This window comes from Caloenas nicobarica, chromosome 12, assembly GCF_036013445.1.
Source record: "Caloenas nicobarica isolate bCalNic1 chromosome 12, bCalNic1.hap1, whole genome shotgun sequence".
Taxonomy (NCBI): domain Eukaryota; kingdom Metazoa; phylum Chordata; class Aves; order Columbiformes; family Columbidae; genus Caloenas; species Caloenas nicobarica.
Genome location: NC_088256.1, coordinates 7,213,087 through 7,285,175, shown reverse-complemented (window position 1 = coordinate 7,285,175; position 72,089 = coordinate 7,213,087). Strand labels below are relative to the sequence as shown.

The 72,089-nt window shown below is 41.2% G+C and overlaps 1 protein-coding gene across 1 annotated transcript; it reads right to left on the bottom strand.

Annotated features, from left to right (window-relative positions):
• Positions 1 to 53,989: 53,989 nt before the first annotated feature.
• LOC135993279 (transmembrane protein 182-like) lies at positions 53,990 to 71,782 on the bottom strand. Its single transcript, XM_065643005.1, has 5 exons — positions 71,497 to 71,782; positions 68,827 to 68,944; positions 67,458 to 67,556; positions 64,307 to 64,444; positions 53,990 to 56,709 (listed from the first exon to the last, which is right to left on the bottom strand). The coding sequence occupies exons 1-5, from the start codon at positions 71,647 to 71,649 to the stop codon at positions 56,480 to 56,482; spliced, it is 738 nt and encodes a 245-aa protein (XP_065499077.1). The 5' UTR covers positions 71,650 to 71,782; the 3' UTR covers positions 53,990 to 56,479.
• Between the last annotated feature and the right edge of the window lie 307 nt (positions 71,783 to 72,089).

The following is a 72,089-nucleotide window of genomic DNA, read 5'->3' as shown; positions in this document are numbered from 1 at the left end:
AAGTAAAATATAAGTGATTTAAATGCAAGTGTGTGTTCCTTATGCAAGGCAACATTCATCTGTTATGTTTTAGCGCCTTTTAGAAACAACTCCGGGGTGAAATTCCTCTTTGTGGAGGGAAGAAAAATGGTTTTATTGTAAGAAGGCATTTTTTTAAAGGTATGTTTCCAGGCTGTTGTTGCACTTCATATATTTATCTCGCTGTGAATTCTCTTTCTTCTGCCAAAAATAGCCATACTTATGTCATGGTGGGACGGATGGTTTGTCCAGAGCAGTCTACTGTCCTCGAACATACAGGCTGGGGACTCCTTCAGCTGACTACGCTCTCTCCTGGCTCCCCACATCATCAGTAATGTGCTACTGCTACTTCTCCCCCCTTATAGATCTGTATTTATTTGTATCATTGTGTTTATATAGGCTTTTTTTAACATATAAATGGAAATATCTGTTAGTTCCAGCCAGTTGACCTCCTTTCCAGGACAAAGGCATTAGTTGTTTTAAAGGTAGCCTTTAGTTATCCCCCATCGTGGAGCTTTTCCCAGATTTGCCATCCTGGGAGATGGTCCTGCAAAGCTGCAGTTATATTGTATCCAGCTAAAACTCAGCTTTCTAAAATATTACATCAGTTTTTTTAAAAGGTATTTGTAAAATTCTATTATCACAGTAACACGTGTGCTTAACTTTTAATTTACATCCGAATTCACCATTTCAGTTCACCAGCCACCTTTCTTGATATTCAACAAGAATCCTGGGATTTCTCAGAACATTTTTTGACACGGAGAAACCCCAAACCAAAGTCTGCATGCTCTCTAGGTCTTTCACTTTTCTCCATCCATGTTTCTGCCTTGAACAGAGATGACACCTCAGTCTGGGAGAACAGGAAACTAAAAAATTAGTTTCCTGGGAAGAAACAAATGATTCACAGTAAGCAGCCATTGGGGAGCACCAAAGTGGCGTTCTGTGCTCAGGTCTGCCGGCGAGCAACAAGTATTTTAAACGTAGCACATACTGTGAACTGCTGAACCCTGCAACATTTGGAGGCGTTCTGGATAGTAAACTCCAAGCCATGCAATATATCAAGCGTTACGGCATGGTCTGTATAGCATCCATGCTTGCAGCCTACGCACAGCGCTATGTCCTGGGGTTTGTCCTTCCCTTTCCCTTCTCTCTTCATCAGTATACTTAAAAAAACATCCAAAACATCAAGGGAGTGAACTTCATGGATTTAAAATGAAAGCTGAAGAATTTGTTTTCACTGTAATGTGAAAGGAACAATTAGCAAGGGCGCACCCCCTTTCCCATCAATAGGAGACTTTTCTATTACTTTGAAAGGCTTTGGATCAGGATCTAAAAGAGCAAAGACTTACTCCTAACAAAGATGCTTGAATAGGGATGGAAAGCTGTTAATCAGACACTCCTGGCACACTAGATGCTAAAAAAAAAATGATCAGCACACTTAGTGCCTTCACTTAAACTATGCCCTAGGCAAAGTGATGATTTTACGACTAAGGAATCCTGAAGGATAACTAGTCATTATTATAATTCTCACTACTTATTTCTAATGCAGTTCAAAAGGTCACAAATGCAACTTGTTTATTCAATCTCATGGCAAACACCTGGGAGAGTCTTTGTTTCAGCTGCAATCAGCTGTGGGAATGGGGAGAGGAAAGTGTCTGCTGCTGGGAGCGAGAGAAGAGGGACAAGGAGAGCTCCACTGGGCACAGCCTGGGTGAGTGGGGTCACTGGGATGTACTGGTCCTCAACTGGGGGTTGGCAAGGGCAGTACAGCTGTGGGTGCTCAGTGCCGTTGGACAGCATGGTACCCTGCAGGGATGCTCCTGCCATCCCTGTTCCTCATCTAGCAATTTCATTTTGCATGAATGGCATTAAAATAGTATTGATGGTATTGGGTTGCAACCGTGATTTGAATTCTGGTGAAGCTATGAGATAGCAGGAAGCAGATAAGGAGTTACTTTTTCAGGAGTGTTTTACAGATTTTCATGCTGCGTGCTCTAACAGTTGTCAGTAGTTGGCAACCTGGCTATTCAGAAACATTTTGGAGTTGTCTATTTCTGTTTTCTTTTCCTTCCAGTCAGCTGCAGTTTTATTTTTCTTAGCAAGACATTCTGTGTTGTTATAACTCTGTGGATTTTTTTAAAAAGCTTTGTAACTGACCTTTTTTTTTTGTATGTGTAATTTGGTTTTGAAGTTGTCAGGGAACATTTTTTTTGAGAAAAACAACAAATCCACCTATTGTGAACTAGTTTTATTTGAAGAAAATATAGTTCCAGATGCACCAAGATTAAGTTATTTGTCAATAAGAGGTTTTGGGTCCGTTCCCTCTGGAATGGCATAGTCCTGATGAAACTATTGCTAAAAGGAATTTATTTTAACATAACATGACCTGTGCTTAAAAGAAATTGGCCTCAGTCCAGTTAGTTGCTTTGTCCCAGATTAACTTATTGTTTTATTTAAAAGCTGTTTCACAATGGACCCATTAACTGGTCATATTCATTAATTGTGAGCTTGTATTTTCTTTGGCTTACAAAGGCTTTGGATTGAGGTCAAAAAGAAATGGAATGTAGGCGGCAATTTTAAATTACCAGTTTTTCTCATTTTAATATCGGGTTTGTTTGGCTTGTTTGCTCTCTGCAATTGAAGCTGTGGTACCAGAGTCTCAAACTCTGATGTTGTCCACACATCACTTGGGGTTGCTGAGACCCCATACCCAGCCCAAAAGTTTATCTTGAGGGCAGAGGGTGAGACCTTGAAGTTTGTTCTTTGTCACTTAATTCCTTTTCTGTTACTGTGGTTTTACTGTGACTGATCTCCTGTGTGTCGGTGATGCTGCTTTACTTTGTGTCATAGACAAACGTCATTGGTGTTTTCTTACTTTTCATGCCACGTTAATGCAAATACCACAAAGGAGGTTTTAGTGAGTCCCTAGCTGGGTATTTTTTTTAGTCTTTTTTGCCTTGGGCCTAAATGGAAGTTAAAAAACCAGATATTTTTCTAAAGGAATATGCTTGGAACCTGTGAGGAGCTTTATTGCTATTACTCTTTCAGGGCTATAGATTTCCTTGTGTGGAAAAAACACTAGAACAATTTACAGTGTCTTTCAGTTACAAACATTAGTCTTGAATCTTCAGAAGTGTTGTCTATTATAAATTAAGCTGTAATTTGAACTGTCCTTGGTTATGTACCTTTACACCTGTTTATAATACTGTAGTTGGGCATTACAAATGTTATTTTAATACACAATGAAGTGTGGTAGTTTACCAGGCAAGTTTCTATCAAAATACGCTGCACAATTTCGGCTTGGGTAAAGCAGTAGATGGCCTAATGTCTTGACAAGGAAACAACAGGTGATTGTGGCATAATTTGAGGCCAATTTTAAAGCAAGCTTTGGGATAGTTTCACTCTTTTTTTTTTTTCTGAAGCAAGACAAGCGAAAGCATAGGCAGCTGTGTAGAAGAAATTACTTTAGAAAAGTTTATAAAATATATTTTTAATAGCTAGGTAGTCTGATCTCAAGGTAGCTAAGACACTTTTGTCATATCACTTCTAAGTGAATAGTTATGTTGCATCTCTAATTTAGAAGTAGACTTGTGGCTTACCCTCGCTCTGGGTAGAATCACAGAACGGTTTGGGTTGGAGGGAACCTTAAAGGTCATCTAATTCCAACCCCCTGCCAAGAGCAGAGACATCTTCCACTAGAGGCCATTTGTATTGTAAACTTCTAAAATCTTCTGTACATACGAAGGGCATTTTATGGCCAAGGTATTTTCTTGGAATTTGTAATAAGTGTGTTGAGATGTTCTCACCAATATCGCTTTGTGGGACAGAAATATATTCTTCTAAAAGAAAGAGCATAGTAGTGAAAGCTTGAAGATGATAAACAAGATATTGGTACTCCATCACTAAATAGGGGACTAATATACTATCTCTGCTATCAGCAATTCACAGCTGTGTTGTGTCAGATCCAGTGGGTTTGTCATTTTGGGGACATCTGTAGCTGTGACATGAACAGGATGGTCCCTCAAGCCACAGCCCTCTCCCGGGGCTGATGAGAGCAATGCAATAGCATTTTCTCCGGTCAAATTCCTCACTTTATGAAAGATTAAACAGTTACTTTGTGGTTGCTAATCTGACAAAACAAATTTTATATGAGCTGCAGACTTCAGCCACCTTTTTTTTAAAAAAAAAAACTTTTTGAGAAGTGTAGTGAAAATATTTTCTTTCAGAAATCCAGATATTTTTGGACCAATCTTTGTGTAAAATATTTTCTAGCTTTACATCTTTTTTCTTTTCTTTTTTTTTTTTCTAAAAGTACCATTTATGTTAGTTGGAGAATACTGCTGCCTACCAGAATGTGAAAACAGGTTTCATTTGATCAATGAACTGGAAACAGGAAGACATTACATAGCAAATGAGGTTTACATATGATAATGTTGGATTTGTCATGTAAAAGATTGCTTCCTTTCAGCTCCCTGAAAGGACTAAATTTTGCTTTTGTGCAGATTGTACAATGCTAATAAAAAGAGAAGGCTCTATGGAAAGTATAACAATAAACTAAATCTATAATTCTAATGAATAGGAAAAAAAAGACAATGATATTTAATACACACATAGATCAGAGTCAGGTACTAGTGTCAAAAGCTAAAGGCTCAATTGCAGCTTTGCAACAGTCTCCATAGGTAGAGCAGCATCTCCCGTAGACATTGAATGATGTACATCCCTACGTGCATTGGCTGGGAGGGCTGTGGAGGAGGAGCTGAGGCTTCATCCACTCCTATTATTATAACTCTCTTTCTTCAGTAATAGAGTAGCTGTATCCCTTTTAACCAAGCCAATGAAACTAAGGTAACAAACAATGAATGTTCTCCAATTAATTCAGTGTCACCACTTGTTATGATCCAATCATAAGTCTTGTAATTTTTCTTTTTTCTTGAAGTCTATATCATAAAAATGATATCTTGGTACTTTTAAATATGGAAGCAAAAGAAATATTGAAAATTTGCATTTGATTTCTCCTTTTTTCTTCTCTGTAATGCTTTACACTTGGCTTTATTGAATTTCCTCTTAATTTCAGGCCATCACTCCAAACTGTTAATATCTTCCTGGATTTTGATGCAGACCTCCCAAGGGTTCCCACCATCCCAGCTCCCCAACACTGCAAATTTTATAAACTTAATCTCTTTTTCCCTTTAAATGAGTCATTATGAAAATATTGAACACAGCTGGAGCAAGGACAGATCCCCAAGGAATCTCACCTGAAATTTCCTCCTGGTTTGACAGTGAACCATTGATAACAACTCCTTGAGAGCAGTTTTTCAGCCAATTGTTCCCTCCACCTTATGGTAATTTTATCTAGTTCTACACCATATTTTCTTAGTTTTATTATAAGAATGTCATGTGAAACAGTATCAAAAAGCTCACTAATAACAAGATGTATCACATTGACTGCATCTCCTTTATCCACAAGGCCAGTTATGCTGTCAAAGAGGGAAATTAAATTGGAGAGCTCTGTGCGTGAGACATTTTTTTTAATCAAGCCATTTGAGTTATGACCGCTGCAATATTAGATAAATTTTTCAGAAATAATAAACATGCTAGTTTTTTCTGGGCTACCACTGTAAGAGGGTTTGCTTGTTTGTGTGGTTTTTGGGGTTTTCTTGGTGGTTTGGGGTTTTTTTGTTTGGTGTTGTTTTGGTTTTTTTTAAATAATCTGGTGGTGTGATATTAAGAATAATGGTTTGAAAGCCAAAAGCCGTTATCTGACTGTTACCAAAGACAAAAATTAGGGTGAAAGCAACAAGCCTTCCTCCATAATACTGTTTTCTCCATTTCAAACTGATCAGTAGGAAGTGGATTTAGAAGTGCCTTAAATTATTTCACATCATTTACTGGTAATCTAACCAACATGTACTGCATGTACCCTAAGTGCTGATTTTTTTTAAAAAAGCATAAGAGGAAGAGCAAAAGAACTTTTATTCTAAGTCATTCTGTAATTTACACATTTTTGTATCAACCCACTTACTAGTGCCATACATAAGTGTTTCCTCTGAACAGATTTAATTTTTAATTTTCCTGAATCAGTGTTAACCAGGAAAAAGGTAATTGTTGTCAAGAGTATTCAAACTGTCAGAATATCATTCAATCTAAAAGCTGTTAGAATCTGTGCAAAAGTAATTACTGAAACTCTATTCAACTGTAATAATAACCTGCCACTGATGACAGCAATTACTGGGGAAAGTGTAATAGAAATCAAAGGCGCATTTTTCTCTGACAAGTACATTTCTAACTAAGGTTTACATTGGTTGAATAGTGTTGACAATGATGATGTGCTGTATCACTCTTAATCACGGTTGGCATGATGTTACAGTTTGAACTGCTCACTGTTAGAGGGGGACTAATTGTGTGTTTCATTTGACACTGTCCATGCTTTCTATACATAGGAATATATATTATAGATGAGCAGAGTTTAAGTGTTGTGCCTCATTGCCTGACTCGCATCCTTTTTAAGTGTAGGTTATAAGTACTCCTGCATTTAACATGAAGGCTTCAATTACAATCGGGGTGAACCAGTTAGGTCAGCTTCTCGTATGTACAAATCAGAGAGATGGGAAGGAGCATGGTGACAAAAGTCAGCCCACCTTCTGCTTCCCGGCTAATGAAGGTCATGCAGAGCCCTGCTCCTGGATTTACCTCTCTAGGAGGTATAACAGTCTGATCAAATAGACTTGAGAAGATGGTTCTTCAGTACTTCAAGTTAATAAGAACTCACTGAAGCAAGGAGTCTGCCGTTATTGTTATTATTCAGATCTAAGTGTTGGTGCTTTCCTTCAACTTGAATAAAAACCAAGACCTATGTTGGCACACACAAGGTGCCAGTCAGAATAACTGTCCTGGCTTTGGTGAACTTGTGTTAGGGAAAGATTTACTTGTAGGCATTATTCAGAGAGGAAGAAAGGACATCCTTCTTAACACCATTTATTCTTGATAAATTTTGCCCACTTTTTCATCAATAGCTGAGAAGTTTTTGGAATTTTCCCCTTTTGTGAGAACTCCTTAGGAACAGCTCAGTTTCAGAATAATCCATCCACAAATATCTCTTTCAGCATCCCTCATGCGTGCTTCTCACAACAACCCCTCTTTCTGGGAACAAGCTTGAGAGAACTGTCCTTTGGGAGCAATAGTGAGGCAGGTGTCCAGAGTGCCACGTGTGTTGGACCTGCCCACTCATTCTCAAAATAATTCCCAAAACACAGTAAAGCATCACAAAGAAAGCTAATTCTACCAGTTGTTTGTGCTTTTTTTTTCTGCCTCTGGGTCCATCAGAGTAACTTTAAGGACTGAATATGTGCAGGAGATGATGTGTAGGTTGGGTGCAAAGATAATGAGAGGAGTTTCAGAACATGTCAATAGTCAGGTTTTCGTGTAAGAAATTAAGTCCATTGATTTTTATAGAGTGGAAGAAATGAAGATAACTGGGTGACATTGTGCAGTTAATCGCATTTCTCTTGTGAGGGCTGTTTTGTCCTTCATGTATTTCCACAGACCATAAGCCCACATTCTCTACAAAGGCTGAAACTCATTGTTATTTCATGGCAGAGCAAGCTATCTCCACCAACAAGACTCAGTAGGAAAATGCAGTGTGGAATTCAGGTGGATAGGAGGAAGACGCAGAAATAAACAGCCTTTCTGAGATGACCAAATACATCCATTAAAGTTAATCCCAACTGCATGTGGGACTCTTTTAAACTTCCAGGAGACTTTCTGAAATGGTTTTTGGGTGGTGCCACATCACTACTAAATCATTGACCATCCCTGCAATACTGTTTCCCCAAGACATTTCTGAACTTTTACAAACCACTTGCACACACTTTAATGTGTGAAGAGTCTGAGTAGACACCTAGGATGATCTTGTGGACTTAAACACATGCCTAATTGTTTATTAAATCGGGGCCTTGCTTGGCTCCAGATAGGAGGTTGCCAGGAGGAGATCATTGTATCATTCTACTTATTGCACTAATTGCCTGTTTGTGTTTTCTGACAGCCAACACTACCCAATAATTTTTACAAACAGAAGCTCTTTCACAAAATCTACTAAATAAAAAGTCACAGCTCTTGAAAACCAAAATTATTTTAAAGGAAACTTGATATTTCCCCTCTGATTTTCCTCTTGATGTTTAACAGTTGCATCAGATTGGGTCCCTGGTGTTCTGTTAACATGTGGCTCTCTTTTATTATAACATAACAATAATGCAATTCAACTGCAAACGTGTTAAAACACTCTTAGATTTTGTGCACACCTTATTAATTATACTAACTGCAAAATGATGGGGTCTTTGACAATCGTTTCTATAAACTCTTTGGGTTTCTAAAATGATGGACTACCTGAATGGAGGTAGTGCTTTTCTGGTTTATTGAGGGGTTGCAGGCAGGCGTTTGTGTAACTACATGATATGTATATTTATGTACACAGCGCCGATGAGCAGTCGCACTTCATTCCTTAGTTGAAATAAAAGACATGAGAGTGACTAAAAACCAAAACACGCCAGGATCTCCTCCCTGATCGTTTTTCTCTACCCAAGAATAATGTGAGCTACATCCGAACTACTTGAGGAAACAGCTTGCGTAAATTCTGTGCTCAGCATTGCTCTTTGCTAATCACAGATGCTGGACGTGGGGTTTTTTGGGTTTTTTTGGTTTTGTTTTTTTAAGAGGGCTGCAACCACAGCAAGGTGGCACAGGCACTCTGCCCTGTGCAGCGTTTCTGTACGGCTCTTTCCCTAGGATGAGAACGCTCGGGTCAGAGCTCTACATCCGTGACGGTTGCTTCACCAGTGGCAGTGCTGGTGTGACCATCAGTCATCCTTTCTACAAGGTAATAGGAGAAAATATGGAGCCTGAAAACATTATTCCTTACAGAGCTCACGCAAACTCTGAGTTTGTGTCCTTGTGCAGTTTGCACTTACATGTGCAGGCAGAGAGATGGTCTGTATGACTTGCAGGTGAAAATGTATAAACTATATATATAATGCATTATAGAAAAGGGTGGCAATATCTCCTGCTATACCCATGCAAATTTGTTTGGGAATTTAGAGACATTATTACTATTAATGGTTTTTGCCTTTCCAATGCTACGCTTGCTGACATGGTGTAAGAAATCCCCATCGTCAAGTGCTTAGGAATGATTAGTCGGATCTCCCCCAGATTAGGACTTTGGCTTAAAAAGAAAAAGCCAGTTACTTGCTTTCTTTTTTTCCATGTCCTTAAAGGTTCATATTTTAAAGCTTTTTTTTCTGAAAAGCTGAGGTCTGTATTTTTTTTTTTTAAGCAAGAGAGCTGAGGTCAGTGGAGATCATGTAGATATATTAATTCCATTGTCTCAAGAGAGCAGAGACTTTAAGAAAAACACGAACAGCCACAACTTTCTGATAAAATTATTAAGTCTGACAATCCAATGTGCTTGCTAGAAAACTGTGAAGTGTAAATTATAAGGTTTTTTTGAAAACAGCAGATGCAAGAGACATTTTAACCCCAAATCTCTCCCACTACTTCTTTCAGCCCTTTCCTCTCTCTTTCCCCCTTTATGTTTTGTTGAAGTTGCACAGCTGACTCTTGTTCCAAATGTGTCAAATGGATCCATATTTACTATTTGTTACTGAAAATTTTTATCTAGGCTGAAGCCCGAAGCTGTTATCCACTGGTATTTTTCCACTGAAATCTAATAATGTTATGCTAGTTTACGTGAGCTGAAAATCTGCTCAAAGTAAGGAAGCGGTGGTGGGGATTTGTTATTGGAAGTCATCTGCTGCAGAAGATTCTCTCACTAAAAGGAGAGGAATGAAAAACAAAGCGAAGAAATGGAGTGAAAGTGCATATATGATTAGTTTTCTGGAAACCTAGAGCAAACTATATCCAATGGAAATCAGATGAGATGCCCTTTGACTGTAGATTGGACTAATATCAACAGCCTATCTTCTCTGAGTTAGCCTTAGAGCTTTAGTTTCTCTTTCTGCAGGGATGCTCCATCAATGATGTTTTTGCTTTTGTACCAAGTTTACATTTGGTCAAATTGAACACCTAATAAGCAGGAGGACCTGACTTAAGGAGGCATCATCACCATCTTATCCCGGCATGACCACCTCAAATGGACAATCCTAGAGAAGATGGTATGCAGGTCGGCGATGAGACTTCACTGTGTGACAGTAGGACAACATCTGCCTTGCATATTTGTACTTGCCTACATAACCATGCATAGCTTTCTATTGTTCCAGGAGTTACTCAAGCATATAATAGAGTTTCAATGGGTTCAAACCTCCTGGTTTAGATGGTGGTTTAGTGAGCAGTTTTTCTGCCTCAGCATGGATTAGATTTTTTTTTTTACTAGCCCTGTCAGATCCAGGGAAGCACACGGAGAGAGAGTGAAGGAAATCATAGATTGCAAATGCTGACTGTGCAGCTGTATCACAAATCTTAAAATGCAGGAAACAAAAATATTACCTTAAATATACTTGTGACACCTGCTCAGTAACACTGTTTGTTACTGAGAAGTAACCCTCTGGCCCCAAACACCTCTCGTGCCGTGCACAGGTTCTGTGTCCACAGATGGACCTTCAACCTGGTGCAAATGAGCTTGCAAGGAAGAGCCAGGAATTCATCCAGGAGGTGGCAACCCCGGGCAGGATTTCTCCCCAAGGATTTTACCTGGAAATTTTATTTGCAGATTTGTAGTTATGCTTCAAGGAGTATATTCAATTTTGCTGGGGTCACATAAAGAGTCATAGGCAGTGATGCTGGATCTGAAGGTTTCAGTCTCCTGAGCCCTATGCCATGTCCCCTGGATCTTGTGCAATTTCTGTCATAATAATTTAATGAGGAAGTACTGTTGAAAATCATATATTAAGTGCTTCTGGGGCCATGTCGCAGTGAATACTTATAGTTTAAGTACACAGATGATTGACTCATGTGAAAGAGGAATGGAATAGGGTGTATATGCCAGCAGAGGCGATACCCGCTTGGGGCAGTTGATGCCATCGTTCCCGTCGGTGGTTGCCTCTGTGCCGGCTGATCCAGGACCACGTGCTCATGCTCCTCATTCTTCTCTGGTTTAAACTGTTTGAATTACCAGTTCCTGCTAACCCAGCTGATCTTTTTTTTTTTTTTTTCCCCTCCTTTTTTTGCCTGAAGAGAATTAAAGTGCTCATTCGAACTGCTTTGCCAACAGATCCATTCAAAACCTCCAGCAAGCAGGTTTTAATGAGCAGCTGGGGGAGTCAGCTCTTCCCAGCACAGGCTGCTCCTGAAGAGGCTATCTGTGCGTACCCTTCAGACATTTTAAGAGAACTGAACATTTTTATATCTTTAAATCATATTAAAAGTGACTTCAGGTGTTGCACTGCTTTAAGTCATTTGATTCCTTAAGACTGCGTGGTGCCCACATCTGCCATTAGCTCAGCCTTTTAATGATCAAGGCTGGACTGTTCAAACAAGCTTAAGCAAGTTAGTACTCAAATCCCTTTGGGAGCCAGCAGGACAGATTTGAGCACATCAGTCCTGCTTCTTAATTAGATCCCAAAATCTCAAAGTAAAAATCAACTGATGTTTTAAACAATTCTTGTATAATTGCTAGCTTTCTTATTTTTTTTCTAAGAATTTTCCACCTTGATTTAGAAAATCACATCAGTTGTGCACTTAACATTAAGCATGTAAATAACCTCATCTATCTACAGCAATAATTTAAGCAGCTGCTAAATCATATGAACACCTTTGGAAGTTAGGTGAATGCTTAACTGTTTTGCTCAATAGGTGTCTAACATTTAACAGGTATTTATGTGCTTTGCTCCACCAGGGCCTTAAAGATATAATTTAAGGAGATGGGTGTCTTCTCCTAATGACTATAATAAAAGATCAGTGAGAGAAGGTGGTGGGAAAGTGTGTCGGATCCAGTGGTGGTTCTGAAGGGTGCAGGAATGGGTTAGAAAATATTCTGTCTCTCTTACTTTCATTTTCCAAGCATATAAAAAAAGGAATCTCATTCTTTTCTTCAGGTGAGTGAATGGAAGGACTGCTTTCAAAACAGCTGCATGTAAATTTTCAATTTCTTCCTGTGCATTTGGTCAGTTGAATTAAAAAAAAAAAAAATCTATCTGGCAGGCAGATGTGCTCTGGGAGACTTCTCTGTGCTTTCTCAGAGGGAAAAATGTTTAAAAATGAAAATAAACTTGCTAAGGGCCACAAGATGCACAGTGCTTTATTAGCCATTGTTCTATTATGTGACCCATCATTCTGCCTCAATACGTGTGCAGTAGCAAATACCCGCATTTTGGCAATTGCAAACCTGTGCTGTTTGCCTTGTGTTTTCTCCAGTGGACAGCATGCCATTATTGTCACACTCTCTGGTTGTATTTAATGCAAGGAGGATACGAGTCCTTTAAAAAAAAAAAAAAAAGTCACTTCAATGGTACTCTATGCATTTTTATTCCTGAATATTAAGTTCCAATTTTTATAGCCTTAGCACAATCTGCGGCTTCATAAAACATCATAAATTGGAGCTTAGCTTTACAGGCAAGCAAGATGATTTGATAAGCATGGGATTGCCCCTACTACATCAAATAACATTCCCTTTCTTAGTATCCAGAAGCACTGAGTTATGGCATCAGTTCAGTAGCCAGCCAAGAGATATAAGAAGCTGTATGCAATTAACTTTTTGCAGCTTGTCTTTTTTTTTCCAAGGGGAAAAAAAGAGAAAAGTTCTTTCAACCAGGTATTTTCTTGCAATTTTACCTCATAGCGGAGCCAGCTAAGTGCAACCTCTTGTCAGTATAATCATTATCTATAATTTACATGCAAGAAGCAACAGAAACTTTTAGGATGAAATGAATGTAAAACCAGAAACCTCTGCCTGTTCCATCCTTCAGCCTTGCAAGTAGAGTAGCTATGTCAGCGACTGTATTAAGAGCTATTAAAATGGCTTTGATGTATTGCTGGGGTTTGGTATGATTTTCTAGGTTTTATTATTCCTCTGACTATCATTTGCTATTTTTAAATGGAATCTACTATTATGGGATATGAGCAGCCTGTCCTTCAGAGGAGACTCTGCACCAATAGCCCTTCTGCTCATCTTCAGCGGCGTGTACGGGGGGACACTACCGATCCCCTGGCAGTTCGGTGTCCTAGCCACCATTTATACTATTTATCATCAAAGAAGATTCTGATATTCAAGGTTGTGTGCTGGCACAGGAGCTGCATACATAATGGCTCTGCAGCCTGAGAGCTGCATGTTTTTAACTCGGCGTCGATCTCCATCGGTGCCTGCAAACCATCGCTGGTCCCTTTGGCTCAGCCCCTTTTAGTAAAAACAGGCAGCTGAGCTCATCTCCCCAAATCGGTTTTTTTGTTTTTGTTTTTTTTTTTTTTTGCTCTAGTCTTATTTTCTTTAGATAAACCGTCTTTCTTCATCCATGGCCAGGTAGCGCTTGCTCAGCCACAGCTGCTGCGTGGTGTTTTGGTGATGTTTTGCCACGGGGTTTTAAGGCGAATCCAATACCTGGGTGGCATGTTGTGGTGAGAAACACAAAACACAATGAGATTATTGAGGAAAGAATAGTATTTGAGGAACACTAAAATGTATTATTCCCTTTTTAACACAGCTACCTAAAAACTATTGGTTTTGCTGCCCACAGATTTCTAATAATAAAAAATTTAAAACTTTACTGTAATTCCCCCAAATCAGGTTTATTTCCAGCATGACTGAACTCATAAACTCACTGGTTAGAACTATGGGACTCGGATCCTCCAAATTAACAAATTCCTCTTCAGGTCTAAGAAAATGCTCTGCTCATCTGCAACCGCATCTTGAAAGTTGGCTTTGCTTAGTGAGAAAAACAAATCCAAATTGATTTGTCTTGTTGGGTGTTTGGCTGCTTTTCTTTTTCCCATCTTAACAAACCCCTTCCCATGCATACTGATTTTTCATAACTCTGTTTACAAATATTCTTATGTTACATCTCTTTGACCAAAATTAAGGATAAGTGGTTGTTTTGTCCTTGCCTGTCACTCTAATTAACCACCCATTAAACTTCTTGGGTCAAATCTGGAATGACAAGGCTCTAGTAGCAATATTAAGGTACTTCACCTGGCTCTCGAGCCGCTCCGTTGCAGCTAAATCAGCATTCGTTTTTATTATTCATTTGAATTTGTTCTTCTTCTTTTCACCACTGATAAGACACCACAAAAAGACTTTTGGCCAAGCTGCTGGTTTTCCTTGCAGAGCAGTTATCCAGTGTATTGCTGGTGGTGCCTTTAGGGGAAAATATATAAGTTGGAAATCAAGCTTCCAAAAAAACAAACAGCACTTCTGATTAGTATCTCATATTGTTATCCTTCCTGCTTCATTTGTTTTCCAGATGGGCGGAATAAAGGTCAACAACCCTAGGGCAATGATCTGATTTGAAAGAAATGTGATTTCTGAAAGGGAAATTTGCAAAAATAGCCATAACCAAGAAATGAGAAACATTTTTAAGAAAATGGCAGTTCAGACTAATCTTCCATGTATTTTATCTTCATGAATTCATGATATCAGTGTATTTGCATGGACAATAAAATAATCTAGTCCTGGTTTTTTGTGGGATTTTACAGGCATTTTTCTTTATTCAAATTTTGGTATTGCTATCATCATGAAAAAGGAGATAAAGGGGACCATCATGCAGTTAGTTAAAAGAAAGGCACATTGCAGGCTACTATAGCCATAGTTTCCCTGGAGGGAGAAGTTGGAGCTGCCACATCCTCAGGCTGGCTGGGGACTGCTCGTCCCACCATCCATCCCCTCCTGTTTCCATACGTTTCTCCCCAAGTGTTTGCTCTGGTACATCATGGGATGTGCTGCGCTGTGGGCTCCTCCTGCATCCTCTCTGGCTGCTTGCAGATCAGGCCAGCACTGCCCATGGCTTCTCCAGGAGGTTATTGGGTACCACACACACACTGCATCCCGAAGGCGATGAGGAGGGATCACAGCAGAGCGGTGACCCGGAGCATCCCTCCACCATGGCTCACCCGCTCGCAGCTGAGATGTCAGAGCCGATGCTGGGCTCCTCTGTGTGTCTCTTCCTAAAATCTGGGTCATATCTCCCTCTAGGGGCTTGCAGGGAGGATGAAACCCACATTCCCCGGGCAGAGGAGGCTTTAAACACTCTGCAAGTCGTCTTTGGTAGTGAGCCTGTGCCAGGGAAAAAAGGTGTTTAAGGCTGCAGAGGCTGGAATGTGATGCAGAGTGTGCATCCGTGGAAAAGACAGGTTAAAAGATTTATGTTAATAAAGTTTTCTGGCAGAAGTGAAATTTCTGCCTCGTATCTGGGCTATGAGGAGGCTGAACCATAGGGCAATGTGTTTTTGCTGTATGGATGAAGGTCCAGGTGGTCTTGTCCTTGCTCCGTGTTATGCCGCTGGCACGGGCAGTGGTGGCACTGCCCCTGTGTCCCCTGGGCAGGGCAGGGGTACGTGCTGGCTGTGTCCTGCACGCCAGACCCGTGGTGGGTGTCCCTCTCCTTCCTCTGCAGCATCCTTAGATATTTTGGATGTGGATGCTGCTGTCTGCCGGGGAGAGATGCTCTTCCAGAGGGTGCTGTGGGTGCTTTGCTGATCACTGGTGCAGTCGTAGGGTAAGGACAGGGGAGGGGATGGGGACAGAGATGTGTTTCCCTCAGAGCAGAGAGTGAAGAAGAAAACCATGTGGAACATTGGGCTTTTATTTCAATGCGTAGTTGAAATGGAAAACCAGAAGCACCTAATTGTCATGATACAGTATTTGAACAGAATTCATCAAGCTTAATTTTGAATTTGCAGTTTGATTTGATACTTTCATGGACTTTCTGGATAGCTCGTATTCTCTGTTTTTACAGTAACAAGAGCAGTGGGAATTTTCCTCTGTTTAGCGGCCAGGCAGCCGCGATAGCTGTTCTATGCCACCATTGACCTGGTATTGATCTGAACCTCTGGGAAGAAAAGAGGTCTAATAAATAAATATAAATCAATACATTCAATCAAAATACAAAGGACGGTCTTCCTAGAGGCAGGAGTGGGAATTGCAGAAATTGAAAGGCAGCCCATGCAATTTGAATGACTCGGCTGGCCTTGTGTGAGAAACCGAGTCCAGCTCTCAAACACCTTGCTTTAATTAAGGGACACAGAGATTCATTTCGTCAACTTTAATCATCTAAAATTTAGACCAAGGCTTCCTCAACAGTCAGCTGAGAGATGGAATGACTCATCTTCTGGAGGGGTGTGTTCATTACCTGTGGTACACAATCATCTGGGCAATAGGTGCCTAATTTTTAGACAGCCAAAGTCTGGTGCAGTTTCTCATCCCTCTTGACAGTTGCTTCATGGGCCTTTACAGCCTCCCTGGGGCATAGCAGAGAATCCTGTTTACCACAGCAATTATTTACATTGAGATGATTTCCTATTGCCTGAAATTCATCTTTTTTTAAATTATGGTTGTTCAGTCAGCAAAACTAAGGATATCTGTAAAGATGTAGTGGCAATCTTGCTGATAAATAACCTTTAAAAGTCTTGAAAAAGCCAAAAACAATTCGGGTACCATTATTTCTTCATCAACTGCAGTGTAAATCAGGAATAGCTCCTGAACAACCCCGTTTGCATACCAAAGACTGCACGCGGCTCATCTAATGTTTATGAGCCTTTGGGTCTTGCAGGATAACTCCGCTGATGCTATGAAACCAGGATACATCAGATAGATAAAACCCCTATGTAATAGTTACTACTTGCTTGTTTATATTAACTCTAATTGAAGACTATAGTTACTCTCAAAATGAAGCTGGAGGATTTCGCTGATTTAGGGGCCTGAGGATTTTATGTATGTATCTGTGCTGCAAAATGAAGGACTTTGTTGCAATATGAGCTCTCGCAACCTAATGGCAAAGACAGACACCAGACTGTAAAAGCCTTGTATTTGGGCTAGAATACGGAAAAATTACTCCACAATTACCAGGAAGTCAATCCTTATTTGGGGTTTTTTTCTGAATATACATTATGGCTATAAAAGCAATTTTCATTTGCTGTGAGCCCTGCAAGATGCTCTGGTTTTGCCCCGAAGCGCCATGTTTAGGCAATAGCTCCCGGGAGAGCAGAGACCTGCAGACGGTGGGGCAGGAGATGTGGCACAGGTGCTGGGGGAATCATCCTCATCCCACCCCAAATGCCACCTTCAGCAGATTCATGCTGGAGAAGCAAAGTGTAGATGCAGGAGATGTTTTCCCTGGCTGCTTGTGTCTCCTGCCTGTCCCAGGGAGAAGAGCTGAAGGTGAGCTTGACTCTCAATTTTTCCTTTCCTTCATTCTGAATGTCCTGCATGTGTTTGTTAAGGCTGAGGTCCCGTCTCTGGGGTGGTGGCACCAGCCATGGCTGTGAGGTCTCAAGTTGAGAGTCTCCCATGGCTCCTGACTGCACCCTGCCTATTGAAAAGGAAGTACTAGGATGAATTTCATTCTCCTTATATATCAGCTAAAGAACATATTCAAAGGAGATGAAAATATCTAATGGCACAGAATGGTGGGCAGGTGGTTTGTACAGAGTGAAAGCTCATCAGGCAGAGCACGGAGAAATAAATGTGTCTTGAACCCAGCCCTGGGAAGCAGGGAGCAGCAAGAGGGAATAATGCTGAGAAAAGCCTGTGTGTGTCCTCCAGCACCGAGCAGGAAGGAGCCAGAGGTTCACGGGGTCAGATTTGCGGATGTGTAAATAAGAGGTAATATATATAAGCCAGAGAGAATGATGCTGACATTGCGTTAGGGATCGAAACTGATTTTCTTTTTTTAACTTAATTTTTAGTTACAGAAATTCAAGGCCAGATCTAACAAAAGGCTTAGTATCTAAACTGGGCTGTCCTGCTCGGTGGTGACGTTTCCATTCAGACCAGGCAAGGACAACACCAGGGCTCAGCAGGGCGAGAGGACCCTCCTCGTCCCCCTGACCTGCTGGGGCCACAATAAACTTCTGATTTGCAATGGGAACAGAGTCCCTGCGACTTGAAGTAGGTGGCCTGAGTCCAAGTGTCTCTGGTGTTTTGTGGCTGCTGTGGGTGCTGTCTCAGATTTTTCTGCTGATTATGCTGGAGCAATATAGTAAGGAATTTATGCATAATGGACATAAATCTCACTATACGAGCCACCTGAGAGGCAAGAAAAATGGTCTCTGTCAAGGATCTACATACAGAAATACATTAAGCTATGGCTCTCTGTAGAGCAGGAGCTTTGGTTTCAAATGTAAGTTTGGGGGGATAATGAAGAATAAAATTAGTGCTTTGGCAATGCATTAATCCTTTTGGGGGGTTTTCACTGGCGGATTTTTATAGCTTTAAAGGATAAATGGTGACGATAATAAATTTTTCAAAATTTTAAGCCAATCTTCCAAAGCAAGATGTAGAAAGCTTTTCCTGAGCCATTGTAGAGCTGGGAGAGGTGTTCAGCTGGGACTTCAGGCCACCGGTACACCTTCCAATTAGCAAAACATACATTAAAAGTGGCTGCCTACCAGGACGGGAGGGCTTCTGATGGCTGTGATGAATGGCTGTGACCCAGCGCTATCGCTCACGGTTCCACACAGGGTCTTAACAGGCTGTTTGGGAATTGTCTACAGAAGCTTCATCAAGCCCTGGTTATCCATCAGCGGGGAGATGCCTTTTAACGTGGGATTGCATCTGGTAATGACACCGATCTTCTCTTTGAGCAGGACAGGTGCAATATATATTTTTGTGTGTGTGTGACTGAGAGCTGCTAAATGGTGTTGATAAAGGGAGTTTAAAAACAAAATCACAAAACGAAAGTGCACTCATTCCTTTCAATGTGTTAGTTATTATAAAGGGAAGTGTGATGTTATTAAACTGTGTACGAGCCTCTTCCCATCACATTTCTGTGGCTCTGGCATTGTTATACATATTCTCATAAATTGTTTTGTTGCTATAGCAATACTTTTCTGTGGACCTAATCCTTTCTCATTTACAGTGAAGCCCTTTACTTTGCTCTCAGTGCAATGGGGCCTTTACTTTGGAAAATTACCTTTCAAATTACATCCTTAGGTTGCTTTCTGCTGCTAATCTGGATTAGGGAATTCTTAATTCGGGTTAAAATGCATTTGGAAATTCTTAGTTAAAATAAGTGCCTGCAGATCAGATCTGTGAAACTAAAATATGTCTTGTGTGTATCCATAGATATGTGTGTATTTGTGTCTGTATCTTTGCAATCAGCACGGATCTCCTCATCTTACTAGGTCTCCTATATAGTGAGGAAAGTGGTGAGGAAAAGAGACATATACGATAAGAAGGAGGTCTGTATGCTCCACATTTACAGATTTCTAAATTGCATTCTCACTGTGACCCTTCTCAGCATTTAAGCAATATCTCTCTGTCAAAAACAATGTTCCCCAGTCATGTGGCAGGAGGAGCAAAAGGGAGGATGGTGGGATGGCACAGGGCAGAGGTGGTGAGCATCATTTTTCTGCTTTTTTTTCCCTCTGTTTTGCATCAGGTGTTTTTTCTTGTGTGTGTATGTTTTTTACAGTGCTCACAGACCAAGCGTCTGCTGTCCCTTGTGCTGGGTCTTTCTTAGCAATCGCTGTTTGGTTCATGGAGCAGCAACAGAGGTGAAAATATTTTAATGCCAAAATAGATACTTATGACCGTATACATGTATGAAAGGTTCAAGGCAAAAGGATTAACTCATTTGTTTTGTATTAAGTAATACTTATTTAATAATATTCTCCTATATTATTTTTTTAATGGACAAATTTAGGAATGAGACCATGCTCTGGATGATCTTTCCTTAATACCCTAAAAGAGTAATTATAACACCAGCTATGTTGCCACAAGGATGCAAAATTAGTAATTGTGAAAGGCTGATAAATATAACTCAAGCTGTTGAGCAGCAGAAAGCTGCTACTGAAGGGCAACAACGAGCTGGATTCTGATACTATTACCTCAAATAAAAGCATTTAGAAGTCCGGCACTGAATTCATTGCAAAGGTCTGAAATTCAGCCAAAGGGTCTCAGGTTAGTGGCAAGGGGTGTCCATCAACCACAACAGCCTCGTTAGGCTCACACAGGTTAGCACGCAGTTGAATTCAGCCAATTTATTCACGGTTGCTCCTATAGGCAAAACTATTCAGATGCATCAACACTTTCAACTATTCCCACTTGGGTAGAAGCTTCCAGCTCCTCCAGCCTTCCTTACTGACAGATGCAGGTGTCTTGGCTTCTGCTGTGCTGCTTTAACACCCTCCTGTACTTCTCCCTTTATGAATAAGGTCCCTCCTACAGTGAAATGAGATGCTGATATCTCCCTCTTTAATGCTCAAGGCAACAGTGGGGTAGGATGGAAGAGGTGGGCACAGTACAGATGAGTGACAGACACAGGCATAAGGAAGAATAATTAATTTCTCAGTTTACAAAACAGAAAATACAGGGCGGGTCCATAAGTTACAGGTTTTTTTCCCCTGAAGTCTGTTGTTTCTAACTTCCTCTGACTTTAAAGAAAAATACCAGAATTTACGGATAGAGGAACAGGCTCCCATAGTGGCTGCTGAGACCACCTCTGGAGCCATCAGGGCTTTCTCCGAAGATTTTAAATTTCCTTGGCTTCAAAACTCTGCTATTTTAGCTCATAGGATGTTCCCACTATGTATACAGATTACAGTTTTAACACAGTCTTAAGTAAGATTGGAGGGAGTTATCATTGATATCTATTGTAATAATTTCCCCTAAGAGCTGCATGACTGATGTACTGTACCAGTTTCTGGATATTTGCCTTTTTCCTTTTCCTCCCCACAAGTTATGTCTGCTTTTACTTCCTAAAATCCTAAAATGTGTATTTTCTTTTTTTTAATAATTTTTAAGTATTATTTTCATTTGAAAACAAAACAAAACAAAAGTCAGGACAGGTATGTTAATATTCCAGATAAATTATTTTATTTGCATCCATTTCTCTGGGTTACCTGGCTTTCTCTTCTCAATGTTATATATACTCGCTGAGTGAGGGAGCTGCAGAGACCAAATTGCTTCTGAGGGTTGGAGAACAGAAGTGAGGAGGAGTCTGTGCTATGTGTGCCAGATCCTGCACCTGCAATATCGTAATAACCCAAAGCCCTTTGTGAGGTGGTGCAAACAGGTTAAGCAAATAAAGAAGTGTCCTGAGTTCATACCTAAAGTGCTTTTGTTAAATTTCTGCTCAGTGTTTGCTCAGGCTCCCGTGATACCTGAAGTCATATCCACCTCTATCGAGTACCTTAAATAATACCTTAGTAAACTTTGTGTTATGAATTGTCTTTCCAGAATAAGATTTTTAAATGTACATTTTTGGTAGATTTTTTTAGCAGTCTTTTTTTTTCACACTGAGTGCTACATGTTTGGAATTCTTATTTTTGATGACAAATGGATTTTATCATGGCGATATAACCAAACTAAGATAAGAATTGTTTTTTGTTGTTTATTTTCCAATGCAACAAATCAATTTTACATCCTGAGTAGGGGAAAAACTAAGTGAAGCTAGAAGAAATACAGATAACTATATATATTTGTTAGGCAAAAAAAGAGAGATATTGTATCTCATAGCTTTTCAATCATGGATTCTCAAGGTCTGCATTTAATGTCTGGATTTAGCATAATTAATTTCATACCAGAGTTTATAATCAAATTAATTTATTTTTGTTAGAATGCAAGTGATAAATTGTTCTGGATAAATAATCATCCACCTGTGCTGTTGTTGAGAGAACAGCCCCAAGTTGGGCTTTGGGACATTGGGAATCTTTCTGCACCCAGACTTGTTAGATGGAGGCGTTGGTACCCAGCAGCCGTCCCCACTGCTGCCTTTCACATCTCCAGCTGCTCCAGGTGCAGGGAATTTCAGACGGTGCCAGACACCCAGACATCTTGCAAGAAACCAGGGGGAAACCACCCAACCTAGCTGAAGTCATAGCAGAATGCCTTATCTTGATCTGATCTTCTGTTACCTTTGAGCAACAAATACATATGTATGTTGTGTTATTTACTGCCTACCAACAAAATATGGGCCAGCTTTGAAATGCAAATAAGCTTCCTCATCTACCAGCCCAAGAATGAATCTACCAAAATGTGCCATTTTGTTGTTCAGACAGTTTTGTTATCAGTGAGATACGGTGCTTTTCTTTGGGACTTCTAATGAAAAACAACCTCTGCTTTTCATTTGTTCTCTGTCTTCTGAAGTTTCAGGTTTCTTCCAGGTACCCTTTACTGGTCTCTGTTTATCATGCAGTCAGTACATCTTTTTGCAGAGCAGTCCCAGTCATGTGCTGCATCTGCTCCCTGAAGTCTCAGATGACAAAATGCTCTCAAACGGTAACAATTTTCATGTGGTGCAGCAATGTGTTCTGCACATGGTCTAAATTGGGGCTTTTCACACAGCCATCACATTCGCTTAGGAAGAAAACTCCTTTCCAGAGCAGAAACACACCACCATGCTTTCTAGTGCCATCTGCTAAGAATAAACTCTGCAGCGGAGTCAATGTATTGTCCCTATACATCCAGGCAGAAGTTCCCACCTTATTGCACCTGAAAACATGTCTCCTGCAATGCCCATCAAATAGATTTCCAACATGTGCAGACAAGCCAGTAAGTGTTATTTTGATCCCACAGTAACTTGAGTAAGGAGATTTGACAAAGAGGGAAGACGATCTTGCTAACAACATGAGTATTGGAAAAGAGGGAAAATATACCCAGTAGAGCTGATGAAGATGGATTATGAAAACACTAGACTTGAATCTGCATGCAGAGCTTTCCAGCCTTGTGGCTCAGTGGTATAAGAGAAAATGGGCTCCTCCCACAAATCTCTTTTTACTCCCAAAATAAAATTATTTCTCAATGTTATCACATCAAAAATAGTTGTGTCATATTCCTATGCACAAATGTTTAACATTGCCATCCCAAATTTTTGGCTACACGCTTTTAAATATAGGCAGCCTTCTCAAAAAAAAATTAGTTTTTATAGCCCTGTTTCCTTACCATCCTTCATCCTGGGTGATATTCTTGGCTGAAATTTCTAAGGAATGTCAAAACTTAATTGTATTTACATTTGACAGTCCTAATCTTCAATCTGGAAGAATCAGGAGCCCCTGCAGGAGCCCATCCAGATGGGTCTGCAAGACAGGACACCTGCAAGATGCCAACAACAAACGGGTCCTTTCCTGGCTGAGGATGTGCACCCAAAGCGGGTTGTGTAGGAGCAAACGGGGTAACGTTGCACCACAGTTTAGACTAGAAATGAAAAATGCTTGGCAGTTAGAGCTAAAGGAGGAATTAAAGAATGCAGGTTTATTAATCCCAGTTGTTCAAATGGAATTCCAGCTCAGATAACATCTCTTTTCCCATGAGGTAAGATTTTTATGCTAAAACTCCTCTTTTGGAAGTATCTGGAATATTTTTCTATTACCTCGTTGTTCATGCTGAGCTATTGACTCTTTGTTTTTGGCTCTAATCAGCAGTTATTGCTTTCTTTTAATTTAGGTTTATAGCTGTTTAATGAATGCTGTTTCTAAATGAAAGAAAAAAAATCCAAAGGATTTAAGGATCTAGAAGAACCCTCGGAATATGATTTGTGGTGTATTTCAGGTAGGAGGGGGCAAGTACTGTTGGCTCTCTATCTTTGATAAGCCCACACAGCAGCACAGATGAGACCATTTAGTCAGTTAGAAATCATTCTCAAGCAAAAACAACTTCCAGATGTTTCTCTAATTTTGCAGGACACTGAACTGTGCATAGTCGTTACACTTTCTCCATTTTGCTTCCTGAGTTTTCAGAGAGAAAGAGATAAAAGAAGGAGGGTGGGTGGTGATCATATCACTGGTGAGTGATATTGTGTGAGGGAAAACTCTGGAGTAAATATGTTTATTGTGGGTATGGCCAAAGAGAAAAGAGACAAAGTGCAAGAGGAAAGTCTGTGAGTACAATCCTTGCAGTGAAGAGTGAGATTAATCATGTGTCTTGCAGAAGCTCGGTGTTGGTATAGTCAAGTGTTGGAAACTTCTCTGCGGAGAGAGATTTGTTTAATAGTTATCACTTGCCCTGTAGCTGGCTCTGATTGAGACTGGGAGATTGAGATCTGTTGGCGAAAAGGTTTTTGCTTTTAAAATTAATTTTTACTTGCTGAATAACAAGCTCCAGGTCTGCAATACTTTCTAACTCTGAGAATCTAGTACATTTTCTCCATTCTCCTGTTTCTAGGACTATGAATTAAATCCTCCATAAAATTTTTATAAAGAACTTGAAGCTTCAACTTTAGAAAGCATGTACTTACTAAAACTGCTCTTATTAGATGTTTAACACAATATTGACATGCAGTAATTAGTTTTTCCATGATAGCCGTCAGTTCTTTTCTGCCAATTAGTGCTGCAGTATTCACTTCTGCCTGTCATAGAAATAAACAGAGAAGATACTATTAGGTTTTATTTTTTAATTTTTTACATGGTTTTCATATTTCTTTTTCATCCATTTAATACTGGAAATTATATTGAGTTGTGTAAATTTGCCAGTCGCCCTGATATATACCCTGCAATACCCCCTTTCTTGGGGGAAGAACAAAAATTAGCTCTGATCTACCCAGACAGTGCTGCCCGTAAATTAGCACGTGCTCAGTTATCAGCTGTTACCACTACTTTGACTTCTCACATGACAGTTCAATGGAAAAACAAGTGGATTTTTAACATCTCTAATTTGTATTTACCAATTAAGAACCAATAAGATCTGTTACAACACTGTTTGGAAAAGACCAGATACAGCCTTCTTCTATATTTTCCCTGTAAATGGCGTCATTTTACATTAATATAGTCTCTGGGTTTTGTTGAAGCAGCTCCTGTGGTTTTTTGTTGGTTCTTTGGATTAGACTGGCTGTTATGAATTTGACAACAGTTATCAAATCTCCCCTGCAGCGGACTGACTGTCAAGGATATGATGGTCAAATGTTTCACATATTGCAATCAAACCATTTGTGTTTGGTTTGAAGAATTCCAAAAGAAAGCTGTCAGCTGAGAAATGAAGTCGAAGTAGCCTGAAGCTTTTGGAGCATGTTGATCCAATTATGATGATCCACTCATATCCTTCAGCTTTTTTTCAAAATCAATTTTCATTTTAGCTCAGGGGACAGGGTTTGGGGTGGTTTTTTTTTTTTGGTAATGCAGAGAAACATCTGTAAGGGTATTTCAGATGTGTTGTTTCAGGAAATTTCTTTTTTGTGCAAGAGCGCATTGAACTCTACATATATTTTACAAGTGTCTTTTGTCTCCAGTACACACACACGTTTACATTATATGTTGTCTGCCTGTACATATATGTATGTGCATGAAAGCAATATGTACTAATCTGAATATGAATTTTAAATTACATGTGTTCAACCGGGTTGCTTCAACCTGAAGGGAAAAAAAACTGCAAAACCCCAAGGAGTTACATGTCCAGCATGTAGACATGGATGTAAAGAAATGTAAACCATGAGTGTTGTTGACCAGATTCTCAGCTGGCATTTAACGGCAAAGGTCTTTGTCACCATCAGGGCGAAGTCCTGGAGAGACACTAGTGCATGTGACATGTTGACAGAACAAGTCAGTGGTCAGCTATCTCCTTTAGCTGAAAAATAACATTTGAAAACGTTTAATATTTGTTATTCTGCTGCCAAGATGATGTTGCTGGTGTGTTTTGATCTCTTTGTACCTGGTGCAGACAGAGAGTGATGCCATGATGTGACTGATGTGATGATGGGCACCGAAGTCATGCTCACCCACCTTACCTGCCTGCCACAAGATCCTGCCATGGGTATGCAGTATTTATGAGCTGATCCAAGATTGCTGTGCCATTCTCGTCCTGGAAAACATGTAGTCATGTCGTTTTCAGGTTATAAGGCAAGTCTTTAATAGATGTAATTAAATAAGGAGATAATCCAAGCCTTTGGCCACGGTAATAAGAACTAGGTCTGGGCACTGTCTTTGGGATGATGGGTATTGTCTTTGGGATGATAGATTCTCCAGTGTCCAACAGAGAAACACAAAATCCCAGATGCTGGGAGGGAGAGCAAGACGCAAAGCAGGAGTTCCATCCCTTTGGTCAGCTTTCCTGTTAGATCCAGTTCTGTTGGTGGTTCCCTACAGCCATATCTAACTCTCATCACCCACGACCTGGTTCTCTTCTTGGACAGGAGCTTTATAAATTCTTCAAACCAGCAATTATTTTACAAACAATCTATATACCCAACAAGCTGCAAGTCCGATGACCTCTCAGAGATCCATAAATGCTGTTCAGAAACCACCTGTATAAAATCTTGGTCATTTAACATAACAGTAAGAAATATATAAGTCCTCCAATTCTCCAGGAAGTGAAATTTAACCTTTTCTTCATGATTCATCTTTGAGTTTCATTTAACGATGATTCTGCTACGAGAATACACTACTGTGAGATAAGGAGAGGGAGCCTGTCTATAATAGCAAGAAATATTTCCAACTTAAACATTCATGTTCCTGGAGAGAAAGCCTATGGCAGTTTCAGTGAAGAATAGGTAGGACCAAAGGTTGTTTATCAGGAACAGGTACCCAGCCACCATGAATGTTTCTGGTCAGTAAAAGCCATTAAAAAATCTCTGATACAACTGCTTCAGAGGAAAATAGTAGATGTTGCAGTTTTTATCTCATGGTTGATTCCTTGAGCCATCTCACTGCAGTGGCAGAAAGTCTTTCATACCGTTTATCACCGATGCCATGGGGCATCCTTCTCGTTCACTCATGAATACTCATTGAGCTTGGGAACCATTATATTGGCTATTTTTGCTTGTGTTTTACTGAAGACCACAGAAAGCTATTCAATATTGCTAGGTTTATTAAGGATTTTAAGATCTTAAATTAGATGTTTATGAAGAAGTTAATCTTCTTGATTTTTATGCCAACATACCTAGAGCTGAAGGGCAAATATAACCACTCTTTCAGCAGTATATTTGGTTAAATAAAGGTATTAATATCAATTGGATTGCTTGTGTTTTCTGTGGTATAATGCAAGCCAAGGCATAGTTGATGGTACCTAAATATTTTTGCACCTCGCAATACTGTGTTAAGAATTATTTTGACAAATGCTGGCTTTCAGCGGAAACCAGATTTATTTTCATTTGGTTCCGAAGTCCTGGCATTTCTCAAGGAAATGAGAAGTTTATTTGATAAACTCCAAATACCCAGAAATGGACTCCAAATGCTGACTTTAACAGAACGATGCTGATTTGCACCAGTTGAAACTTTCAGCCCTTTCTCTCCTATTTCATACATAAAATTTGCAGCAAGGCGGCACCAAATTCCCATATGATTTTACTAGGAACTGGATCAGCCCCATGAAAGCAGCTTTCTGGAAAGGAACAGACCAACAGATACTGGATACCTTGCCAAGTATTTTTATTAACTGATGATGGAGAACTATGCTAAGATCAGAGCTCACCTTTCAAACCTTTTGGCCTACATGTACTTTATCTTGGACTGAGAGTAGATCCATCAAACCTTAAAGTTAAAAAAAATGAACCAGCTATTTTTTGGAGTCTTTTCACTGTACAGTAGCACTGCTGTTCAAAAGAATTATTCAAAAATCATTTAGGGTTTTATTTAACTGTAAATATTTATTTTTCATCAAAGGAAGGAAGTCCCAGAGGTGAACTAGGCATCCAGCTGGTGGGTTTTCAACAATGTATTAATTTTTGTACACCATTTTCCAAGCTGTGCAGTCAGCAAGAGTTGGTAGCTTTTGAAGACAGGGTCTCCTGCAAAGGCCAGGAATAAGGGCAAGTTTCTCATAGATAAATACAATGAGCTGTATTCTGCTCTGTAAAGGATTTATCCTGATTTTCTTTTCCCTCAAACCAAAGGTTTGATTTCATTCTAAGGCAAAGCAAATAATTCTGTAGGTTCCTGAATATTTCATTATAAAATCGTTCTCTAATTTAGATAAATTTTGAAAATGTTTTATTTTTACCATATGATAGAAATAGAAGCTAGAGTTTGCTCCTCCAGGAAACACTAAACCTCTGTGTTTGCAAACGTGGTAACAGCACTGCACAGATGTTTCAGACAAGCATGGACCTGCATAAACACAGGGAGAAAAAAAAAAACCAACAAACTGTCCAATCTCTCTAGATACTAAATTGTCCAACGGGTAAAGCACGCAAAATTAACACAACTCATGGTATTGAAATAAGGCAAATGCTAACCAATGTCTCCAACAGCTGATATGAAGTGTCTCAGAAATACAGGATTTGGACCAAAACCTATGTTAGCAGTTAACGGTTCACTTGCAAAATGGTGTGATTAGTTATTTTTCAGTATTGCAGCACATGGGTCCTCTAGCTATGGCCTGGGGCAGATCTGTGTTAGTGCTGCATGAAAACAAACTTCAATATGGGTAGAAATGCAGGGGTGCAATTAGCATAGTACAAGAAGATAATGAGGAAAATATTAATTGGTGCACATCATAAATCTTACCTGTGTCATTTTTTTCCTGTAGCCACTCCAAGAAAGGAAAATATTATGGAATATTTTAAAGAAGAACCCAGTCACTTTTCCCATCTCTGTAGGGTTCTTTGGATGAACGTGGAAAATTGCTTTTTTAAAAACTATTGACCTCCCGACATTGAACTGGGTGAGGTGGGAAAAATTAAGAGCCTGACTGGGCCAGTTCTGCAGCAACCTGCTGTGGGCAGAAGACTGGCCTGGCTGGCTTCTGGAGGTCCATAGGGTTCCTTCAAGACTCAAAATGCTAACGGTTTGCTGTATGGTTGAACAAAGAAGGCCACATATTAGCTGTATCATGCAGGAAAAAAAAAAAATCTGAGACTTAAGCATAGCCTGGAGGCTTACATACAGGAAGATTTGCAAGTGAATATAAAGTCAGTATTACATAAATACAAGCGGAAGGATCACAAGGCAGATAGATAGCAGGGCTGTGTTTTCCACAATGGTTAGGTACACATATGTCTGATCAGGCTTGGGACGAAAGATGAGTAATTCCGTTCAAAGAATATTCAACCAGAATAGGTGGCTCAAGATCTCCGCAAGGACTAGAAAGACAAGGAGAGAAGCAAGACGGGCAGAAGGATGGTGTGAGGCTCAGGCAAACCCACCCTGATCCGCGCTGGATGAAGCTCAGCCCCGAGGCACGTGCTTTGCGCCGTGGCACAGAGTATCTGAGCAAACATTTTGGGGCTATTTCATCCGTGTTATCTTCTTAAAGGGAGGAGGAAAATCCCTAGTGCTGTCAGTATCCTTGACCCTTCATGCTTTCTGCTCTGAGCACAAACCCCTTATCAAATTCATGCATAAATATTGTACGACTTTTAGAGTTGTGTTTTAGCTGCTTAAATTTCAAACCTGAGTAAAATGAATAATTTTATTTATTTATTTTTTCACTCTGCACTGCTGCTGCTCAGGGGCAAATACATAAAGATGATGCATTTCAAAATCGAAGCTTTTGACTCAAAGTTTAGCAGAGTCATTAGTCATGTCACACATGCCAAGTCTGGTGGAATTTGGCATAGCTGTTTAAAATTTAACAAGGGGTAAATTAAATGAACCTTTACCTAAGATATACTGCTGAGGACAGAATGCCTACGGTTACAATACAGATGCTAATTTATCAAGAATTGTTGAGTATTCGGCTTCATATTAAAATACCAGTGTCAGCCAGGATCAATCGCTACAGATCTGCCAAGAAAGATACAATTCGGATCAAACAATAACATTTTTACTCAGGCTGCACAGACGCAGTTTGGCTCTGATGTGTTTTCCTGGGTGAATTACAAAAGCAGGATTTAGAGATTCTTCCGTCTCGAGAATTAAAAGCTCAGAACTGTTGGCTGTCAACTTGAAAAATGTTAGATCTGCATCTCACCGCAATTGTCTTAAGTTTCTTGGAATTTAGCCTAGCTATTAGCAAGGGGTAAATAAGACAAAAATTGACAACAATGTGCATTATAGGGCAAAGCGTTGAAGGATGAGTTTTAGATGTGAATGGTTAATGGATTTCTTAAAACTGCAGTATTTGATTTGAAGCTTGCCATGTTTTTGAAGCAGGTTCACCTCAGTTGCTCTCTAAAAAATAATAAAAAAAAATTTTATTCCTTTTGAAGTACTGCAAAAATGTGGTCTAGCGTTTATTAAAAATATGTCTTAGATGTGCAGTATTGAAAGTTTGAGGTCAGCTGGATTTGGTTTGGCTATTGGTGTAGATCAGCATGGTAAAGTGAAAATTGCTCAGTGAAATAAATGTTAAATATCTACTATTTCCAAGTACACTCACGTTGTTTCCAAATTCCTCTTTTTGTTTTCATAATATACCGTGCCCCTATGGGTACTGTGTTGTACTGTCAGACTGGCATTTATTCTGCCTTTTCAGAAAAATGTTTCTTTTCTTTATTATTTCTGCTGACTTATGTGTTTAGACAGTAGGAATACTTCTCCACATGATGAGCTGGGCTTTCTATCCCACATGATCTTTTCTAAGGTAAAAAAGTCCCAAGAAATAAATTTAATTTTACCACAGAGACAATGAGTGGAGTAACACAGTTAAAATAAGGCAAACTTGTAAAACATCCCAATCCAATAGGTTCATGCGGTTCTATGTGATGAGCACAAGCACACCTTGGCACAAGCCCCAGGCAGCATGAACAAACCTAAACACATATTAAAGCTCAGCTCAGTGAGGTACTCCAGCCCGGGGTTATTTAAACACATGTATTGTCCTATTAAGGTCAATAGGTATATTTACACCCGTGCACATTTCTGTATATACTGAAGCACTTTGCCAAGCTGAGGGCTGGCAAGCCAAGCAAAGTCTTTATTCCCTCCACTTTATTCCACTGCTGAAGCAAATGAGTGATTTTTCTGCCTCTCTCTGGACTGCCTTTCTTAGGTAAATATTTTCAAATTTTTTTTTTAATTATTTTTTCTTTTTTTTTTAGGTTCTGCCTGAGCTTCTCTCCAAAGCCAATGGAGACTTCGAGTAGAGCCTGGCTGCATTTACACCAACTTCAATTCTTTCCCAGTGTCAACACCAAGTTTCACTTTGGAGCTTGAGATAGGTTTCTACCCACAACTCAGATAAATCTGCAGATTGTAAAAATGAATTTGGGCACAAAAATTCTAAAAAACAGTGTGCATATAATGCCTTTAAAAATTTATTATATTCGTTCACTCCCTGCCCTGTCCTGCCTTTAGTAAACTGCTATTATGTCCCTGTAATGACATTTTATACCTGGAAGTTTGCTGGGTTTTTTCCATATATACAAATAACTCTTGATTTCCTCAAGCAGGATAAATTTTTTTTTAACATTGTTTTTCCATTATTACAGGTATGAATTGCGGAATTTGAAAGGAAACAACTTCCATGTATATTTGGTAAATAGAAACCATTCAGGGGTCATGATGTGCAATAGAGAAACTTCCAATTTGTCAAGGCACGACTTTAGTAAGAAGCATAAGCCTGAGCCTGAACGTAAGCATCTGGGTTGTTCCATTTGGTGAGATCATCCAATCAACGAGAGATGGGCTGAATCAGAGAGACTTCTTGTCTTCTGTTTTTACCAAAATATCACCCGCTTGGGACTAAGGTCCTGTAGTAATATAAACTAATAGCTTAGATTCAGTAGTTGCACTATCATTAAGTCACTGGATTGGAGTAAATATTAAATGGAAAGTACTCAGAGTACATCAGCAAGTCCCAGCAAAGTACAGGAGTGGAGAGATTGGGTGCAGCTTCACCAGGGTTCCCATGAATGAGGAGTTTACAAGTTCCCATTGATCATTCCTCTTTGCAACACATGTATAAAAGAGCAATTTGAAGTTTCATATGTGTCATGTCTGGATGATGAGTCCATCAATTTTCTTTGGTTGCAGGTTTCCCTTCAGTGGCTGGAACGTAAATTATGAGAAGCTGAAGGAGAAAGCTGTAAATTATTGGGCTCTGTCAACTTCAATATCCTCAGCCTGATGGATCCTTTATTTGACAACAATCTGCTTGTCAGTCACTCTTGCAAAATATTAACACACTCGATTATCAGATGTATTAGCCAACTGTTAAATCTAATGGATAGAGCAGTCGAAAGTCCAGGGATGCAAAGACTTGGTCAGACTTGGCTTCTGTCCCTGCTGCAAAGCATCTGCTGAAGCTCAGGAGCTATTTGTTGTTGGCCTGTGACAGCAGAGTTTCTTTAGGGTTTATAGTATTTTCTAGGAAATTCTGCTCTTTCCATGAGAAAACTGGAAAGAAGAGCACAAACATTATTGCCTGGTTTCCCCAGTTGCAGTCTTGAGTTTCTGCTTGTGGTCAATGGGAACGGTGTATGCCCAGCACTCCCAAAAATCAGTCTCTTTGCAGTGCAGAAAATAGATTATGTGCCTAAATTAAGTCTCCAAGCTTGAGAGGAAAGGCCAGGTTACCTTAACTGGAGAGTATTTTATAATCAATAAATCAGGTGTTAAGTTGTCACCTAATGGCCAGTGCAAACAAGTCATCTTCATCTGAAAGACCCTTTGGGAAAACCATCCCACTTCACTTTTATCTGTCTTTCTGTATTTTTTTCCCACCTGGTCTGTGAGTAGCTGTGGCAGCAATGTCTCTTGCTGCCCATTTACACAGCGCCTGGTCCCATGATTTGGACCAACACCAGCCTGGGGGATGGCAGAGAGAGCACAGGGAGCTGAGCACCAGGTTTCCCCAAAGATTGTATGAGCAAACCAGAAAACTTTACTCTCTTTGGAAAAGTAGGAGCCAATAGTGCATCTGGGAGAGCTGTGGGAGTGCAGGTTAGCAGGAGCAGAAGGAGATGGGACAACAGGGAAGGGGCCACCAGTCACTATTTGCATCCCTCTGAGATAAGGAACAGACACCTGGGGTTGGAGAGAAATCCACAATGCAGTAGAGGTGGGTTGCCCATTCCCCTTTCCAGAAAAAAATACGAATTTTAAGAATATTTTACTGGCAATAACAGAGGGAATGCCCTCTAGCATTCACGCACAAAATGCAAAGGGTGTGTGGGAACAGCCTCCAGAACCTCTGCTCGTGGAGCTGCAGTAGCAAGCTGGCTTGGAAATACCTACTAACAAGAGTGCCCATCCTTAATAAGCACTGTTAGTTTAATTGCCCCCATCACAGATGTTAGCAGCAGTGGGAAGAAGAAAGGAATCGCCTGTCAAGCGGAACAGGAACGCCAGGACAGCCGGCAACACGGGCTGCTGCGCTCTGCTGCATGCGTAATGAACTGCCAACCAGCACAAGTAAGGAATTATGCATTTAATCTATAAGGTCTCTCTTCCAAAATTCTTTCAGCTTTTTTTTTTTTTTTTTTTTTTTAATATATGACTATATATAAGTCCTTCTAAAACAACGTACCTGCAGAGCTGGTTAGATAAGCACTGACCGTTGGTTTGGAAAGCTCTGAGACACCTCCCACCAGTTCACATTGGCAAGCTTTTTATAGATGAGGCATTGATCAATTATTACATTTAATGTCTTGTGTGGAATTTTAAAAGAAAGTCATATCTTTGAGCGTACTAGTCTGCCTCGGGAAATGATGATGAACTTTATTCTGTCTCCTCGTGCTGTAAATTATGATGGGCCACTGTAGATACGGATGTTGTGCTAAACATTAAAAACAGTCACCTGGAAAAAAATACAAGTATGACTAATAACCAAATGCAAACGTATCCCCCATTTATAACGTGCTAGTAAATGCTGATATTCAGAGAGAGGGAATGTGGTGCAGGAGGATGATGTTGGGTTTTGCAATTACAGTCCAAATCCATTCTCAAAAGATTAAAGTTTTACACAGTTGTTGTTCTCAGGAAAATTGCTGAATCCTAATATTTAAGATGAAAGCATAATAAAGGGTGATTTTTTTTTTTTTTTTTTTTTTTCCCCCTGAGAATTGTCTGACAGGCTTGATTTGCCAGTTCTCACTGGAGCAAAACTTTCCACTGCTTTCAATTATCAGTAAATTGTGTTGACCTCGATAAGGGTTTTTGCAGAACTGGACTCATTGCATGAAGACGCTGTTCCGCACAGAAAAGTGGATGCATGGAAATGGCATCTTCTTACTCATCGGTTCAGCTTTCCAGGGGCACATGGAGCTGCTGCATCTGACTTGAAAGACAAAAATGAGGTTTTGCTGCTCTTTCCTTCTGCAAGACCTACAGAGCTGGTGGAACCAAGCTGAGAGTTTGTGCAACAGCAAAGTTTGGATAAGACCCACCATGCAGAGTGGTCATGTCTCATGCTGGGGACACCCAAGAGAAGAGCATCCCTCATCCCCCCATGCCAAGGTAGACACCCCTGGTCCCATGTACACAGAGTTGTGAGCCCCAAGGTTGTCCCCAAACCCCACTCTTCGTGTAACAATGAATCAACCATCGTTTTCCCAGTGGGTTACTCCAGTCCAGGAGCTTCAAATGCTCTCTGTTTGATATCGTCCTGATTTATTGCATTTGCAAAGGTGACCTTAAATATTTTAATGGTAATAATTCTTTTAAGGGCTTGAATCAGTAAATGTGCTATGTTCATATTTTGGCATTATATACTGTAGGCAATTTAATCCATATAAGCACTTTCAGTGATATTAACACTGTAGGCAAACTGATACTAAAGTTTAAATGTCAGAGAGAGTTTTCATATTAGATCTAGTGCAAACAAAGCATTTTTTCCCCAAGTACTGAGGCATAAAATACCAGGAGATAGTAAAGACAGAGAGTGCCAATGAATCTGAAATAAACAGGAGGTGAAATTTATGGTATTTTCAAATATGTGCCCTATCCAAGGACTGCTGCAGCTGCACAGATCTATAAAATTAGAGATAAGAGAAAAACCTTGTAGTGCTCCACAATAAATGCACCTCCACCAGGGTATCTATCAGGATTTCTGTAACTCCTTGGAGATTTACTATTTCACCTTGGATTTATTACCCCACTGTGCATACCGTGGCTGGCATTTTATATTTCCTCCATTGCCCCACTCATTATTTCATGATAGGTCCCAGTTTTAATCACCGTGCAGGGATGTGCTGCCAAAACATCACCCACTCCTTACAGAAAGGTCTGAACAGAGAAACTCCAGGATGTTCCCACCAGTATCTACCCAGTGATGCTCTGAGAGCTGTGGGACCAGGCAGATTTCCATCTCGTGGCCCCAAAGCTCTGGGTGCCTTCTCACACTCAATGAACAGGCTAGACTCTGCCTAAGTGGGGAAAAAAGGCATGGACTGGATAAAAAGAGGCGTCTTTCATGGTTTCCAGTTTGTGGTAAGGTGTTGGGTGCCGCCCATGCTGGGGTAAGTAATGCCCATGGCTCTGCAGAGCCTCTGGCCCTGGTTGGGTGCGCCCTGTGGGGACACCTGGGCCAACCGGCTCATAAAATCTGTGACAAATGGTCAAAAAGTTTATTGCCTGTGTACCGCTGCTTATGACCCCATAAACCACTGACAATAATGTGAGTGGAAACATGGGCAGTTTGTTAGGAGATATTTCTGTTAAATAGCCTGACCTGCTTCGAAATCTCCTGCTGACATCCCTGGGCAAAAAACAGGTGACTGTGGGGAGCAGCCCCCTAAAAATAAAGCAAGCAGCCCATGTGCATGCTCCATAGGATATATAAATAATACACTTTAAGGTTTCCCCTTCTTTTTCCAGAAGAATTGTGCATATAAGCACAAGGTAAATGGTGATGGAGGAAGGGAGAAGACAGGAGAAGAAACCTGTCCCTACAAGAGTGCTGATGCCAGTACAGTCACTGTTTGCTTCACTCAAATGTAAAGGAGATGGGCTCCTCTGAACCAGATTTCCGTTCAAGGAGAACATGAACATGGCACCAACCTCTACGTCTCTATGAAGCTTAATCATATTTCAGTCAAACCGGTCTCTATTTCCCAAACTGTAGTAACAGGAGTCCTTGAACCTGGATGGGTGTGGGTGGCGAGATGGTGGCCGGGTAGTGAAGTTTGGGTGCTTGGTGTCAAATGTTGCTTCAAAATCAGCCTGCATTGTGCGGTATGTATTTTTCTCCTTTCTTCAAGACTTTCTCAATCACTGTTATGACACTCAACACAATTGTTCATCAGATTTTTCAGAAGTGGGATGAAGCTGGGAAGCTGTCTCCCTCAGCGTGCAAAATGGTGTGGAGTAAATGTCAGCTTTATGGGAGAACAATTTGAGGAACTTAGAAGTGACAATTTTGAACCATTTATCCGAGCTACACCAACAAATAACGTGTACAAAATCACGGGAGAAGGGAGCACAAGTTCTGTCATGCGGGAGGTGAGAGAAGGAGGGAAATAACCACTGAGAATCAAAATATATGTTGCACTTTTCTCTAAAGATTATGTCCTTTCTGTCGAACACAGAAGGTTTGGCACAGCTATGGTGACCATGGCTCCTGGAGATGTTCGTCACTGTCACTTAGATACGTGGGATCGTGGCACTGGACTTGGCAGTACTCCTTTACTCCAAGGTATTTTGAAGGTGCTTTGGGCAAATTTAGACATCTGTGCTTAAGGGGGCAGGTCCTATCCCAGCTGGGGCCATGAAAAAGTCTCTAACCTCCATCCTGCCCTGGCTCTTGAAGGTCCCGAGCCAAGCCCTGCTAGACCCTGCTGAGATGTCCCAGACCAGAAAGAAAAAGAGCTCAGGACCCCACAGGTGAGAAGGAAAAGCCTCTGCCAGGAGCAGCTTCTTTCACTTTCTTGAAAGCTCAAACATAAATTAGATCTTCCCAGCAGCGTAATTGCATCAAGGTGAACTTCTTTTTGTTCTAGGCTGAAGGACTCATCTGGAGTTCCTTCCAGCAGATGCGACCATCACTTTTTCTGGCCATGGCACTTGGTTGAGCAAGTGACCTGTGCACAGCTCCCAGACCGCCAGCCCTCCAAAACCGATGAGAAAATGAGTGTGCTCAAAAGCCAGTTACCAATTTCTGTCTCCTGCTGCAACAGAGCCAAGATCTTTAATCAATATTCAGATCTCTAATAAATATTTCAAGAAAATCAAAGTGTAAAGATTAACCTGTATATCTGTGTTTCTGTCTTCATCCTGATGGCACTTCATTTCATCAGGGTCACACTGAAGAGCACAGGCTTGTTTAATTTTAAGCTCCAATGACAGTCAGAGGAACTCAGTTTTAGCTGGCTGAGAGAGATTTTTTTAGTCAAAAGCAATTCTTTAGCTTTCTTTGGCTTCCTTAAATTGACAAACTGTAAATAAGGTATTATCATGGCTTGTTTCTCCATAGAAGATGTTATCATTGTATTTAAAAACATATACAGAATGACTTGTAATAACTGCTACTACATCAATAGATGATAAACCAATAAATTAAAGTAACAGTGCATAAAATGATGAATTCTGACAGACTTAAGGCAATATAAAATAATTGGAGATTTTATTGCTATTTCCATTTTTAATGGGGTACTGTGGCAGCACATTCTTGCAACTGGACTGGAAAGGTAAATTAATCTTTACGCATCATCATTAAGCAGTGTAAACATGGCCAAACTCAATTATGATATAATAGATTGTTAAGTGTCTGCCCCACAGAGGTGTGATTGCTCTCAGGCAAGTGATTGCAGCAGAGATGACTATTAGACAAGGTCTTCTTTAAAACACTGCTGGTGGTTTTTGCAGCCTCTGACAATAAGTCTGATGCAAAATCTGTGCCAGAGAAGCAGCTTTTTCATGGTCAGAATTGTATTCAAGAGACAAACACAATTTTACAGCGGAGCATTAATGAAACATGGGCTGAAATTGCAGTACTTTTCTAGTAAAAACTCTTGTTTTGGTGCAAAAATTGTTGGAATTTCCTCTAGCAGCCTGGGAGTAGGATGGAGGTGCTGGCCCCCCGACTTGTCTCCCCACACCGCGTCCCACTGGGCTGGGGTCCCACGGGGAGGGGAAACCATGGAGGAGGGGACTGGGGTGAAGTACTTCTATTTAAAAAAATAATAATCTTACTTGACCTATAGCTTTTTAGAAATTATAGCACATTAAAAAGGGAAATACAATACCATGTGTATTTTCCACTTCTGCCTGTGATCTCTTTTATGTTTCTACGGTTCTATATTTTTTTCTATCCTTAGCAGGTCTCTTCCTGACATAGACATGTGATTTTATGAACCGGTTGTGCCATTACCTGTCTTTCCATGGTAACAGTTTATTTATACTTATATATGTAAGTATATATTTATACCTACTAGACATACTCTGTAGTGAACTTGCTTCTCTGATGGACTAAGTTCTCTAAAAGAACACAAGGTAATAATTTATGTTTTAAATATAGCTGACAAACATAACTTAGAAATCTCACATTACATGTTTTTTGTGAGAAATTTTGGAGAACTAATTCCAAAAAAAGATGATGTTTTATTGAATAGTTTCAGTGAGTCTAGATTCAATGTCTGTACAGTGTGGGCAGCAGAAAATTCAGGCCAGAAAATATATTTTACTTTCCAGGAAATTTTACTTATGTGTGCTTCAAAACTCCTGCTGTAGTATATGTTTTATGTTTCAATGTCATGAGGCTGACAGTGGTATGAACTGGTCATATAAAGAGTGGCAGATCTTTTTCACCCTATCAAATACCAAAAAGTGTCTTAATAACTGGCAATTAATCAGAAACATGATCTTGAATTCCTTGATTACTCTAAGCCCCTTGTTGGAGATCAACACACTTGTGTTTATTTCCTGATAATTGTGCTGAGAGTTTTCTGCAGTGAAATTGCCTCAGGAATTCAGATATGCTTTTGAGAGCAGTGGAAGGACTCCCCTGACAGCACACCTCTCCAGAGCAGAAAACAGCTCTCTTTATGGAAATTATCACAGATAGTGTGTGAAAAGGGTGAAAAAATCATTTTAGAACTTTGGCAGTGGTCCGCTCCAGACCATCAAAAAGGCCGCTTGGACCCACTCTGATAATAAGAATAAAACAACAGAGAGGACACAAAATGTTAAGATCCCAATTTTATGTGGTCACTAGTATCCCTTACAGAGGGGTTTCCTGTGCTTTAATTTCTGTTGTAATTCTTTAATTCTTTCTTTAATTCCCTCTGCTCACTGTTTGTGCCACCTAAAACTAAACTGGTTTAATCCCTGTACATCACAAGGTCAGACAGCATCCCTGCATCATGCTTTTACATTTCCACTCTTCAATAATAGCTTTTACTAGCAGCCCAGTTTAAATTCTTAATTTTATCTAATTCCTCTAAACACACAATGGTTCTTCAACTGGAAAGGAAAGAGAGTAGTTCTGAATGATCCATATGTTGAAGTACTGTATTTTCATCATTTAAATGATAAACTTCCCACCAAATATCCATGAAAGTACATTCATGACTCCCATCCAATGATCTATTGGCCAGAGGCACATACATTGTTTTAATTTATTTTGGAGTAAAGGTGCTTTCCTGCCGAGTTTGAATAAGCTTGCTATGTACCAAACAGATGTTCAATAAAAGAGAGACTTTACTGAATATGACATATAAACACAGGGAAGGAGTATGGAGGAAGGAAAATTAAAGGATGTATGGATCCCTGGTTCATCAAACAACAGGCCACAGTTGGGGCCCTTTTATGGATGGAGCAGTAATGAAACAGAAGGACTGGGGATGTCTCAGGAGAAGGTAACATCTCTGTGTTGCTCATGGTGGAATTAAGTTCGGCGAACCCCCTGTGACAGCACATTCTCTGCAGCAGCACAATGGCTTCTGTGGTTGTTAAACTGTTCCTTCCATCATGGGGAAAAAAATATCTAAAAATTTCAATTGCATGATCTGAGAGAATTAAAGGGTCTGGAGGTGGGCGCATGAGGGTTCTTTCCCACAATGTAAAATACCCAGTTTTGCTCTTGCCAGGGAAATGTGTTTTAAAACAGCCAAGTCTTGCATCTAGCCAGGTTTTTCCTCTGTGGAGTGAGGTGCTGTTTGAGGTGGTGTTGAGGAGAGCAAAGCCGGCCTGATTCATTGAGAGATCAAAGAGGGAATGCTGCCTTTGAGATAAAGATGTCTTTGCTTTGAAATGTTCCTCCTTTGTAGAGCGGGATGTCCACCCACCCGGGAATGCCTTTCTGGATGGGACACCTCCTCTTAAGAGAGACACAAGAGGAGAAAAGTACCTACCCTGCCTGCTCCTGGTGAGCTTAACCTGGGGGACAAAGTTGAATTTTTGGATGTTTCCACCAAAGTGAGACTGTGCCTCACCTCCTCCAGACCCATCCCAGCTTTGCAGTCAGATGCAAACAACTGTGTCTACAATGTGTCTGCACCTTCTTGACATATAATTAGACTCAAATCTCCTTCATTTAAAACTAGAAAATTTTAAAATCCTGCTGAAAATTTGCTTACTTGCAAGCACTCGCAGATGTGAATCCCAATGCTGATTTGCTAAAGAAGATTTATTGTCATTTTAAGCATAGCAATTAACCATGCTTGTCCAGGGGCTGCTCACAAACAGTTTTGCCCCCCTCTGCCTTCCAGTATTGATGTGTCAAAGAGGTGAAAACTTGAAGTATTTAAATACTTTGGGGGTCATTTTGGTAAAATCAGATGACACAGAAGGCAGACTGGTGCCTGCAGAGGTGACCATCAGTGGTCTCCATCCGCATTACTTGGTACTTTGAAAATCAACCCTAAAGTGTTGAGACAACGTATAATACATGAGCAGCGTTAAGCTGCTGAGGCTTTATCTCAGTATACTGGAGTGGAGAGAAAAGATAAGAAGGGGTTACAGAAAAACAGTTCTTTATCATCAAATTGTATATTCAAAATGGCACCAGGGTTCTCCATCACCAATGTTTTGGTCACTATGGTAATATCTAACTCCTTCAAGCTCAGGTGATCTTTTCCGAAACTCTTGGAGTTAACCAAGAATTTTACGGCATCCTGTAATCCTGTGGTTATGGCATCTCTAAGGCAAAAGGAAGACACTGATGAAGTTGTGTGGTTTTGGTTGGTGTTGCTTTGTGATACTCTTGTTAGCATATTTGAGTTAAAGAATATATTTGCTGGTATTATATTTTAAGAGCACAAATGAATGTAAGCACACACTGAGTGGGAGCAGCATGTAAACAGGAGGGACTATTTTGGTGGGATCTGTAAGTGGCAAAGGGAATCACATTTGAGAGCAGAAAATTTGAACACAAAATTGTAATGATGAAGCCAATCAAGCTCATTGAAGCCGTTACTTTAATTCCTCTTACATGACTGAGCACATTTAAAACAGCCGAGGCAGAGGTACCCCTAGTCTATATGTGAATGAAGACTTTTCTGAAAAGCCTTTTAATTCTGAAAGGGGAAAACTAACTCAGCACTTTCTTCTTCTTCCGCCACCACCGTCGTCATCGTAGTAGTAGTAGTCCAGGGTCCTATCCTTATTCAGAATTAAAACATTATGATCGATAGTTAATGTAGGTGAATCTGTGTGTGTTAAACATGCAGGCAGTGGCAATGAAAAACTCTCCTTTGGCAAATTCTCAGCTTTGCTTAACTCTCTTACATTGACTTTTTTAGAAGGAACTTCCTTCCTACAACCTACAAAATGGGTCTTTTCATTTTGTCATTATGCAAAAGAAAGAGCAAATAGTGAGTGCTACAAATAAAACGAAGTGCCGCAAAAATGAATAGAAACTGAAAATGAGAGGGTGACCTTTTTTCATTCTTTTTTGAGCATGTTGGGTAGCACTGGTAGAAAACCCAAAACTTTAGAAGTTTTTAAGGGACAATGAGAGGTCAAGAGACAAGGGTTAGAGTTTTTGTGAGGACCAGAGGTTCAAGGAAGGCACTAATCTGTCAAAATCTCATTAAAGAAACACCATCTCTTAAAAAAAGTCATGCTATTATGAGCAGTATGTAAGAATATTCAAATGCTAACAAGATAATAAACATGTACCTGAGAAAAGTGAGTAGGATATGTGGGAAAGAACATGGCAAAAATTAACTGCAAAAGAGGAGCTGAAGAAAAGAAAAAGTCTAAGCAATAATTGGCATCAGACCTAACTGTACCTTTTATTAAAGAAGCTGCTGAGATGCTAACCTGGAGATTTATAAAGCTCTTCCTTGGCACAACATGCTAGTTAGCTTCCAGTTGAGATGAGAAAGTAACTCAGCTGTGAAGCTGAGATGAGTTTCTCCAAAATACACAGCAAGATTTGGCAATTTACAACGGGGAAGCATTATTGTCGTTTTAATAATAGATTATTTTATATCTCAGTCCTCAGCATGAGCCACCAGCCATTCAAAGCCAGGCAATGAATAAATAGGAGTCTGTAAATTTGAGATCATGTAAATAAAAGCCCATGTAGACTTATTGTATCGTTACTACATGCAAGTACCTACAACCAGGAGCACCACGGCTCCCACACCAGCTGATGAATCCAGTTTCAAAACACTGAAGCCTGGGAAATATTTAAAACAAGGTGGATTGGCAGTTTTAATAATTCCCAGATCCCAAACACATATGAAACGAGCCCTTGATGAGAAAGGTCTGATTACAAATAACCTGCAGAGAGATGAAAGTTTGCTTTTAATATCTGGTTTTTTAAGTCTGCTTTAGACTTTCAAGAGGCTTCAAAAGAAGGCAAAGACTAGAAAACAGTTTGATTTAATACTGTTAGATGTGTGAAGTAAAATGCTGGACAATAAGAGATGTAAAACAAGCAACAAGTGCAAATGACTTAAATCAAATTAAAGAACTAATTGAAAATAATGGAATTAAAACCTTTTTTGATTGTTTTTATTCATCTGTTTTTCATCACTGTTTGCAACAGCAGTTTTTTAATCTTTTTTTCCTTTGAAGAACAAACTTTCTCTGCCATAAAAGACAATGATTTCAATCAGTATGTGAAATGTCATTCTGTGGGGATGTAGATGCTAAATGCCAGTCAGAAAGAGAAGCACCACCGACACAAACCAGCAGGACAGACAGGGAGCTATAGGGCCTTAGTCTATAGAGCTTTTGATACAACATCATGACACCGAGTTACTTTATCTCCCATTATACAGACCCTCACTAACACATCTTTGCTCTCGTTCTCTGTACTCTCTAAAGGAAATAACAGCTTTTTCTCCATTGTAGCATACTCACTCTGATACCTTCAGCTGTGCAAACCTCTGTCTCTGGTGAGTAACCACAAGGTAAGGGCAAAACTAAACCCGAATTCCATTTGGTTTGAGAACAATTTTTGCACAGATCATCCAATATGGAGTTACAGCAATTCGCAGTCTCCTGCGCAACCTCTCAGCAAATGTGCATTTGCCCAAAGGGTCCACGAAGGCCAAAAATCTCCAGTGTTTAGAAAAATAGTTTGAGTAGTGCATGATTGCAGAGTGCATGGGGATGTTCCCTGCAGCCTGCGAAGGAGGGAACACTTTGCAGAGCAAAACTCAGCCCGAGCCCATCAACCTGTTCAATGCATTCGGTACAGAGAACCCCACCATGCATCCCTGTCATCAGTGATCAGAAAGTTTCCTCCTATTTATTTTTAAATGAAAGCTCACAGAAATAACAGTCCCATGTTCATCAGAGCTGGGCAGCACGGCAAGTTCGGCTGCCCCGTGGTTTTAGGGATTATTTGTGCTTTACTCCATCAGGCACATGAGCAAACTGTGCTGCCTTTCTCTTCATTTTAAATCTGCAAGAAGAACGAGGGAAAAGCCAACTAAGAAAACGCAAGGACAATATCCCTGCTTGTGGGAAAGGTATTTTTAAAATGAAATTATTTCCCCTGTGTACTGCTATGCTGCCTCTTCATTAGAGGGAGAGGAGAAGCATCTGTGCTTGCCCAACGCCGAGTGCTCACGGTATGCGGGGATTGCATAAAGAAATCATCTCTGGGACTAAAAACCAAACCATCACTGCTCCTTAAGTTTGGTGAAATATCCAATCAGCCTCAGTGGGGTTTTGCAGGAAAAGGATTAACAAAAAAAAAAGGAAAAGAGAAAAGCCACCAACCCCAGTGTGTTCCCATAATGAAGGGTCTGAAAATGCCCCACTCATTGATGCAAAATTACAGTTATTGTTTATCCTCCTTCTACTTCACACAGCTTTATACAATACGCACAACGAAAAATACAAGCAAACAACCGACACATTAGTTAAGAGACCTTCCATTTTACTTTGGCAGTTCACGATAATGGAATTTAATTGTGGAAAAAGCTGAATAATTTTAGCTGAATGTCATTTGGTTCATTCAAACTGGGAATCAGGGACATTTTTAACAAAGGTTTTCAAACTTCTTTTGAAATCAGGAAGCTGCTGTGCACAGATAAGGGGAGAGGTTTGAGGATTCTCTATCAGAAATTTCAAGGTTTTTTCCATCTGCTTTTTCACATTAACTGGTAATTATCCAGAAAGGCACATAATAGTGCAGAAATGACAGAAGCTGACAAAGGTTTTCCTAAGATATGTAAATTGTCAGTGATAGGCAAGGTGCAACAGAAAGGCTTTCTACAGCACAATTATTTATGCCAGTTCCATTTGCTTTTAGGTAGCACTGATGGCAAACGGCACCGCCGCGCTTATCGCAGGCACCGCACGTTCCCTCCACCACCGGCACGCAGGAACGACGGCTAAAACGGAGCTGGAAGCTTGGTGGGCTCCTCCGACTCCGCTATTTTTTATTAAATACCTGCGTGCCTGTCGGCACGTGCGTGCCTGTGTGTATAGATATTTCTGAGGACTCTCTTGTTTATTATAATGTTTCCCTTTCATTTCTCATGCCGCACAAATACGTAAATAAATCCTCAAACCCTTCCCATGGAAACAGCTTCCATATATTGGTTATGGTTGATCTACGAGTCCACGTTCCTCGCAGCAGTGTTATTTGAGGGAGGATGCGCTAAAAGAGGCACTGAGCTGTTCGCATCTGACGTTCGTTAGCCGTTTTCACTGATTATATATTTTCAACAAATAGGTGAGCCTGTTAAAGATGGTCAGATAAAGTCTCTCCCCCGGTTGAAGAGCACAGCGATCACTGCACGATGCTCCTCTTATGGGGTTGAACAGGCAGGTGGTGGGACAGACACTTAAATTAAAAAAAAAAAAAATTCAGTGCCAGAATGGACAGGTCTGGATACTCCTGGCTTGTGCTCCTTAAGGGAGAAAAGACTCAATTTCCCTAAACTGTCTGGTCAGTCTCAGGAATTATTATACACAGAAATGGAAAGATGCCGTCAGTCCATGACACATCCCTGCGGGTCACCAGAGTGGGTGCCAGGTCTTGAACAGGGTTTTAAATGGGGAACAGAGGGTGAAGGTGTGATAAATATCTCCTTTCGGAAAGAGAGGCTGGGCTTCTGAGTCCTTCTGGGAGGTTAATTTTTGTTTAAGTGAAGTGTCATGTGCTGCAAACAGGAGAAATTCCTGCCTGACCCTTGGCGCATTCGGCTCATACCGGAATTACGGGCTTTAATTAACCTTTTCTGGGAATAGAGCTGCATGAGTAACTACATATGTAACGAGAGGTTATAAGATCTTTAATGGATGAAAGGACTTTACCTATCGGTCCCTGGTGTAGTGATACCAGAGGTATTATGGTGGTATAATTACTCTACGTTACCACGTGAGTGATGTTAAGTTACTCTGATGGGAGGTGTTTCCATGCATGGGGGCGGGGGATGGAATTAATTTTCTTTATGGTAATATTAACTTAAATTCATGTGGGCTGTGAGAAAGTAAACAAGGATGCAATACAGTAGATTTATATTGGAAAATAAATGCATTTGAAAGTCAATGGCTTTAGCTATTAGCTATAAGGTCCTTGTCTCTTATCTCAAGCTTTGTTGTTTTCCCTTTTTTTTTTTTTTTTTTTTATGTAGGAGGTGATATATTATTAATTGCAAGAGGAGAGAATTCCCAGAGAAGATCTCAGGACAAGATGAGGTGGGGGACCAGAGCCCAAGCCCAGCTGGAAATGGATTTTCGGGAATATGCAGGTTAGTTAAATCAAGTGTCTGGCCCAGCAATGTACTTCTGGTATTTTTAGAGTATTTGGGATATTTTGAAATTGTGTAACTGAGAGTTAGTCATTTTGTTAAACATTCTAGACTTTCTTTGGGTTTACTTTTTTAATTTACATTTCCCTGATCTGCTGCCAGCCTGGTGGCCCCATCAGCCAATGTCACACGTACACTTAGAGACTGGAGCAGGGAAAAAAGTATCAGCACAACTTACGTGAGCAGTTGTACTTATTCAGCAGAGCTTAGATTTTGACCATTAAATAATTACAGCAAAATACCATCCATCTACAGCCAGAGAACTATTTACTAAAGCTATTCAGCAAATAACTGGGAATAATGAATCCATCAAAGGAAATTGAATACTGAAAAAAAAGGTGAAATTCACTGGATTAATGAATCACTTCAACTTATTCACTCTGCCTTGCTACTGAAGAGTTGAAATACAGGCTTCAAGGAGACTGCACAGGCATAGGGGACTTTATGCAACAGAAGGACAGAAGGGTAAGAAAAAAACCTGAGGCTGAAAAAAGCACTTTGCTGGCACCTACCCATTGCTGTGGCTCTCACCGTCCCCTCACGACTCATGTTATGGGATTTTGCTCTTGCAGACCTTCAGTTTTATATATCTGATGAGCTTCATGTCAAAAAAGGATTAATTTAAAATACACTAAAGGTTTTGATTAAGTAACATGCAAGAAAAACAGCTCCTCTTTTTTTAAAAACATGTCCCTGTGCCCAAGCAATGTCTCCTATAAAATATCCTGCTCAGTTTTCCTTGTTCTGTTTTAATCGGACACTCTGAATTTCAGAAGTGCTTCTGATTTACCCAGCGTGGCAGTGAAGGTTCAGGATTTCTGGAGGTGATGTGTTCTGCCTAAATAAGTCTCTCACTGCGAAATTTTGGACATGTTTTGAGCAAGCAGCGCCCCTCCTGAGAAGTATCTCCCAGGGATGCTGAAAATCATAAAGTAAATGGCCACTGGGAATGGCAGGAGCTCTGCATCTTTCTAGGTCATAAAAGGGAAAAACAAAACAAAACAAAAAGAGCCATGTAGGGAAAAAAAATATTTTCAAATATTGTGCTTTCATTGAGCAAAACATTCCAGCTTCTGCAATGACAGAGCTCCCAAATAGCATTTTGGAAGAAAGGTGTGAGAAACAGAACAGGCAAATGTGGGGGTTCAAGTGCACAGAAATGGCCTGAATGCATTTTCCAGATTATCTGGATTTTCTTTTTTTTTGCAGCCTCTTGTTAGACTGTGAAAGAAAAAAAAAATTAAACATATTTCAGAGTCATTGAACTGTGCTCACATTAACTCACACTAAAATTATTTTTAATTAAATGAACTTGCCCTGTTTGTAGCTGGAAGGTACTTTGTGAGATAAAAACTCCATTCTAATAACGCTGAGACTCAGCACCACTTAATTAGCACCACAACTCTAGGCAGAGTGAGCAGGAATGTGAGCAGGGAGGTGGGCTGGTGCTGCTGGGTGGGATTTTGGGGGAGAGACGCTCCCTCCTCCAGCAGCCCCCATCCCAGAGCCCACCCAGCATCGCAAGGCGCGCCGGGAGTGGAAATCACTCCTAGTATTTGACACAGTTTGTGGCAAAAGCAATTATAATTAACATTATATTAAATATTAAGTCAAGATCATAAAATGTTGATTGGTACTGATTAGCTGTATAATCCATAATTAGAAATCACTGCACCCTTCACCAGGTACTGCAGAGCTTCACTTTATGATTTCACTGCTAAATTAGGCAAGTGATTCAGCTTTTGCCTTGAGTTTTACTTTTGCATTTAATTTAGGTCAGAACCACGTTCAGGCAGAGAAAGGCACCAGCCCTGCTCTTGCTGAGGCTGTTCCCAAACTCTCCATCCCACCGGCAGCTCACATCCCTTCCACTCCCGCGGGAAAGCGATGGCCAAATTCCCCTTCACCAGCCCCAGAAGTGCTCTGGTTGTGGGTGCAAGACAAGACACAGGAAGGTGAAAGCTCCTTGTGTATTTACTCACCCTCAGAAAATGGTTAATGCTAAAAGTAGAGCTGAGGCCGCATGTGCCCTCCTGGCTGGTCTCAAGCCAGGGCAGATAAAACAGCGTTCAGCAGGGGGCCGTGATAATGTTTTATCGCTCATAGAAACTCAGAGTACACTGATACCTCAGCAAGGACACTGAGGGAGCGAGCAAAGACTCTTAGTCTGATTTGATTTTTAGAAGACCGAACCCATCTGTGCATTGCTCACCGATGGGATGGGAACATCAGCCCTCTGGTAAAACAGTTTGGCAAGGACGGTGGCTCCAGGCTGACGAGTTATTTGAAGTGTTTAGGAAGGTTTGCTGCCCAAACAAGGCCTTCCCCTGACTTTATGGGTTCATTTATCCTGGATATCCATTTATAATGGTTAATGTCATTACTGCACTCTAGGAAGCGCTCAAGTTTTGTTAAAGTAAAAAAACCAAAATCCAGTAACCAGAAGTTTTTACGTCTTTTCTACAAATTTCAGTTACTGCATTGGCTAGAGACCCGTCTGCAATTTTCCAGAGTATTTTTAGATAAAAATAATTAAAAGTTGGTGGATAAAACCCCAGTCCTGTGGCAGCCTGGCTGTACCTGCTTGAACTCCATTCAGCTCCTCGCAGCGCCGCCGGCGAGAGGGTCTGCAGGGACCTTCCCAGGCTGAGCTGGCAAAGCCAGGGCTGGAAAAATACACTATCACGATTTTTCTTTTCCAAAGGCACTCTTTGGAGTCCTAGGGAAGAAATCTTTTTATTCCTCCTGCAACTAGAGCACGCGCTCTTATCTTTTGCACTGATTAATATTGCCTGGGAGTGGAGATGAGACGCTGGGCAGAGCCCGATGCTCTCGATCAATTAAATCAATGCAGTCGTGATGCTCCACTGATTTTCCCTAACCAAGGCTCTGGCCTAAAAGGCCGTGTACACAGCATTACGGTGGACAGATAGAATGACAGATAACGTGGTTGCCGATCACAAAAGCTGAGCTCCAGGTCCTCATTTCCCTGTGATGGGCACCGCAGGGTGCAGCCCTGGACCAGGTCAGGGAGGCACTGCACTCCATGATGCTCCATGATGCTCGCACGCTCATTCTCACACTCTTTTAATTATACTTATTGTTATATTAATGGTTATATTTTTATTTAAATGATGGGTTTAGGCTTGCATCAATTGTCTCCTTTTAAGAGCTGCTTTGGGTCAGTGCAGGGAAACTCCACTGTGGTGTCTACTTTGCAGGGACTGCCCTTGCTGAGCTCCTCAAGCATCCATGTGTCCTGGGCAGATCTTTAGCTGTCCCACTACAAAGCATCCAAAAAACCAAGGTCACTCACCTCCTCTTTCCCTGAGTGTCCATCAACCTGGAAAAAAAAAAAGAAAGGAAAAAAAAAGAAAGAGAAAGAGAGAAAGGACCAAAACTTGTGTATTCTTTGCTAAAATGTTTATAGTGTGGGGGTTACCTTGGAGGCAGCAGCTAAATAGGCAGATATTTGAGACGATTCCCATGCCATGACTATCTAAAGCAAGGTATTTCTACTCTTTCAGCACTTTCATTAGGAGAAAAAAAAAAAAAAAGATGTAAATAAATGCAGAATTGCCTGCCTGCCTATCCCTCTTATGTGGGCAGCACCGAGTTCAGGTGGTTGCCAGGTACAGGGAGCTGCATCCTGGTATAAAACTGTGTTTATATCCACCTGGCAGCCCTCATCTCCTCCCTGTGATGTACAACAAACCCATCCACCCAACAGACAGCCTGTTGGCTTGTGTTATACTAAAAGTGCCTATTTTTCTCCTGCAGAACTAATGCATTAGCTCAGAGAAGTGGTACCAGAACAGAAGCCTGAAGCCACTGCCCGCCCTGGAGCTGAAGCATCGCTCAAGAAACAGTGGTGGGATTGCCATAAAAGAAAAACCTCCTCTCTAAAATGGCTGCAAAAACTACGTCTCTGCAGTCCCTTCTGAAACAGAAGATATTTTCATTTAAAAAATCTACTTACAGGCAGGTTTAGTCTCAAAATGGCATTTTCCAGTTTTAAGAAAAAGACCCACACCTTCAAAAATATCTCAAGTTATTTCTCCTTCTTTTTTTTTTTTTTTCCAATTAAATTAATTTAAAACGAGTGAAAAATGTTTCATGCCCTAAGATCCTGAAACCTCCGGTGTCAGCTGAAACCGGCACTTGTGCTCCCAGCTCCAGCCCTCGCTGCAGGCACCTCTGCTTTGAAGCCTTTGAAGTGTTTGTGGCACAGGCGGAGGCTCTCTGCAGAGAAAGCCAGTCATTTTATATATATTTAATGTGCAAAGTGTGTTTGTGCATGTGTTTGTGTTAGTATAGCATGAATTTTCATAACGCAGGTGGAAAGATGTAGAAGAAGTCTTGTCTTGAGGAATAAAACTGCAGGGAGAAGCACTGTCTGCCTTGCTGAGGGCACCCGTAAGGTGCCTTTCACCCGAACCTGGGTCACTTCAGCATCAGATGTAGTTCAAACTATCTGCTGATCTTCAGAGTGACTGAAAAACTTCATTTAGTTGCACCTATCAGACTCGTTCTCTCCTCCTCCAGCATCAGGATTCTCTCTTTTAAAGCTTAGAGGCAATAACACTGTCAAGAAAGCATAAAAACAAAGTGGTCGTGTATGCCCACCCTGGCTGACAGAGCTGCCCTGTATTTATTTGGGGGATGTGATGCAAGAGCAATGCAGTAAATTTGATTAATGGTTGGATTTTTGAGCTAACTTATGAGGTAATGACCTTGATTCTGGTTGGAGAAGCAGCATCTCTGCCTGCGGATGAGATGATCTGATGGGAAGGCTCCACCTCAACGAACAGCAGGACTAATTTGTCTAAATTGTTGAATTTCCCTACTTTTTTTTGGCAGGGACAGATTCAGAATTGGTGCTCTGTTTCAGAATGAGCTGCATTTATTCACCATGCACTGCAATTATTCCAGCATGTAACCAACGAGGTTTAATCAGGAATAAAATCTTCAGACTTTAAAGCAGCCAGTTCAACCTGTGTTATTCGAGCAGCATTTCTGAATGGTTTGGTGAACAACTTATCCCACAGAGTGGTTTTGAAATAGAAGAAAAGTACAAAATATTTCTTACAGCATCTAAAATGGAAAAACAATTACGTTCTGTGACTCTATGAAAACATTTCTGAGGACATGCAATGTATTTTACCACGGTAATATCCCTGTTCTAGGAGTGGTTCTTTCTTCCCTGCATTTGTTGCTTTTTTAAATGGAAGCCTCACAGGGAAATACTGTAGAATAAAGAGAGAAAATATAATTAACCCTGTGTTTTTCACGCAAATGCCCTTTGCGCTACTTTACTTTTATTGTTTTGTAGCTTTTATGAAGCCATCATTAATCCAGTCAGCCAAGGTCAGGTGAGACTTCTTTTCGTCTTTGCAGATCCTAAAGCTTATAAAGCTTCAATCTACTCTTCCATAACAAAATGTTTAGTACCTACTGGTTGGGTTAATTAGAGACCGTTCTTTGCAGCTCTGATAATAATCGCTACTACAACATCATAGCAGTGGCTGTGGACTATTTTTTAATTTGTTATTTCTTTTTAACAGTAAGCATTGACATCGTTCCACTGTTTAAACCGCTGGTTCCTTTGGGGCAGCCAAGGGTTCATGTGATCCTACCTGGAAATATCAAGTTCTAGAAGGTAAGAGCATCACCTGCACTTGTGACGATTCCCAAACTAAATGCAGCACAGCATCTTGGATATACCCCCTTTTTTTTAAGAGAAGAAAATATAAAGAGATGAAAATATAAAGAGACGAGAAGAAAGAGAGAAGATCGCTGAATGTCCAGCACTGATTTAGAAACAGGCTTTGCCAAGCAGGGTGAAAAGGAGCTTTCCCTGGTCCATTTAGTGTATAGTTATTAGTATTGATAACAGGGCTCTGGCTCCTGAGAGAGTGGTGAATAGATTCGAAAACAAATACATTTCTGTAAATAAAGTTTTTCCAATTCACGTTTTGGGGTTTTTGAGGAAGTGGGAAAAGAATTTGGGCTTCTAAAATGTCAAGTACTTGAAAGACTAAAAATAGATCACCGGAATAAATAAATTAACCCAGAAGACAGGACTGATGCTCTGCAGGCATCAGGGATTAAATAAATTCACTTAATTCAAAGTGGTATTCCAGATAAGAGCTCTTTGTGCTGCAGCATGTACAGCTTATTGATTATAGGATTGAGGTGCTGTGCACTCTTGTAAAATGTTCTCTGGCTGATATGACTTAATCCTGCGGTAATGTACAAAGCATGGAGCTAGCTTATATTTTCTTGTTTATTTTAATTTTGTTCGTGTCTTAATTTGCAGCACTGCATCTGTGCCCTCTCCCACCAGCACCTCCCAGGCAGTGTTTGTTTAGGATGAGGGAGGAGAGGAGCTTCAGAAGGTGCTGACTCAGCAGGATGAGGGCTGGGCTACCCGATGGAAGCCTGCAGGACAGGGGCCATGGGAATCTTCCACAGTTGTCATCTCCCATGGGGATGTAAAGCCTGAGCACCTCACTTTTCCATTGAATTTTGTGTGCTGGCTGCAAGGATGAACTGCCTGGTTGACATAGGGAGCCTTGGGGAGCAGCTCAGGTGGAAAATACTTGTTCTGTGAGACTTCCACATTTCATCATGTGAGTCCACCAAGGCAGTAGAGGCATATCTAACCAAAGTGAAAACACTGGTGGATTTTTCCAAACAAAAACAAAAAGCAGAAGGTTTTGTAAGACCTGACAGGTCAAAGCAAGCAATCTCAGAGAGGCTGTTGTACACCTTGCTGGAATTAATTTGGTTAAGTTCCAATTAACCTATTTTCCATAGCAGAAGGTGCTTTCACCTTTCTGACCAGATATTGAACTGCCAATGTCCTTTCACACTTACACAGGAGGAGAATTCTGTCCTCCTTTGGAAGCTCTCCTGCCTCTGGTGCTCGGCCCGGGTCTCCCTGCAGGATGCTCTGAGGAGCCAGCAGACTGCTTCAAATATGGAATTTTACCATATAATTTACCAAGAAAGAGAAAAACCTCCAGGCCTCCAGTGGCATGAGGAAGCAGCTGGGTAGAGCAGTGATGTCCTCACGATGTGCTGGTCTCCTGGTCCATCTCTTCTCAGGGTTGTTGTCCATCACCCAGCACCTTCCCATCCTCAGGGCAGCCTTGTATGCTGGTTTTCTGAATTGCCAGTAAAAAAGTTGATCTGACCAAGGGGAATAACTTTATAATTATTTTTTGTGTCCTTGGTATAAGAGAACAGCTGAACGAAGGAGCTGCATGAGCCTGATTTTTGGGTAACCTCCCCAAATCCCCATATCTCCCACAGGTTTGTCAAATGACCCAATATCTTAGTTCACCAAAATCAAGCCTATTAACCTCAGGACATGTAGCCTCCACTATATAACACTGCCTCCTGAGCATCATCCACATGGCCTGTATTTTAACACCCAAAACTCATTAATATTTCCTGCAGAGTGTTCAGTAAGTAGCAAATAAAGCAGGAAGTGTCCCAGATGTTGGAAAGAAAAAATGGAATTATTCATTGCTTACTAACGTCAAATGCTAATGTGAGAAAAGCATCCTTGAAGAAATCCTTGACTAAAATTCATCAGAGTGATGTGAAATCACTGTTCTAATTATGCATTTTTGAATGTATTTATTAGTCCCGGTTCTGATCTGACTTACAGATGTTTAACAGTGATAAGGGTCTACTGCAGTCTTCAGAATTACTCATGATTTATAATGACAAAACTTGGATCAGAATTAGGTCCTTGTCACTACTCCATAATATCCTTTCATCAAACTTCTTCACATTCAACAGATGAAAGAGACTGTGCTATCTGCAATTTCAAACCCCACCACTGAGTCCATTAGCTTGTTTTTTGAGATTTTGCCTCCAGAAACAACGATTCTCACACAAAATTTTGTCTGCTTGAGTTATATTTGCCATAAGAAACTTGAGAGCAAAAGAACTAGTCTCTTTAGCCACCGAAATGATGTGTTTGGTTAACACTTGTGCTGGCTACAAAAGTTGCACTTTAACAGTGGAAATAATTAATTTAGTTACACGAGTCTATAATCTCATTCTCTGTATCCTTATTGTTGTGGCTATTACAGTATGCTCAATACCAGAGGTTAAAAAATAAAAATAAAGGAAAAAACCCACCACCAACAAAACAAACTCAAACAACTCTATTCAAGAATGATTCAAAGTAATGTGTTTTTTCAAAAGAATGATGGATTTTTAAACTACTGCTTGTTCTAGAGCTGATCCAGAATGAGTAAGTCTCCAGGGACAGTTTACTCCCTAAGGCATGAATGCATGATTAAGCTAAATGTATTCCATAAATGCCTTGATGACATTAAACTAAATTTTTTAAAGAACAGATGGAGAAAGTTAATAAATATTTCATTCTATGATATAAAACTCACTTCTATATTCACAACTTCAGGGATCCCCAGCTTCACAGATATCAATAAGCCTGATGGATTTCTGGCTGCATTCTCATTCTTCTGCCCTGGTGTCTCTTATGGGATCATCATTTCTGCATGCTTGGATTGTTTTATGGGATCAGTGAAAGGCAAGTGACTGTAAATCTTGACCTCTTCTGCTCCTGGATTATATACTTTTATTCTTTGTGACCATAAGTGTTCGGCTCTACACTGAATAGATAATTAAATGACAAAAAATATTCAAAGGGAATTTATAGTGAAAAATTATCACTTGAGGAACTGATGGGGCACAGGCATAACCCAAGGCGATATCATAGAAAAAAAAAGTTCAGAATGGCCAAATAAAACACTGAAATATCTGTGTATTTGTAAATGTCATGAAACACCTATTCACTGGGGGGAAAAAAAAATTACCTGTATATAGCAATTCTATTCAAACAAGATTTCTATTAAGGGAAAACAGTGTGAATTTTGCTTAAGAACTGTAGACCAAGCCTGTTATTCATATGAAAGAACTAATCTTTACATGTGGGAATTACAATTTCTCACTCTCTATATGCCATGAATCTTGTAAAAGAATAATTAGAACTTGCTCCAAAAGGAAAGAAATGCCAGACTTAAAAAATAATTTAGGAAAAGCATTAACAAACATTTTTATACTGCCAACAATCTTCACTGCTTTCTAGAAGAGATTTACATTCCATTATTAATTAACTGTACTGAGTCAATAGAATGACATAAAGCTTGGGAGATATATGTTTAGCACAAACTACGACATTCATGAGAACAGCGTGCATTTTTAGGAAGTTTGATTTAAAATTTATGCGAATGAGTTCAGCAAGCAAGGGCCCAACAAACTACTTCAAAGCATCAAGATCCAGCCGGAAAAACATGACAACATCAGATCTTTGTCATTTCTCAAGCATCTTTACAAACCTCCGCATATACAGTATAAATTACTTCACCTCGATATCTCAATAGTTTGGTGTAGAATTAGCGGGTGTTACTTTTCATAGGACCACTGACAATCTGCCAGACAACGTACGCTTGAGCAATTGCAAGAATTTAGAAGTATCTATGTGGTATATAATTTGTCTTTTTGGAGCTGACTCTTGTGCTACATCTGTAGAATACAACAAGGTCCCATGGTCTACCATTACGAATAAAATAAAAAATAATAGTGCTCTTGTTCCCACTCTCTTTCCCCCAACTCTAACTATCTTTCAGTTTTTGGGTTGCAAATCCCCACGACACTGCATCCAGGGATAATACTAAATGCAGAGTAATGTGATGCTGTAAAGAAATACTAATTAATTCATGTTAGGTCTCATACCACAGAAATTGGTTTCTTTACTTATTGAAAGTTAGGTTAGGTCCAGCTACATTTGTATGTTCAGAATCAGGGCTTTTAAGGAAAAAAAAGTTTCTCATGTTTCCCGACATCCGATTAAAGTGGTTGTCCTTTGACGTCAATTAGAGCCAGCTAAAAAATAAAAAATCATCCTTAATTGCTTTTCAGAAATAAACATCACAGTGTACACTGTCACAGCCAGATTCGATTACCTTTTACAAGAAACAAGGATGCTGGGAACGCGATAAAACTCCAGATCTGCTGAATACGGATGCAGAGCTCTGCTGACAGCCGGGGGAGCTGCTTTTCACAGCAAAGGCTCTTCCTTGGGCTGCAGAGAAAAATGGTTCCAAAAACTGATGCAAACCCCATAGACACATCTAATTATCTCCAAAGTATAAAAATGCTGAAGCTGGATGTTCGGCTGGGGCTGGTTTCGGACTGGCAGCATTTGGATGCTCAGTGCTGCATCCCTGCCGCCACGTAAGAGTGAGCGTGATCATGCACCTATGCTGACAATTAGAGCTACAAAAACCATCTAGTCCTCAAAACCTGCAGACATTTCAATTACATCGCAAATTTTCTCAAAGGTCTTCTCCAAATTTGTCTTACTCCAGGGATTTCATAATGTCTCTGCCCACCAGGTAGAAGAGGAGTCCAGAAAGTAAAACCAGGGGCACCCCCGCCGCAGCGAACATGAACGACCACCCATAATAGACGTGGACAGGTACGTCCTCCAGACACTTCTCACTCCTCTCCAGAAGGATGTACTTCTGAAAATCAGCAGCAAACTCCTTCCACATCACGAAGAGAAATATGAGCAGGAGAAATAAGGCTCCTGGAAAAACAAAGATGCGTTATTCTCTGCACATGAAACACAGAAATAAAACTGAGATAAGATCGCAACAGATTTCCGTCTATCCTTGCAGGTCCTTTGCAGCAAAGCTTAGTGTTGCAGAATTATTATTCATGACATGGCTCCGCAGGTTTCTATGAAAGCCACAGAGTGACCCACACCATGGACACCTCCTGCTCTCACCGCTGGTTCTCGCTGTTACAGCTGGATGTGGCCCTGGAGAAACCATCATGAACACATCATGTTCACAGCAGGGATCTGTATGAGGTCAGCTCTGCATGCCTGTCTTAAAATCAGGTTGGTTTGCCTTTTTTTATTTTTGATTTGCCTGAGATGATTAAGAAGGAGAGACTAAGACTTACTTTTTCCCTTTTTTTATGTCTACCCTTCCAAGTAGTATCAGATCCAATTTCCACCAGAAATGCAAGGATTCTGGAACCAGTCCTGCTGATTCCACCGAACGTGTCACCCGCAGCACTGGGGCAAGCGGAGCCCACGCAGACACCGAAGCAGCAGCTGCAGCTCGTGGCAGCTCCCCTCCATGTCTTGAGTGACCCCTCCTGAACCCCAGCTTTGCAACCAAGCAGTAAAACACATGGCAAGAAGTACAGACAATTGTATTTTGCAGAAAAATAACACATAGTAGAGCGGAAAAGGCACTTAGCCACCAGATATCAAGCTCAGATTGGCTACTAAATAACAGAATAATAAAAAGTATAATAAACAGCTGATATCATGAGGCTATAAAGGCTTTTTGTTGGCGAGTGCAAGGTCAGCATCCCGCTGGGAGAGGGTCCACTCCCCTCGGAGCCCCCCAAGCCTCGCGAGATGCCCGTGACCCTAACAGCAGATCCCCCCTGAGACCTCCCCATCTCCTGTTTCCAGATGTGGACCTGTCAAAGGCCAGCATTTGCACGAAGAGTTCGGTCACATCTGAAAAGCACGTGGCGAACAGGCACCTCCTGGACCTGGGGGCTTCGGTGCCTTCATAGGAACCTCCTTTCCTCACAATTCAAAGAGGTGGTGGTTGGAGGCTGCAGGTCTGGCTCCCCCATGTGAAGCAGATGACAAAAACTAGAGCGGCCCCATTATTATTTACTGTGTTGCATTAAAGAATATATATAGCACATTTTAAAGTTGATATATATTAAAACTAAGTAGTGACGGTGTGATGACAGATCTGAAAGCACTTCAGTAATATCTGATCTTGCTACTTCACAGCTTGAAGCTTGCTATTTTTAAATGGGGCCATATAACATACAGATATATGCACATACACATACATATATGAAAGAAATACATCACAGATTATAATATTTTTATCGTAGACGTGAACAGTTCAAAATTAATTTAGTTGACAAGCTACCACACAGTCCTGTGGATGTGTTGTGGCTTCTGTTGGATTTAATTTCTCCCCCTGCAATTTTTAAATCGAGGGTAGCTTGTACTATATTTAATTATTCTTCCTGGCAGCTTATACACTACAAAATCCAACTCCCATGCTAAGCAAAGGAAGTGGGTAAAGCTTGACATTGATGTATCTGCTTAATGGTGGTGGTTACTGAAACCTCAGTCAGAGAAAGCACATCAGTGTTTAACCATGTTTCTGCTTATAATGGGTATAAGTGCATCTCTGCTATAAACCTCCAGTTCTTGCAGCCAAAAATTAGGCTTATGTGACTGTATAGAGGACTCAAAGTCCTTACTACGTGTAATATAGAAATTGAAGTTACCCGTCCTAAGCTCTCACATCTATTAAACTGCCTCCTATACCCCGAGACTGCAAATTAAATCTTAATAATTAAAAATTGGTGTAACCATGTAAATATACTTTACGTCACCGTATGTTGTTATTTCAAGCCGTTCTCCCTTCCATGGAAAAGTCCTTCTGTTTGCGGGACAGGCAGGCTAGGAGTTAAACAGCAGCTGCGGTAACATTTGCATGTTCATTGAGGTTTTGATACCACTTGAAATTAAGTGCACAAATAAATATTTTACACTTAATATGATAGTTGTGTGCTTAAAATACCAATTATTCTACTATAAGAAAACGATTGCATGTTTAAATAGTCACATGTCCTTTACAAAAGACAATATATTGATAAGAAGGCAATTAAGTCTTTATTACTGATGTAATTTAAAATTAAATTAATTAGATAGCAACTGAACCTTGAAAAGTCCTCTTTTAAAGATCAATTTATATTTCATTAGCTTATAATACCTACCATAAGAGATGCAAATAAAAACGTAGCCCTGGTGGGACAGAGGACACGGTTACAGTTGTGTACTTTCAAATTCTCCTAGTTTTCTTTAAAGAAGCAGGTGGCTTGTGTTGAATTGCCCCATGATGGTTCAGATGGAGTAAGCTTCATTTATGGAAAAAATCAGACTAAAACCTACCATTTCTTACTGAGGAGGGTGTGGGGAAGCCCCGTGAGCGGGTGGCACCTTCCTCGAGCTCACCAGGAGTTGAGGATGGAGAAATGGTCCCTCCCTTGGCCCCAGGAGAAGCACCACGTCTTGGTATGAAAGATTTATTATTAAACAGGTACTGGAGGTGATAGCAGGGCCATGGCGTCTAAATTAAGAACATTTTCACACTCTGGGAAAATGACAAGAAAATGTAAAGGAAGCAGCCATCTTCCCTGGAATAATTAGAGGTGAGCGGTAAGGAGTCCCTGGGATTTACAACATCTCCTCAGCAAGAAAAGAAAAGCAAAAGGGCAAGTGAAGCTGAGGAAGGATAGTGGAAGTGCAGGAAGGGCAGCTCACTGAAAACTGCCCAGCAAAAAAATGCTTCCATGGAACAATCACAAGTATTCGTGAATCTGCCTAAAATCCATCATGCTTTTAGACATTAGTAGACTCTTCATAATGAGGTTATCAGGATGTTTCACTCCCTTATTACCAAAGTAAGTGTTTGGCATTTTTGTTTTAAAATGTTATTTTATTTTGGGTTTTTCATTTTTTGAACAGGTCTCATTTTACTACCTCCTTTTTGGGGCTTGTAGTCTCGGCCATGGCAGAAAGACACCTTGGTTTCCTGCTAGACCCAAATGGCTTTTTATGCACAGATTTCTTCCTGCCTTGGGTAGCAAAATGAAAAACTGAAAAAAAAAAATCTAGTTTTCTGCCCAAGAAACGAACCTCGCATCAGCACACACCCCTGAGTTGCACAACGTCTGTTGGGTTTGGGTAAGTGTAAGTGAAGATCTTATCAAACCAGACCATCCCCACACTCCTCTCAGCATCCCTGTGGTCTCTACCACTGGAAATTCAGCCAAGTGGTTTCTTCCTTTCTCTCCCTTTGCCTCTGGTCATTAGGATGGTATGGAAAAAAATTAACTGAGAAACACCATCTCAATGCTGATGAGGTCAACGGCGTCTTCTGGGGAGGGGCTAATTGCAAGAAAATTGAAGTGAGGTATTAAATCTTTCTCCTTCGTACACTTCTAACTGCAGGACAAGAAACCCCAGTGTTCCACCTCCCCCTCCCAGGAGAGCTGCACCTTCCTTGTGAGTAAATTGGAGTCAGGCTTTTTCTTTCTCCTTTGCTTTATATCCTTGTGACACCTTTATAGCTGCTAATTGTCGGGACAGGTGAGTGAACTCAATCTTTGACTCGTCTTCTGAGAAAGCTGGTGAACTTTCGTGTAATCCGCTAATTACGAGAATACTGAACTTTGACTCATTCGCCTTTCTCACTAGTTGCCTCTTAAGGATGTTAATAACAAGGAAATTGAGGGATGACCTTTAGCTGCCCTTCCATAGCTGTCAGCCTTTACTGCACGTGGGGAGCCTCAGATTGCCAAAATGGAGATGTTTGATTTGGGAAGAAGAATGTGAGCACAAAATTCAGCACTTCAACCCACAGGACCAGCAAAGCTGGCCGTTGTTTTAAGGCAGTCGGCTCACACTGAAGAAGAGGTTGGTCTGAGCACACATGGTGCTCCTCTCACACCACGATGTGGCTCTGAAAGCACCGGAGAGGCTTCGTGATGCCTTTGCCCACTGGAAACAGCCCCTGGCCACAGCAATGCTGGGGCTGCAGGGCAGTGCAAGCATGTCCCTGGGTGCCACACAAGTGGGGATGCTGGAGAGGCAGCACCAGGACCACAGCAGGTGCAAGAAGTGCAGTCTGTACATGGTTCGTCATGTATTTATGCTTTCCAGTGTAAGGCAAGCTGATAACAACCTCTTCTTTAGCTGCTTAGCATCACTTGGACATGCATCCTTACTGCTTGATTTGAAAACTCACCGTACACCCACGCTTTGCCTGTGCAAAGCTCCTGAGCAGCCACCTCACCCCTCAGCAAGCCACCAGCTCGAGCTCAGGTCATTTTTTTCACTTAATCCTACAGCTACAGAGCTGGTCTGAATGTTTTAGGACAGCACAGCAAGATCAGCGATTGCCCTAGGTCTGGATGAAGCATGTGCTCACTCCTGAGCTCGGGCTCTGAAGTGTCCAAAGCAAATGAAAACCGAGGAGCACAAGCACAGAAAACTGAGGAGCACAAGAAAAGTTGTCTCAGCAATTCAAACAGTTTCCAGAAGCTGCAATGCAGCATTCACCCAACCCTCTGGGTGACATTGTACTGATAATTAATCATATTGTCATCTGACTAGTGAAACAAGGGGACAATTAGTCACCAGTCAGTAGCTGCCCCTCCCTTGCAAGAGCCGAAGCTAAATCCGAGATTGCAAATGTTCAAAGGAGAGCAGTGCGCCGACTATTTGCTTGTGTGACTTGGACGCTTTTGGGAGCAGGCTGGCTGGGATAACTGCTCAGCTGGCGAGGGAGATGTGCAAATACGGCAGCAGTGATGTCACACGGGCTCCGGCTGGATTTCCCGCGTCACCCAGCCGAGGAAATCGGGGGGATGGCTCCGGTCCTTTGAAAGGGCTCTCAGAAACACCACTCACTGAGCACGACATTCGTTACGGTAGCTGGCAGCCGGTCAGATCTGTCCTCTTGAAAGTACAGAAAATAAAAGGCATCTCAAGAGGAAACCCAAAGGGATCTAATTGACCGATAAGAATCTTCACCCTAAGGCGCTGAATTCCCCCAGCAACAGAGAGGCACGTGTCGCTCCTCGAGCTCGTGTCAGGCTGGTCGACCATAAATGCTCTTGGCAGCATGTGTACACCGATATCTTTAGAGCCTTTTGGTGGCAAACGTTGCATCACTTTGCAGTGACTAATCAAGGCTGTGATTTCATGACCTCGGCGTGGGCTGCTACCAAAAGGGGCAGCAGGAGGTTCTGGACAGAATAAAGCTGCACATAAAGGATACTCTGAGAGACCAGGGCATCTTGCAGCCGTGGTGCCCCATCCTGCCATCCGACTGCCAGACCACGTTCCCGCTCTACAGATTGCCAGCGCTTTCACGCTTCCTCAAGGAGAGATCCTTTCTGCGAGGGAGGTTAATTAACACTGACCCGCAGGCCATGATTAGAAGACAAGAGACACTTTCTCCTGCATCATCTCTCCACATCCTACTATCCAAAGGAAAGAGACGGCTGGGGAGTTCAAGCAGTATTAAATCTATCGTTCCTACTGCTTAGTACAATTGTGCAAAATATTTTTAGAAGGGATAGTGAGAAAATAACCACAGATGGATGCATCCGGAATCCATCAGGAAGCCTGTGCCAAGCTGGATCCAGAGCTCTGAGTTCAGGATCCCCCCAAAATAAAAGGATCAGCTGAAACTCTAAGCAAACTTTGCTGAAAATGCTGAAAATTAGATTGAAAATATAGCAGGAAGTCTTTTCTAGCTGAACTCGTTCCTCCTAATGACAGTTAATAACAATGATTGCTGTTCAGATTGAAACTGCATTAATACAAACTCCGATTTAAATGGCAGCATCTTTGTCTAATGCCAAGAGGTTTATGTGATGCATAATCAGCTCTTCTAAAGAGTGTCACATTCTATGCCCCAGCCTTTTAATCAAGAAGTAGTCAAATAAAGTGCAAAAACAGTGAAAAAATGGAGTACAGTGATTCAATAACACTTGACACCCCTTTCCGTGTAATATTTTACTTATCTTGCCAGTGTCAGAAGGTGACTGATCTCAGTTTTTCCATTGGGGCTGAAAGTTGAGAGTTTTGAAGAAGTAGGGCTTTATCTGAGGTAGCCGGTGTCTCGTCAGAGAGGATTCAAATATTCAGCCCTAATCTCACAAGAAGAGATCACTTCAACACACGCACATGTCCAGTGGCCAACACTAAGCAGAGGGCATTGGTATATAGAGATCAAATAGCAAGACGTCTAGCAAATGCAATCCACAGGTGTAAAACCGCAAGAAGTTTGCCTTTAGAGGAATTAAGAGCAGCCAAGCATTTATTAAACTATGTAAGAGAGAGAGAAGCAGATGCCCGCAGGCTTGCTGCCCTCACTGCGATATCTGAAGACCTGGAGGCAAATGGAATTAGCAGAGGCAAGTAGGGCCATGTGGATTTAGTGCCTTCCAGATTTTTTAGGCAAATAGATAGATGGCATCTAGCTTCATTTTAACAAGCAGCTCAGCTGGTATCACATGGTTAATTATTAGCACATCTGGAGGAGATATGGATTAGGAGGGGAGCAATAAAATGGATAGGGAGCTAAACAATGGGGGAAAAGACTGAAAGGTAATAATGGTGAGACTGGAAGGAATTTAGGTGGAGTTCCTCCAGAGTCCATGTCAGGACATCTCTTGTTAAAGATTTCCATCAATGTTTCTGGCCCCAAAAATCTTGGACACACTCAAAGCCCAACCTGGAAGAAAAGACACTGGTTTGTGTTTAATCCATGCCGTGTGTGAGGAAGCAGGACCCGGCGTGGGATCGGTAATTAGGCAGTGGTTTTGCAGAGAAAGGCCTGACTTCATTATGAAGTTCTTCACCTGGCATGGCTCAGCTGAGCTCCAGCCTTTAGCTGCTCGAGTAACATAAAAGCTTTTTTCCGAGTTTGAGTCACTGTCATAAATCAAGTATTTCTACTAGTTAAGCCGGTTATTCCTTTGCAAATATAGAAAAGGAAAAAGCCCAAGTGATAATTCGGTGGAATCATTTGTAATGGCAGTGGGAATAATGAATAAATGCCTATCTTTAATTCATTTTCCTGCTGTGCTGCCGCTTCATCTTTTCAGGTTTTATTAAGCCTGCCCTCCCATTTTGAATCGCTGGGTTAGCCTTTCATCACTCAGCGGGTTTTGAGCTCTACCAGATGTTAACAGCAGCGATGGGAGAGTCCCGAATGCAAAGCCTGACTTAGGGGAACAGAGCACGGCTGACTGCTGCCCAAGGTTAACGCAGCTATAGACTTCACTAAAATAAAAGGCTCTGCCCCTCTGCATTGCATAGGAAAAAAGAAAAAGCATTTTTCCCAAACTCCAGCCTCCTTAGGCCTAAGGACTATCTTGCTAAAGCTTGACTAAGCACAGAGGTTTATTTCCAGTGGGGGAGAGGGAAATATTAGATCAGTGCAGCTCCCATCAGAGCCCCCATCTCCCCCGAGCAGTGCCCCATCCCTGGATGTCCCCCCTTGCCACTGCACCCCTGCCCCAGCTCGATGCCATTCCCCAGCTCAGCAGCTTACCCGAGGCCAGCAGGAATCCGCCACCCACTTTGTAGGAGCGGGGGCTGACAAAGGGCACCCCGCACACCAGCAGCAGCCCCCCCACCAGCCCGGTGGCGACGGCCAGCATGATGAACGCCGTCCAGAAGCCTCTGTACACTGCACGGGCAAAAAGAGTAAAGTTAGGAGAGAGAGAGAGGGAGAGGGGAAAGGGAGAAGGACAAAAAGAAGGGAAAGGGAGACGGAGGAAAAGAAGGGAAAGGGAGATGGAGGAAAAGCAAAAAAAGAATGGAAAGAAAAAAGAAAACAAGATAAAAGAAAAAAGAAAAAAGGATAAAATAGAACAAAGAAAAAGGGAAAAATGAAAAAAATTAAAAAGGAGAAAAGGATAAAAGGAAGAAAAAGGAGGAAAAAAGGGAAAAATGGGAAAAAAAGGGAAAAAGAAAAGGGGAAAAAAGAAAAAGGGAAACAAAAAAAAGGGGGAAAGGGAAAAAGGGGGAAAGGGGAAAAAAGAAAAAGGGGGAAAGGGAAAAAGGGGAAAAGGGAAAAAAAGGAAAAAGGGAAAAAGGGGGGGAGGGGAAAAAAAAGGAAAAAAGGAAAGAAGGGAAAAGGAAAAAGGAAAAAAGGAAAAAGGAAAAAAGAAAAAAATTTTAAAAAGGAAAAGGAAAGGTGTTTTTCTTCACTTCATGCTTAACTCCTGCTTCAGCCACACTGCAAACAATAACCTGTAAGCTGCTCATATCGGGCAGAGCTGGAGCTCCTGCTTTGCCAACTCCCTGCCTGGTGCAGGGGGCAACGTGCCCAGAACTGGTGCAGGTTCAGGTTGAATGTCATGCCCTGCAGAACCAGACAGGAACAAGCGCAAGGTGTTGGAAAGGTTTCCAGGGAAGGACACCACAAAAAGGGGTGAGAATAAAGGACACTGCACTTAGCTGTGCCTGGGGGGATGGAGCTTGGCAAGAAAGGAGAGAAAATAGGAAAATTTGGAGAGATGGAATCAGACCATGTCTTTGTTTCATTTTAATCAACACTTACAGAAGGTGCCAGGTTCCTGGTTAAAAATAAAGGTGGGGGTTTTGTTAGCAGGACTGCACAGAAAACAGGAGCTGATGATTTCTCCCATTAATAGCCATACTCAATTTCAAGTCAGAGAACAGGGTGAGAGAACCGCTGCCTCTTCACCCACTGAATGTGGGGGTTTTGCTGTGACTTCAGGCAAGCACGCCAGCCAGAGCTGAGCAAGCTTGTGTCCATCATCACGCGAGGTGGGACGTTGCCATTTCAATCTCCAGTAGCCAAGTCTCTTCCAGTCATGGCTGTAAATCTCGGCCAATGTGGTCATCAGGCATAGACCCTCTGATACCTGCTCCCCGTTCCCCTGATTTATCTGACTCTTTGGACCACTGCATCTCCCTCTCCCCGTTGTTTTTCAGAAGTGCTAGTTAGAGAGATTTAAGCTGAGCATGAGCAAGTGGGTAATGCTGAAATGATTCACACTTGAAAGAAAAATGATACAGAGAAGATGCGTTTTACTCATTTGAAACCATTTTGTCAAGAGAGCCACTTAGGGAGAGATAAGTATCTTGAACTCTCCAAAACCACAGAATTCATTTTCATGTTTAACCTCCCGTCACCCATTTCTCTCAGGGAGCCTAAGAGGATGCAGATAAGGCAGAATTATCTCTGGAGCAGGTAATAGCTGGAGGACTTCTCTTCTTGGACGGCCTCCTGTTTTGTCATCATTTGCATATGAGGATGGACCGGTTTGCAATAAAATGAGTGTTAACGACAGAAGCATCGGCTCTCTGCAGATGGTTTGGGGTGGGGCTGGTGCAGCAGAGGAGCCCAATGCTCCCACTGCCCTAAAAGTGGGTGCTGAGACATCCTCATCTCCCCAGGGATCACAGTGGGGGGGTGATGGGACCCCCTAGCAGATCCCCCCAGCACCCTGGGGTGCAGTTCCCATCCCCAGCATCTTTCCGAGACCTGATGGGCACATCGGAGACAGCTGATGAGGGCTGACAGGCAGGGACAGATGCCTCCCGTGCTCTTTATTTGGTATGGAAAAAAATAGTGCGTTTATCAGCAAGATCATTCAGAAACTTGACGTCATGCCTGCTTCTCCTAAGCAGAAAAATCCCCACCGCTTAACCCGCATGTGTGCTGCGCACAGCTTGCGACGGACTCCTCCTTCTGCCATCGACAGGTCCCTCTTATCCATTTTATAGTGCGGCATGTTCCCTGAGGCAAGAATCCTGCACAGCACAGCAAAAGAAACTATCTGCTTTTCCTCACATGCTCCTACCGACAATTTTTTTTAATTAATTCCTCATAAAAAAAATATAAAAATTTTAAAAAAAAGGTACTGCTAAAGGCTAAGGAAAAGGTCAAGATGTTTGTTTGTGCAGTATGTCTGCCCCGGATCCCTGGAGGCAACACCAGAGTGATGCACACTATTTAAAGAAATCAATTCATTTCAAAAAAAGATCATTGAATTAATTCTAGCTGCTGCCACTAATTTAGCAAATTAGAATTCCTAACAGCAGCTGAATCATTACAGAACTCTGAAAATACAGAAAAACATAAATAAAAAGGGAACCAGTTGAAAGGAGAGCTCTCCAACTGCGTCGTATTTGGTGTATGAAAAATAAGTCAGTCACTTACGTGGATCTTCTAACAATTTGGTCTTTAACTGATTTTCCAGTGTTTGTTTATTTTGTCTTGCAACAAATCAACACCAGAGGTCTCTCAGGAAGCCAGACTCTGGAAATGACTCAACACCGGACTGCCACAGGCCTGCAGCCCAGCAGAAATTATTTGTGTTTCTTGCCCATGGGGTCTGGATCTTTGCCTCCAGCTCCTCCCAGCCAGCCAGGAGGTGGGAGAGGGTAGAGGATGGATTTAGCATCCTCCCTTGCTCACACAAGCAGGCACCGAGCACCCAGCAGAACGGTACATGGCTCACGGCCTCTATGGAGGAGAGAAGATGTAGGAGAACATCTCGATGTGCTCATGGCTTAGGGCGGTCAACTAAGCAAGGGCATTTTGTAAAGGAGCTTTCCAAAAGCCTTGGTCATGCTCGGCCACATGCATTTGCAGCACTGACACACATGGCAAATCTCTGCCCGGTTGCTTGGGAAAGGAGCTGCTGGGGGAGGAGGACAGAACCCACCTGCAGTTGTGTCATAGGAAGGATGGGGAAAAGGTCCGAGAGCGATGGGCAAGGGAAAGAGGTAGCCATGCATGCAGAACTTGGGGTGAGCTTGGCTGGCTGAAAAAGAACAAGAAGAACAAAAAAAACTGCTTTCATTTCCTGCAAAATCACAGTTACAGTATTCAGATGACAGATGTTTTATTCTGCAAAACCTACAAAGCCCTCACTGAAGGCAGAATGCTGGGGAGTAAAGAAGGATAGTAAATCCTGGTTTAGTAAGGAAAAAAAAGAAAAAAAGAATTATGAGAAAGGGGAGATATAACAGGATCTGAGACTGCTACCCATACATCTTCTCATCTTCATAACCTGAATCTAAGGTGGACATAAATCATGAAAGACAGAGCAACTGAAATCAGTGTAAATATTCCCCTTGCTGGTTTCCTCCAGAAAATGTACCGGACCACGCAGAAGGGGCAAAGGTATTTGGGTACCAGAACAAGCCACCTTACAAGACTTCCAGTTCGTGAGAAGGGAAAGCACAATTAATATGGAAGTGCCCCATCAATATTAATACCACTGAGGCTTATCATGATTAACTGTAATAGAATGAATGTTAAATGAATTAATTAATGGTTGGCCACTTATTTAAATATGTTCCCCAGCTCAAAGGAACACTTTATAATAGGTGGACATTAGTTCATGCTAAATTGACTATGGGATACCTATTGAATTAATTATTACATCCATGAGAGCAGCAAATTAATTTGCCATGATCAATCCTATTATAATAAATACCTGAAAAAGTATTACAAATTTGCCAGTTATCAGAAAGAGTCATTTTACTTCAGGTAATGTTATATTATATCATGTATTTCCATATAATGTAATTACATAGCAAACCCCCTCTCTCAAGTCTGTCCTTTTCTATCAAAAAATTTCCATGTGAGAAATCTCACGTTGTTCCATTGAATGGTGGCTGTAACTGCTCCTGCAAGGTTTTACAGGTCAAGGACTGGGGAACAGCAAAGTCATTTGAAATTTTAATCACTTCAGAATAAATTTATTGTGGGAACCTGCATTATTTTCAACCAAATGCCCTACAAGGTGATCACACTGCTCCATTGGCTTGTAAGCATCTGTGAGCAGACCGAAGCCACCATGAGCACAAGGCCAAGGCTTTCACAGTGTTTAAAACCTTTGCAGAACTTATTTAAAGTCTCTTTTTCAACCCCATAAGATTTTGGAGGTGATATTTTAAATGGCATCAAGAGGTTCCTACATTTTTGTGGACAACTGTCTCCTCATCCCTGGGAGCCCTTGTTGTGCTTGTTTGCGATTCAAACCGCAAGCGAATGCTGCAAATGTGGCATGGTGGCATCGTACTCACTGTACCAGAAGGTCCAGATGGTCTCTGGGTGGCCCTCGCCGAAGAACCAGCACCGCCAGAAGAAGCCCTCGTGATGGAAGGTGAGGATCTCCTTCCTGACCTCTGTCAGCGTTTCAGCCTGTGGAGGAATGAAAGCTCAAGCTGATACAGGGATGACCATGATGGGAAACACATACTTTTTGCTTAGACGGTTGTTGCTTTCGATTTTTGCACAGGTTTTCATTTGTTGCTTGAATTGGTTCTGGAGGGGTTGAGGAACACAGAGACAGAGGTTGTCCTTGACTTTCTTTTCTATCAGAGCTATAAAATGTTCTGACAACAAATCATCTAGCAGACCTTCACAAAACACTTTCTTCTCCAATGCTTTTAAACTACTGATCACCAGAGCTGGACACGTATGCCAGGCAGCAGAGCACTCTGGGTGTATTCTGATTCTTAAACACTTTCCTCAAGTAAACATTATTGCTGTTGTAAGCAGCAGGAAGCAGGCTGATTACCAGGTAAGCAACTTCAGGGGTGACCCAAAGCAACAGTTCAGATGTCCTAGCTGCTCTGCAGGATCCATGTAAGGTCTGTCTCAACCCCAGAAGAAAGACCAACTCTAAAAGACCCAGTGAGTCTCTTCCAATCGCCAGCCCAAAGGTTTCCTTCCTTTTCTCCTTCTACTGAGTCCAGAAGTTATGCTAAACTTATGTGAGAGACAAATTACTCTGCCCACACCAGTTTTCTCATACACCACAATATGAATATTGAGAAATTTTCCTTTTTAGGAGAGTCTACTTCAACCTGTAGATCAGTGAGCACAAGGCTGAGGTCTTTCCAGAATAAAGGATATTTAAAAGTCGAGTGATGGACTATTTACCAAAAAACCTGATTAAAACTGCAGCCAAAATAAATTTTGTCTTTATCATATACAGTTTGGCAAAGGAGACATGACTGCTACAAAATTACATTTTGTGGAGGACGGAGAAACTCCATGCAGGGGTTGGACCCTTGAACTGGAGAAAGGAGGTGGGACTCAGTGGGGAGGTCCTAGAAGATACTTTTTCTCTTCTCGAGGTTTTTATGCATCAAGCTATGACCAATTCCAGAGCTCCGACCTGATGCTCCTTCTACTTTCAAGATAAAATACCAGCTGTGGCAACGGTAACATGCAGCCCTCAAACTTCATCGGCTGGTGGCTCCGACTTAGTGCATCCATGGCACATTTAATTGCTCGTTGGTAGATACTCAAGACCATCCTTATCTGTAAGGGACAGGATTTGCCAGTTTAAGAAAGGGCAGAGAAGGTAAAAATACAGCCTGCTGTACAAAACCACTAACTGAAACGGAGATAATAGAAGCAGTGTGTGAAATAGAAATAAAATCGCTGAGAGGAAAGAGTAAGAGCGGTTCCTACTTCTGGCCGGCACTTGTGAAGTGTCTCTGTCTCGGTGACAGGCACACCAGCGCTTGGCCAAGAGCGTATCTGAAATGTTTGAGATGCTTATTCATATACTGCAGTGCCACATCTCTAGTCTCTCCACTTGAAAAGACAACAGCACAAACAAAAACTCTGCAACAATTAACATTGTCATTTCTCAAGTGCACAAAAACTGAGCGCTCTCCTCCGTCCGTGACACTCTGCCGTCTCCAGGGTTTTACCGTGCCACTTTAAACAGTAAAGACAGTGTCTTCTGCCAGGCAGTTTTTCTATCATAATTCTTTTTTTTCAATAGAGAAAGTCATTTGGAAACATGACTCAAGCAAACAGTGCCCTACATTTGATTATGGGATTCTGAAATGAAAGAAAATATTTCTTGCCGGCATCATGATGCTTACCCAGTGTGACTCACCACACCAGAAAAAAATCAAACCTAATTGGATTGAACTTTGAAGTTCCGAAAATCTGCACACAACAAGGATCTTCCTGTCATTTTGTAATTGAAACCACACACTGATCAGTGCAAAAACATTTTTGAAGAGTGGGTGGCTCAGGGAACTGATCTGGTTGTTATTTCATTGCAGAGTTAGCTCATAGCAAGTGCAGCTAAAATCAAACTTTCAAAAGGATCCACAAACAAGTGACATCAGCAATTAGCAGTAAAATACCTAATTGTCCTTCGAAAATTACATTTCTAGCTAACTAAAAACCGATATAAATCTCAATTTTAAAATGTATAGGCCTGTTCTAGTTAGACAGGCTGGAATTCTTTTCTACTCTGTTCTGCGTCTGATGTTTGCTTTTGTTTTCTGTCTGCGCTGTAGTCACATCACTGCTAATGCTAATGATTGCCAAGTCCTACACTTTAAAATATGAACTATTTTTAAGTGAAGAAACTACAGAGAGAGAAATCTTTTAACGGCAGTTATCAGGAGATACCTTTTGTCTTCAGAGGCAAATGCTGTCAACAAGTAAAGCTCTTACATTTTTGCTTTTCATTCCTTAATGCTTGTATCTGCCAGATTACAGAGGTGCTGTCTTTGTGTTTCCTAGATGCATTTCAGTCAAAATGTTAGATACTGTGGAAATGCTGGTTTGGATTTTAAAGTTAGCTCAGGCTGACACTTTACATTAGCAGGTCACTTTCAATGAGCATAAATATTATCACAGATTTAAAAATTTAAAAATATATATGTATATTTAAATAATTTAATTCTTCCAAAGTAAGACAAGATTTCAGAGTTTACCTCCCCGGTCTGCAGGGTGCTGTTCCCATGCTCAAAGACACCGCAGGTCTCCGTGGCGAGAAGCCAGTAATCCGTCCCAAAAGCGACGAGGAAGAACAAGACGCCGGTGCCGCCAAGGAGCCCGGCTGCGAGGGCGGCTACGCCGGCCTTCATGGGGCAGCAAGTAGGCAGCAGAATTGGAAATCAGAAAAGAAGAAAAACCCCGAAGTTTCCAAGATCACTGGAAGAGAGGGACGAGAGAAGTGCTATTTTTAGATGGGGATAATAATCTCCTCCTGGCTGGTGTGAGTTTCAGTGGGTGGTGGGGACAGGACTAATAAAAGCCGATGACCTGGTGTAACCAAACAGCTGCGGCGTTAAGGAACATGACAAATAGCTATTGAGACAGAGCAGGAAGATTTCCAAATAAACACACGGCTCTTCGTTTCAGGAGAGCGGTGCAGAGAACCTGCAGGTCACGGCGCAGAGTTTTTAAAACCCTGTTTGTGCGTGAGATTAGCAAAGAGGTTGAGCTTGGCTTGAGCAAATCTGAACTCGAAGATCTTTACCATGTCACAGAGTTCGCAGTTTCTGCAGCCATTGCTGTGAGATAC

What these genes read in the sequence shown, in the direction of transcription:
- LOC135993279 (XM_065643005.1), bottom strand. Translation starts at nt 71,649, where the DNA reads ATGAAGGCCGGCGTAGCCGCCCTCGCAGCCGGGCTCCTTGGCGGCACC. An exon ending in GCACCCTGCAGACCGGGGAG is followed by an intron (nt 68,945 to 71,496) that starts GTAAACTCTGAA and finishes ATTCCTCCACAG; the next exon opens with GCTGAAACGCTGACAGAGGT. An exon ending in CATCTGGACCTTCTGGTACA is followed by an intron (nt 67,557 to 68,826) that starts GTGAGTACGATG and finishes GTTCTTTTTCAG; the next exon opens with CCAGCCAAGCTCACCCCAAG.